Source organism: Primulina eburnea, chromosome 16 (genome assembly GCF_022965805.1).
Source record: "Primulina eburnea isolate SZY01 chromosome 16, ASM2296580v1, whole genome shotgun sequence".
Taxonomy (NCBI): Eukaryota; Viridiplantae; Streptophyta; class Magnoliopsida; order Lamiales; family Gesneriaceae; genus Primulina; species Primulina eburnea.
In genome coordinates, this window is record NC_133116.1 from 7,488,224 (window position 1) to 7,560,312 (window position 72,089).

General features: G+C 32.1%; 5 protein-coding genes, 1 long non-coding RNA gene and 2 pseudogenes across 11 annotated transcripts; 2 read left to right on the plus strand and 6 right to left on the minus strand.

Annotated features, from left to right (window-relative positions):
- The first annotated feature begins 5,758 nt into the window (after nt 1–5,758).
- Nucleotides 5,759–9,013, plus strand: LOC140815938 (phosphatidylinositol 4-kinase gamma 5-like). The gene is made up of 2 exons (XM_073174980.1): nt 5,759–5,996; nt 6,530–9,013. Exon 2 carries the CDS (start codon nt 6,793–6,795, stop codon nt 8,713–8,715), a length of 1,923 nt encoding a protein of 640 aa, XP_073031081.1. The 5' UTR covers nt 5,759–5,996; nt 6,530–6,792; the 3' UTR covers nt 8,716–9,013.
- A 7,036-nt stretch (nt 9,014–16,049) lies between these two features.
- LOC140815973 (uncharacterized) lies at nt 16,050–17,198 on the minus strand (annotated as a pseudogene).
- Nucleotides 17,199–17,737: 539 nt separating this feature from the next.
- LOC140816690 (UDP-glycosyltransferase 89A2-like) lies at nt 17,738–19,431 on the minus strand. Its single transcript, XM_073176091.1, has one exon. It carries the CDS (start codon nt 19,344–19,346, stop codon nt 17,922–17,924), a length of 1,425 nt encoding a protein of 474 aa, XP_073032192.1. The 5' UTR covers nt 19,347–19,431; the 3' UTR covers nt 17,738–17,921.
- A 6,642-nt stretch (nt 19,432–26,073) lies between these two features.
- LOC140817014 (flavonol 3-O-glucosyltransferase UGT89B1-like) lies at nt 26,074–27,845 on the minus strand. Its single transcript, XM_073176569.1, is given in 2 exon segments — nt 26,074–27,104; nt 27,107–27,845. Coding segments are annotated over 2 exon segments (1,422 nt in total). The 5' UTR covers nt 27,648–27,845; the 3' UTR covers nt 26,074–26,223.
- A 2,361-nt stretch (nt 27,846–30,206) lies between these two features.
- LOC140817535 (uncharacterized) lies at nt 30,207–32,891 on the minus strand. Its single transcript, XR_012114797.1, has 3 exons — nt 32,558–32,891; nt 32,405–32,457; nt 30,207–30,377 (listed from the first exon to the last, which is right to left on the minus strand). It is a non-coding gene; the product is annotated as an uncharacterized lncRNA (long non-coding RNA).
- A 3,236-nt stretch (nt 32,892–36,127) lies between these two features.
- Nucleotides 36,128–39,376, minus strand: LOC140817045 (amino acid transporter AVT6A-like). 2 transcript variants are annotated; one of them, XM_073176610.1, is made up of 6 exons: nt 39,221–39,376; nt 38,636–39,079; nt 38,339–38,491; nt 37,764–37,967; nt 36,780–37,245; nt 36,128–36,531 (listed from the first exon to the last, which is right to left on the minus strand). In XM_073176610.1, exons 2-6 carry the CDS (start codon nt 39,066–39,068, stop codon nt 36,393–36,395), a joined length of 1,395 nt encoding a protein of 464 aa, XP_073032711.1. In that variant the 5' UTR covers nt 39,069–39,079; nt 39,221–39,376; the 3' UTR covers nt 36,128–36,392. The 2 variants fall into 2 exon arrangements, with proteins under 2 accessions (XP_073032711.1, XP_073032712.1); XM_073176611.1 differs by having other exon boundaries at nt 39,206–39,376.
- A 4,398-nt stretch (nt 39,377–43,774) lies between these two features.
- LOC140816740 (putative U-box domain-containing protein 42) lies at nt 43,775–54,674 on the plus strand (annotated as a pseudogene).
- An 11,291-nt stretch (nt 54,675–65,965) lies between these two features.
- Nucleotides 65,966–69,800, minus strand: LOC140816640 (transcription factor bHLH49-like). 5 transcript variants are annotated; one of them, XM_073176028.1, is made up of 9 exons: nt 69,085–69,415; nt 68,064–68,939; nt 67,713–67,940; nt 67,527–67,592; nt 67,383–67,454; nt 67,120–67,191; nt 66,865–67,032; nt 66,688–66,775; nt 65,966–66,622 (listed from the first exon to the last, which is right to left on the minus strand). In XM_073176028.1, exons 2-9 carry the CDS (start codon nt 68,868–68,870, stop codon nt 66,576–66,578), a joined length of 1,548 nt encoding a protein of 515 aa, XP_073032129.1. In that variant the 5' UTR covers nt 68,871–68,939; nt 69,085–69,415; the 3' UTR covers nt 65,966–66,575. The 5 variants fall into 5 exon arrangements, with proteins under 5 accessions (XP_073032129.1, XP_073032128.1, XP_073032132.1 ...); XM_073176027.1 differs by lacking the exon at nt 69,085–69,415 and adding an exon at nt 69,448–69,800 and having other exon boundaries at nt 65,970–66,622; XM_073176031.1 differs by lacking the exon at nt 69,085–69,415 and adding an exon at nt 69,448–69,800 and having other exon boundaries at nt 65,972–66,613.
- Nucleotides 69,801–72,089: the final 2,289 nt, after the last annotated feature.

Below are 72,089 nucleotides of genomic sequence, written 5' to 3' on the forward strand. Positions count from 1 at the left end.
GGTTCTATAAAAACGTCGCCCACCATAGTTTAAAAATGCTAGCGTTAGAAAAAAGTTTTGAATCGAAATAGAAAGTGTGGGTTTCTCGTGAGACGGTCTCACGAATATTTATCTGTGAAACGGGTTAACCCTACCGATATTCATAATAAAATGTAATATTCTTAGCATAAAAAACAATACATTTTAATGGATGACCCAAATAAGAGATCCGTCTCACAAAATACGACCCGTGAGACCGTCTCACACAAATTTTTGTCAAATAGAAAAAGGTAAGTGGGAAGCTAAAAGGAAGATGTTTCAATTTAATTTTTATTATTTCACTTCTTTTTTATTAATCTATGAATTGTATTTGGGAATATTATAAAGGATTCACGAAAAAAACTATTTTCATGTGGAATATGTTTTATATACATGGTAGTAATAGAGGTTGCTTGAACTCAATTAAGGAAAACTTTCAAGAAAGCTGGCGCCTTTTATTTCGTTGTGTAGCTAAGATATATAAGAAAATCTGTACATGAAAAAATTAAAAATTATGTGGATGAATGTCAAATCGTAAGGAGGCATATAATTTTATTTCTTGTTTAAACGTAGTATTATTTGTTCTTATACGTTTTGGATTAGTTATTTTTGTTAAAATATTTCTTATATTAAGTTTTGGTGAATGACAACTATTTCAGGATCAACTCAAGATGTTCAGACAGAATATCAAGGTCCAAGTCGTAGAACATATGAACTCTAGCTGTAAGTGATCATCTGTCATAAGACTGGATCAAGTATTAAATGCAGTACACATATTTAAACCTATTAAATTTCAACCGCACTGCAACCGGTCAGATATGAGAAAAGATTGATGAAAGTCAAGTTGTTCAACAACTGTCAGATTTAAAATGATTACACAGTATCTTATAAACTCTCGAATAACATAAAGTTGTATATGGCTTATCAGTTTATTCAGAAGTTAGGACTTAAAGTTGCAAAAACACAATAAACATTAAATGCACGGTGACTTAAAGCGATATGTTCATTCTTCCAGGTAACAGTACATATGATCATTGAAGAGAAAATGTGAGCGTTAAAGGTTTTCAATTATACATATGTAGATATTAAAGTGAAGAACTAGTTCAGTTGTATCACGATTATAAGCTCACATTCATTCAAGAATTCCAAGCATACTTTAAAGATCATATTTTAAGTTGCTCAACTAGTACACTTGTGGGGCCCTTAACTCCTAATCGTTATTACAATGCAATCTGATTAGGGTTTAATTAATCACAGCGGAAAACGGGTTTAAAATTTCTTTACAATGAGCCCAAAATATCTCTTCTGATATTTAAATACTAAAAATAGTATCTAAATTCAAATCATAAACACGCCCACACGTAATCAATCACATACAAACATCTCATATCCTCGGGACATGCCCCGGTATATAGATACATATACATATATATACTGGGAACAAGACATAAACATAAACCTCAGCCCAAGCTGTGGCTCCCACCAGAAGTACCCTCTCTGGTCTCCTGATATCCTGGAGTACCTGCCATTGTCCACACACAAAGACAACAACAGCCCCCCTTGGGGGTGAGCAAAGCTCCGTATGGAACAACCAATCATATATACCACAGATATCTAAACAATGATATATGGTATGCAATGCATGTATGTCGTGGAGGTATAGGGTCAAATGCCCATCCACTGAGCACATGTCAGAATCAATCGAATCGCTATCAAATCAAATCAATGCTCGAGCTGGCACACCGGCCGATATGGGAATATACATATGACAACGTCGACGAAGCGTCGTCAATCCCACATCTCATATCCAATCATATGGGGCCACAATTGTCTATGCTTTACGGGTCATATAATACCGGCATAGCGATTGTGTTTATAAACCCCGGAATCCAATCAAATCATATCAGGGTATCCAAGGATCATAGCTCAACGTGTATGTCATGTATCGATGTATGCATAAAATGATGTGTGTTAACAAAACATTTATTTTATACATCGATACTCCAATCTCCATGTCATGTATGCCACATCAAATCATCAAATAGGCACATAGACACGTATTCCAATCCAATCCAATCACATCAATCCAATCATATATCATATAATACAGATACCTGTCGTATGTTACCCGGTCGCAACATACCTCAATTCTTCGTTCCAATTGATGTAGCTTGAAGATACACTTTATCTACATCAATTACATATTCATTTCAATCAATAACATACTCCAAAATCAATAATATGAGTTTCAAATATCATTTGAAACTTCAAAAATTCATATCAAATCATAATCATATCATAATTCAATTCCGACTTCGAATACTAGTTTCTTGTCGGTTATTCTACTACATATCAGAAATTCAACTTCAAATACATAATATTCCAGCACCTTGATATTTAAAGCTGATGGAACTGGAAGAAAATTACCTCAGTCAGAAGCCCTCGACGCGCAGATAACAAATATATAATTTGTTTCGCGTTTAGACGGCGTTTCGAAGTCGATTTGAAAGAAAGAAATCGAAATTCTCTCGCTCTTTCTCGAATTCTCTGAAATTAAATGACGGAGGAAAGAAGGAAAAGAACTTATCCTTGCTCCACCGCCTCTCGCGCTCGGGCGGTAGAATTCTCGCGCCCGAGCGCGAGACATTCTGTCCCCGAGTTTCGAATACACCGCGCTCGGGCGGTCAAACATTACCGCTCGGGCGCGGTATGTTCTGTCCGCGAACATTCACCTTTTCTTCCTTGGCGCTCGGGCGGTAATTTCCTACCGCTCGGGCGCCACATGTTCTGTACAAAATATTGGTTTTGTACTATTTTGGCGTCCGGCTTCTCAAATCAAATTCTTACAACGTCAATTCAAATTCATATCACATCAATTCATTTACAAAATTCATTTCTCAATACCATTGTCATAATATACATCAAATACATAATCATATGACAATTTCATAAATTATCGATAATCACGCAGGATTTACGATAATACGATACACGGTCCTTACAACACTCATATAAAAAAATATCAAATCTTCAAGGATCACCTTGTGTTATCCCAACCGACTCAGGTTGGCCTTTGAGTTATATTGTGTTTTCTAGTTAAACGAGGAATCTTAAATATCCAGAATTTGTTGAAGTGAATATTAAACTTATCAAATTAATAATAAGTCCTAGTTGAAGTGAGTTGTTACGAAAAGTTGTCTCAATCAAAGTTTTTTAATAAAATGATTTCTAAGTGAAAGAAGTAGTGACATAAGAGTATTTATCCCCGAACATCCACAAGATTCTATTTTTACATTACACATATTTACTATATGTTCATATGTAGTCATTTCTAGTTAACTACAATTTGCTTTATATATACTTTATCACTAGTCAAGTCGGACCATTTACTTATTCATTTTTTACTGGTTCAATTAAGCTAGTTGTTCAAAAATATATCTTAAAAACTTAAAAACTATTAAGGTCAATTCAAAGTTTTAAAAGAGTGTATTCACCTCCTTAAATTTTAATCTGATTCTAATAAGTTGTATTAGAGAATGTTTTTTTTTTTTTAAAATCTCTGATAACTATATTGTTAATGACATACTTTAACAATATTCCAGTATTTTCTAAATATGACTACGATGATTGAAAAATACGCATGCATGTACATTTAACAGTTCAAGATGATGACATGTGATATGTCATCTCTGGCGATCCAATGAAGATCATGAAAGCCAATACAGCCGTAACAATATCTAATTGTGCTTCATAGATGGCGGAAATCACCGGTTTGCATGGACAACCAAAGATAAAAAGAAGGTCAACCTCGAAAATGTGGCCACATACATCATATACAAAACTCTCGACAAGAATATGTTCAACAAGCCAACTATTGCAATCCAGAAATTCAATAATATCAAAATGAAATCCGACAAAACTCTCAATGAGTTTGATGATTTTTTTAGCAATATTGTTATTGAACTTCCATCACTTGATTAAAAAAAAATCTAACCTTGAAATTTGTTTGAAAGTTATGAGAGCACTGTTCAAATAATGAGATGTAAAAGAGTCCGAGGACATCATCAGTTTTGCTAATCTAAAAGCCTACGAATTTGATATGAGAATTTGAACCTAATAAAAACCATCCACTACATAATCCATCAAAGCTGTAGCCACCACAACTTCTATTCTGACTGTCAATGAAGAAGCTTCTAGTAGAAAACCTATTGATTAGATAAGCAATGAAGTAATGTTTTTATTTTTTAAAAAAAAGTTTGGAAAATTTATGAGAAAGAACCAACCCAAATATAGCTCTTATTATAAAAGATTAAGCTAATGACAATCAGACTTTTTTTAACTGTGGAAAGAAATATCTTTTATTGCAGATTGTAACAGACTGAAGAAAGATGATTAGAAGCTGTTTGATAAGAGAATGTCCAAATATGGCAAAAAATTTCTCAAGAAGAAAAAATATCAAAAAAATACTTGTTACGAAGGAAAACAAAATCAAACGGGCAGACTCAATTTCAGACCATTCTAGTTTAGAGAGCTCTACAAGTGAAAGCAATGATGAGAATGTCCATTGTCTCATGGCATATGTTGAGCCAAATACTTCAGAAATTGAGTTGAAAAATATTGATACATGATATTTAATTCAGAATCGGATGAATTCACACAAGAGGTCCTTGACACGACACTGCATGATATTGCAGACGAGTTAAAAGACTATCACAATCATTAGAGGAGGTTAAGACAGAGAACACGAATCTAACAGATAAATCAAGAGAGCAGCAAAAGAAACTTGATAGTCTTAAACTAAAAATCAATCTGCTAGAGGCTGAAAATAATAACATGCCAAAGAGTGTTTCAAGCAAATAGTGACTGAGGTTTAATATTCAACTCTCATTTAATTAATGATCTAAAAATAATCGATAAAAATAAAAAATTTAAAATAAAAATAAAAAAATGAAAAGAACTCATGAACAATTTATTTACAGTGGTCCTCTCTAAAATTAATTAAAAGCAAGAATTGAAGCTTTTGTCCTTTCTTGAAATCTAACAAATATACAATGCACTTTCTCTGAGCTGGTATTCTCAGCCATACCCAACGAACACCCGGGTTAATTATGTACGTATTATCTTAATAATTTTTATTTATTTATTTGTATATATGTAATGACAAAAACTTGTGTGAGACGGTCTCACGGATCGTATTTTGTGAGATAGATCTCTTATTTGGGTCATCCATTAAAAAATATTACTTTTTATGCTAAGAGTATTATTTTTTATTGTGAATATCGGTAGAGTTGACCCGTCTCACAGATAAAGATTCGTGAGAACGTCTCACAAGAGAACTATTCATATGTAATACATATATAGAAAATATCATGCACCAAATGGACATATATAAAAGAATTAGCGTGGATTTGCCCAAAGTCCAACATATATTTCTTTTTTAAATAATTAATTTTAGAAATAATGTAATTAAATATAATATAATACAATTTTATGCACATTTCAACGTAATAATTCACCATAAAGAATTCATGCAACACCCGATGCACGGGATCATTCCTCCTCAATTTGGTCCAATATACGGTCAGAAGAATCTGCCTGCCATGCACGTCATTAACCGAATCGATAATCTCCACGTCACCAAATATCCACCGGTTCAGATCATTCCATAGGTCTCAATCAACGGCTGAGATCCCATTCTCCAGAGCCTTCCACGAAACCTGACTTTATAGAGTTGTCGCGTTTTACTCGTAGCTTGGGACACCGCCGACGATAATATATTACACAAGCGAAAGCAGTCATTTCCCGAGCAGGGGATTTTGGTGTTCTTTGCGACTCAGTTCGTAGCTGTTGGATCTTCTGACCCTTCATCCTACCGGCGGTTTGGATTGTCTGGGGTTTCTCCGGTGGTGTTTGTTTGTATCCAGGGTGTTTTCCGGTGATCGGCGGAACCGGGAGAATTTTTCAGATCTGTTGTTGTGGTGAGTTGATTTTATCATTTTTAAGCTGTCTCGTATTTCAGTTTGTTATTTTAATCGTTTTTGCTATGAGGTGTTAGAGCCGATTTATTGGTACCGAAAGTTAGATGGGAAAGGATTTTAATTTTTGATTTAAATACATAGTGATCCGATGGATAGTGTGTGAGATTGATTAATTTACCGAACATGGATCTGTGGGTTGCGAGTAGATTCAGTGTACCATCTGATTTTCGTTTTTTTTACCACTTTTGTCTAAATTTATAAATAAATCATATCATATATTTAACAGTTGTCTTTGATTTTTCTTGAAAAGGTAATTACAGAAAATAAATATGTGTGAATGTTTAGATTTTCAGTTCTTGATATGGAGGATGGTGGGTTTTTTTTTTGCGAAAGTTACCTCCTTTTTTGGTACATCTGATGTTCTTTTGGCTATGAGAGATTTTGATTGTCCATTGCTGTGTTTTTTAGGAATATGTATCTCTTTGTTAATCTCTTTTATGGTTGATGATTTGATAGTTTATAATTTCTTACAGATTTTGATCTGCGGCTCCATTGGAATTGTACTGTGGTATTTTGTCTAGCTTCGCCTTTTGAGATAAAGGAGTTGCGGCTTAGTTCTTGGCCTCAGCATTATTATAGTTCGGAAAGTTCAGATTTTGTTGCAGCTGATTGATTATTGTTGTTCTATTTGGATACTTCTGTTTGATTGGCGACTTGTGTAGTCTCATTGGGAGTGCAACAGCCCTCTCTGTTCCAATCTTCAGGAAGAAGCATCACTGTATCCTCTCTTCCTTTTATGTCTCGTAACTTGGATAGCCCTGTCCAGATTCAGATGGCTGTGGCTATTTTCAAGAATCCGCTTGGAAGTGGGGACTATTATGGAACCAATAGGACAGGAGGGAAACCGACTGGAAGGAGACGCGTTTTTGTCCAGACTGAGACAGGTTGTGTGTTGGGTATGGAATTGGATCGGAGTGACAGCGCTCATACCCTAAAGAGGAGATTGCAAGTTGCCATAAATTTTCCTGTTGAGGATAGTTCTTTGACGTTCGGTGACATGGTTCTGAAGAACGATCTCAGTGCCATTAGGAATGATTCCCCTCTCCTTCTGACTAGGAATATGATCCATCGAAGCTCTTCAACTCCCTGTTTGTCACCCACGGGCAGCGGCATCCCAAACAGAGATCAGAGTGGACCAATAGAGGTGTTGGGGCACTCAACCCGTTTCGACCCAGCAAAACAACTTGTTAAGAAAATTGTCAAGGCAATTAAGAATGGGGTTGATCCAACTCCTGTTCATAATGGGCTTGGAGGAGCATATTACTTCAGAGATAGCAGAGGTGAAAGTGTTGCCATTGTGAAGCCCACAGATGAAGAACCATATGCACCCAACAATCCCAAGGGGTTTGTTGGAAAATCTCTGGGTCAACCAGGCTTAAAACGCTCTGTGAGGGTTGGGGAAACAGGGTTCAGAGAAGTGGCTGCTTATCTTCTCGACTCTGACAAATTTGCAAATGTCCCACCTACTGCACTGGTGAAGATCACTCACTCGATCTTCAATGTTAATGATGGTGTGAATGGAAACAAGTGCCGGAATAAGAACCTTGTCTCCAAGATTGCATCCCTCCAACAGTTCATTCCGCATGATTTTGATGCTAATGACATTGGAACATCAAATTTTCCTGTTTCTGCTGTGCATCGAATTGGAATTTTAGACATTCGGATTCTTAACACTGATAGGCATGCTGGTAATCTTTTAGTTAGAAAGCTTGATGGTGTTGGGAGATTTGGTCAAGTGGAACTGATCCCCATTGATCATGGCCTCTGCCTGCCTGAGACTTTGGAAGATCCCTATTTTGAGTGGATTCACTGGCCACAGTCTTCGATCCCATTTTCAGATGATGAACTTGAGTACATACAAAATCTTGACCCTGTTCGCGATTCAGAGATGCTTCAAAGTGAGCTCCCTATGATTCGAGAAGCTTGTTTGCGGGTCCTAGTCCTTTGTACTATTTTCCTCAAGGAAGCTGCTGCATATGGGTTGTGTCTCGCTGAGATTGGGGAGATGATGAGTAGGGAGTTTCGCAGTAGTGAGGAGGAACCGAGTGAACTTGAAGTCATATGCATTGAGGCAAGAAAGCTTACTACTGAAGAGATGTTATCTCCCAATGCTGATACAGATTCTGACGAATTTCAGTTTGACATAGATGGTGAAGCTGCTGGAAATAACTTCTCCCCGAAGTTTTCTTCAGAAATCTTCATGTCAGGAAAACCATTTGATTTCCGATTTGAAACTGTCAATGGGCGCATTCCGCTCTCTAAACTAGAAGAGAGTATAGAGGAGGGAGAAAATGAAGGAAAAGATGAGGAACTTGAGTTCATTAGTACTCCAATCCTAGCAAAGAATCCAAGTATTCCGAAGCTGTCAACTTCCCTGAAAAATATTAGCTTAGGCGAGAAGAATCACAAGTTCCCATTGTTTCCAGCACCAAAGCTCGATCATGGCTATCTTGGAAGTTCATCATCCAGCCACAGGAGCGTAAACGAGCAGGTCCCTGCAAGTGTTAGCTTCGTGAAGCTAGCAGATATAGACAACACTGAATGGGAGCTGTTTTTGGAGAAGTTTCAGGAGTTGCTCCATCCCGCGTTTGCCAAACGGAAGTCCATCACCCTTGGTCAGAAGCAGAGACAAAGGCTCGGAACTTCTTGCCAGTTTTGAGATCAAGATTCAACTTCTACATGAATGTGGATTTCATTTGAAGAAAATAGGCCCACAGGCTTATCGCATGAGAACCTAGGATAGATTTGGTTCACGCTTCCTCCCTTGAGCCAGTCTTAGGTAGGAGCAGCAGGTAGCAGTTGTGTAAATATTCTTTGAAGGTCAGCTAAGTGGCGGCGAGGCTGACTCAAATTTTTTTGTATTTCGTTTTTGTGATTATTCTTTTAGGTTCTAACTTTTCTTGCTCGACTCGTTGTTGTTGGATGAATAATTTGTTGAATGGAATCTTGCAAATGAAGTATGTCTGGTATTATAAAAATCGAACCCGTGTATAAACTTCTGTGTTTCTCTTAAATATGACCAGATTTGGTAATACATAAAACAAATATATATTATATAAATGGTAACTTAAATTTTTTTTTTTTGGTCATCGTAACTCAACGACGAAATCGATGCTGACAAAGTGAAGTGGTAAATATCATCATGTAAACAAAGTGAAGTGGTAAATATCATCATGTAATAAAGTTTTGTTCGAGTTTGGAGTAAACGAATCGAATAAAGTCGAATATTAGTAAAAAATTAAGTTTGAATTCGGCCAGACTTAAGTATATTTGAGTCGAGCTCGATTCGAAATTCAAAATTTTTTATTTTTTGACTTGTATTCGCCTCAAAAGAAAGTTCAAGTTCAAATTCAGTTCGAAATCTTCAATTAATTCGCAAAACGACGCCCTCTGGCCTCTCTATATATGAATAAAGCATGGAAATATATAAAATAAACAACTAAATAGTTTTATTTATTTGATACTTTCAAAATTTAGGTGTAAGTTCTGGGATGTAATAAGGTGCGAAGTTTAAACAAAAATACAATATTGCAAGAGGGGCTGATCCTTTTTAAAGTCATCTATGAGGGACTTCATACAAATGTAAGTTCGGGTTCGGATATTTTATGGAAATTGACTCACAGATAAAAAATTTTGGACAATGGATTTTAATTATAAAATTAATATACATGTAAGTTTGGTTTCTTGGTGAATAAAACGTTCGCATGTACTCGTCCATGTTCTCGGGCACATTCGTTACAAAATCTTGGAACTTAATTGAAAAATTGGCTATTTGGGTCATTTTTCATGGGTAATTTAATGCAACTTGTTTGATTACTTGAGGTTGGGTGTCCCCTTTCATGTGGGCATATTCTTGTGTGGTTGCCATTTAAGATACAAAGTGAAGAAATAGAACAAAAAGATGAAACACTTGTGGGCTTGGAGTTGGTTCACTTGTTGAAGAATAGAGAACGAAAATGTCTTTATCTACGTCAACACGTGTATCAATATCGTCACATAAAATTACAATATTAATAATATTTATATCAATATTGTACTGAACATTTCAGTATACTGGATCATATCGAAATGTTACGGTATATTGATATTAACTATACGGTTCAATATATACCGTTTTATAAGTATACCAAAATTTTCGGTATGTATAATTAGTATATCGATCATATCGAAATATTGCAGACTACCGATATTTACGATATGATATCGCTATATATTGTTTTCTATAGAAAAAATACCTTATATTTTTATTTAAAAAATTAACTTTATTATTTAAAAATATTATAATTTTTAATGTATATATATCATTTCGTTATTTTAGTTTATCCCGAAAATTTTAAATTTCACATTATTACCATAAAAAAAATTCTATATTGATATCATATCATACTGAAAATTTTGATAAATTTAATATAATAACCTCGATATATCGAAATTCAATATTTTTTTCACTCCTAACTTGTACTCATCGAAAGGAATATATGCGCAAACCCTATTTTTTGCAATCCTAACTTGTACTCATCAAAAGCAATATCTGCGCAAACCCCAATGAATTCTAGAAGGCTAGGGTATGGAAGCCATATTGATCGTTATATTTTAGGCTTTATTTTAAAAATAATGAATAGTAAATATAGACAATATATTGGATCAAGCCGAGCATCGATCTTTCACAGCGATTTTTCTATCACTCCAATTTCATCGCGATCAGAACAAGATACAACTTAATTTTATTTAATCTACATACAAAACAGCAATTCATTCTATGCAACACCGAAAGTGCTACTCCCGATGTATTTTATACAAGAAATTTGTGTAAATAATTGAATTCAAAACAAACAAATATAGTGTAACGTCCCAAAAATCTAAGGTGCACGTGAACCACATACGTGCAAGTTATCAAATTTTTTATATATTTTAATTGCATTAAATGCATGTTTAAGTCACGATTTCATGTTTAGTTGAATATACTACAAGAATGCATAAAACTGTTTTTAAAATTATTCGAAACGCTATCGAGGAACGGAGACAGGAGACCATAAAGAAAAAATATTATTATTGAATGATTATTTTTAATTATTTAATATATGATATATGTTATATGACATTTTCAAAAATGACAACTTTTGAAGTGTTTTTACGTGTCAAGTCGTATTTTAAACCGGTAATCGATTTTTGACGAAAATAAGGACTTTTTGGAAGCTCGGGTGATATTTTCGAAAAGAAGCCTAAAAAAAATATTTTAATTACTATCTAATGGGTCTAATGAGCTTATTATACCTAAATTGTTGGGCCTAAAACTTGTACCATGTATTTTATATCAAAATTAAAGCTCAAATCCTTAAACTATAGCACATCCCACGCCCCACTTCACCTAAGAGTCCTAGGGTTTTTCCATCAGCACACACACACACACCACGGTTTTGAAGGTAATTCACGTGAAGATAGAGGAAAAATTCAGCAAAGTTCTCTTCGCCGACGTTCTTCACATTGCAAATCATTTTTCGTGCGTAAATTACGCAAATGCATGCCTTAATCTTCCTTCACTCATCTTTCACACCACATTATATGTTTTGATACGTTATTACATGAAAAACATGATACACTTTGTATATTTTCGTTATTAAACTAGGTGATAGCTGCACGTTTTGGGGTTTGCGGGGAAACTAAGGTTCGGTTGGGTCTCCTTGGAGGGTGGGGCTGCTGGCTACTGTTAGGGGATGCCCAGAGGTCCTAACGGGGCTTATTTAGGGTTCTAGATAGGTCGAGAGAAGGCTGTTTCGAAGGCCAAAGGGCTGGGGCGTGAGGCTAGGCGTGCAAGACATGTAGCAATCAGGTTCGGGGGCTTTGGCTTCTAGGATTGTTAAGTTTATCCAGCAGCTTTTTATGGGTTCTTTTTAGGTCCTAGCATGGCTGGTTAGGGGCTGTCACGATGGTTATGGTCTAGGATCGAGTGGAACCATGGTCTATGGGACTAGGGTTTTTGAATTATGTGGAAAAAATTTAGTAGGTGTCCTAGGCTTGGTCAAAGGTCCTAGTTGGCCTGATTTGGGTTGTATATGGTATAGTTCGGTGTTAACAAGTTATTGTTCAAGTTTGGTTAAGTTCGAGTCGATTCGAATTAAAACCGAGACATATGATTAAGCTATTAAAACGAATTGGAAAATTATTCGGGGAACGAAAGTTTACATCTAAGAAATATTTATGGGCATATCTTAAGGTGTTATGTTAAGTTTGGATGAATTTGGGTCGTCCTATTAAGGTCTAAGGATAAATTGAGAAAGTTAGGGTTTGAGGGGTAAAACGATCATTTTACACCTGAAAAATGTTAGAGGCCCCGGTAGTGTCCTGATTGTTGTAATGAATGTTTAAATATTTATGGAATTTTATGATGAAATTTTAATGCTAAAAGACATGTTGCATGTTTGGTTTAAAAGAGAAAAAATATAGATATATGCATAAATTTTTATACGTAATAAAAATAATGAAGGGTTGAAGGAGGTGATTTGATTGTGACAAAAATTGATATGATTGGGGCTATCGTGGGGGAAAAGACCCTAGAGAGAATCAGTTTACGGGAGAAGGTCCTAGAGAGAGCCCGACAATCGTATGACCATTGAAAGGATATGATGATATGTAAGGCCAATGCTCAGTTGACGGGTAAGAGTATCGTTTATGTCCTCGTCGCTTGGTACCATGGTTTACATAGATGTATCCATTGTCCTACAGCTAAAACGAAGTCACAAGTAACGATCTGAATTCAATAAAAAAGAAAATATATTCTTTTATGATGAAAGGAAAAGGGATTTAAAGTTGTGCATATTAATGAAAAGCTATTTTTAGTAATGTTTGTGATAGTATATATACTACTTGCTATATATCATGATTAAGATTTGCTAAGTCATTGACTCACTAGGTGTAATCGATGCATGTGAGTATGATTTTGATGAAGGAATTGATGGTTGAACTATCTGGACTGATGGTGCACATAATCCGGGAACATTTGCTAGTTTTCCGCATTAGTTATGATTTAAGTTTACTTTAAAGATTGTATGATTCTTGATGCTTTTGAGAGATTTTTGAGAGATTAATATATTTATGTTTTATTTTGAAGAATGTTAAATTTAGGTGTGGTTGACGTTTACGATTTTATTTTTTGAATTGCATTCTTTTGGATTTTTCAATAATAGGTTGGTTGGTTTATTTTAAATGGTGCAAAAGTATTTTAAAATATATCTACATATATTTATTTTTGGCCGAAAGCTTAAGAAATAAAGAAAATAATAAAAAAATTTCTATTACATTTTAAAGAAAAACGAGTAGTGAACGTTTCAAATAGGATTCATCAGTACTTTTTGTTTTTCACAAACACTTTTGAGATAGTCTCGCGAGTCAATTTTGTGAGACATGCCTCTTATTTGCCCATTAAAAATATTATTTTTTATACCAAAAGTATTACTTATTATTGTAAATATGAGTAAGATTTATCAATCTCACAGATAAAGATTCGTGAGACTGTCTCACAAGAAACCTATTATTTGTTTTGAATTTAGATGTTTGCACAAATATTTTATATAATTACATCGCTACTCCCAATATAACATAGACCAAACTCAAAGCAACTCATGGCTGATACCTGAACTATTCATCCAGCTAAAGATTTAAAGAGCATAAAACTAATAAAAAATTTGTGTGCTTGTATAATCCTCGTTAGATATAACCGTTTTTTTTTTTTTTTTTAATTTTAGTGACAGTTTTTATTTCAAGTGTTTTCTTGGGGTATCTGATCATGTTCCAAATTATATTAAATCGTCCTCTTTATAGAAATGACAAATGCTTATTTAAATTTTTTCGAAAAAAATTGAATAAAGATCCATTTGATTTATCTTAATGCAAAAGATATTTTATTGAAAATCGTCTAATACAGGAGCTTTGGATTGCATAGCTCAAATGACAATTAGTCATTATAACTGAATTGATGAATTGAGCGAGTACAAATTTGGATCTTAAGTTCGCCTGGTTTAACAAGTGAATAAAGCATGTACCACTGTAAAAATAAATATTTGAAATTAAAAATATATAAAAAAAGAGAGACAAAAATCATATATCTCAAATATAATTATATTACAAAGACGCATGCATTTTAAATATTTTCCTTCATATCATACTTCATAAAACAAAATTGTTATTTTGTTTCTAATGATTTTACCTAAGTGCACAAAAACTGGATCTGGTCAGGATTCGAGCTGATAATTTATCGAGCTAAAACTGAAGTTATCGAGACGCAAACTAAAAGCGCCAATTAATCGCCTAAACTAAACCAGTTCAACTGATATATCAAAAACAAGTTCAACTGATTGTCCAGTTGATAGGTGATTCAACAGAAGACCTTTAGAAGTCCGACCACCTGATGAAGAGCTCATCTTACCAGTTCAACTGAAGCAATGAAATCAGTAAAAATTGACGAGCCAACTGATATCACCAAATCAGTTCAAAACCAATTCAATTGACCAGTTCAGAACATCAGTTAGGAATTAATCAGTTTGAAGAACCCGACAAGCTTATTCAATGGAATCCAGCTGTGCGCACTGAGGAAAAGTTTTTGTCCAGTCAAAGGGCAATAATAGACGTTGCAGCAGTGCTTAAAGCCAAAACGTTCTAAAATGGTTGTCGGAAAGTACATACGTATTTCGAGGAACAGATTCAAATTGCAATTAACATATTTGATGAGTCTTGGTGTACGGTCTCATTGCTTCTATAAATACCAGACTAAGATCATCAATATTCAAGTGTGGAAAAATATACAAGTATGTGAAATCAACAGAAAAAGGCACGTTCAACGTATATCAGCTTACAAGAAGAAATCGACCCAGATTTGAGAGAACATTTCAAAATGTTATCAGCTCAGTTTAGGAGCATTTTTCTCCCAGTGTGTGAGAACACGAAAAGTGTGCGAGAACACTTTCGTTTTGTATTCATAGATCAGTTCTCACACACACGCACACACAATCACTTACATACACAGAGAGTTGAGCTTATTAAATAGCTAAGTGAGTCTTGCACAAAGACAATAAACTTGTGTATGTAGTCTTTGACATATAGACGTTAAACAAGTGTTGCCTGGAAGGTGCTGCCTTCAGTCTAGGCTAGGAGTTCAGTTAGGTAGTGGTGTAAGTCCTAAGCTGAGTGGGTTTCTACAAGGTGTTGTATAAATCAAAGTCTTCTAGTGGAACCTACCCGAGGTGGTAGAAGGGATGACGTAGGAGCAGTTGAAGTATCCGAACATTTATAAACATATCTTGTGTACTTAACTGTTTAACAGTTGTTTTCAAACTTATTTGATCAGTTCGAGCTTTTATCAGTTCAGTTCTCACCATGAGTGAACTGATATATGCAAGAACTGATCCCCCTTATATCAGTTAATCAGTTTATACAAGTTAAAAGTTTTAAACTGATTAGATTTCTTAACAAAGGATTTTTCGAGTATTTTCCGCTCGGTTTATAATTAATCAAACTCGATCTAATTTATCGGCATTTACATTCTTAGAATACGAGCTATTGCAGCTCATTGAGAATATTGTGTTTGAAGCACCCTTGCAGGTGCCCCTTATAACCGAGCCATCACATCTTTCCAACTTTTCCATGAAAAATAACTTAAAAACTCTCATAAAACCATCTCACGAGTTAAATTTGTGAGATATGTCTCATCTCTGACCTAACAAAAAAAATATCATTTTTCATCCCAAAATATTATTTTTCAATCTATACATATGGATCGAGTTGATCCATTTCATGGATATAAATATATGAGATCATTTTACAATATACATACCCAATAAAAATAGAGACATCACACGTTAATACATAAAATATAAAAATTCTCCCCGATAATTACAATCCATTAAAAATTTATTTTGAAGACATCTTATCACAACTCTATCCAAAATAAGATACATTAATAAATGTTTATCAACAATTACATAAAAGTCATGTTGGTATAATTCATGTAAATTACTTAGACCTGGGACTGTACGTACCATGATCACAAAACATTGATGGTCAGTATTATATATAACCTAAGATCATCTGTTCGAGAACAAGATGTTGTATCATACATGTTTCCATGGTCTTTCGGCGACATCTACACATTCCTTGTGTCTAAAACAGTACACCAGATGATCGACGGTCATCCCCGCTGCTTGCATTAAAGAGTACACGATAACGAGACCAACCAACCGGAACCCATGCCTCATCAAATCCTTGCTCATAGTCTCTGCCTTCGGGCTCCTCAATGGCACATTTCTTGAATGTCTGAATTTGTTGATCATTGGTTTGTAGTTCATTTGATCCCACAAGTAGCTACTAAATGATCCATATTCCCTAACAATCTTCAAATAAAGAAAATTCAAGTGAATTGAGGGAATAAAATGTTTGAATATAATATCTCAATCTCACGTTGATTAGTGAACATTATCGTAATCGATCAATATAATATTATAATGAACTCCTATAAAAACTTGAGAGCCGATACACGTGACAAATTAAAAATGAAATTTCTTACCTTATTAATGCATCTTGCGTTTTCCACAATGCACCTCACCCTGCTTTCTTGTATAGTTATTCTTTGTTGGAATATGTGCCCATAATCTCATTTTCACCCATTTTGCTCACATTTTGTGCATCAAATCCTCGAAAAGCTTCCCTGATCATTAATATAATCAAATACCCATAAAAAAAATTAATCCTTAATTGTGAAATTAAGTCATAATTGGGAAAAAAAAGTTAATCCTCAAACCTGAGAATTATTCTCTTTTTCAAGATTTCAGTCCAATTAAAATCCATTAGCAGTCCATACATTGCCAGCAGCTCGAACAACTGACTGCTTATTACGTTTCAAATATTTTTTAAGCTTTATTAATCAGCATATTAATTTAAATTAATATTAATTAATTATTATTATTATTATTATTATTATTATTATTATTATTAATATTTATGCAAATGTTGTAAGGTATGGCTTACTTGTCATCATAGACTGAAACTCCCCAGAATTAATTATTATTATTATTTAAATATTTAATTTTTATCATGTGTGACAAGAGATATCACAATTATAGACATCAGAGCGGAATTACGATGACCATTCATATTCGATATTTTTTCCGACGACATCACCGACGGACTAATTTTCCAGACTTTAGTTGAAGTGTGTTGATCTCATTGAAGTTCAACTGGGTCCGAGTATTTAACTTAAGCCCCACACATTGGAAATTAACGAGGCACACACATTTTCTACAAAGATTAGGATATATCATCTGCCATTTAATTTTCTAAAATAATTAAAGCCGCTCACTTAAGTCTTTAATTTGTCAATAAATTTTAAAGATGGGAAAATTTGTGGTTGGAAATAATATTGCCAATTTATGGAATATAATCTTGTGATCATGCATTAAATTATAATGGAGGTGATTAAATATACCTGAAGAATACTGTGTGCAAGATGTACCAAAAGGTGGTCAATATCGTATTTAATTGATGCAATATTATAATTTAATGAGTTTGGGATGTTGTATTGCAGTATCGAGTACTTGTCATTTTATCAAAAACTATAACGGATGATAATGATGCTACAACTCAAATTATTTAAACCGCACAACAGTTCAAGCTCTACGGTTCGATAGTTCTCACGTATTATAAAACTTAGATACATAACATGACCAAAATAAATCATAAGAAGTTTGAAATTGTGTTTTAGACCTCGATCAAGCCATAATATTCATATTCGAACAATTATATAAAAAAAAAATAGCCACTTTTTGTAGAGGAATGACAAATTTATTGTCACATTATCAAACACACGTATGATTATGATCAGACATTATGCCCCTTGAGTTTGGCTAGTTCTTGGACAAGTAAATCAAGATCTTTGTTAGAACTCCCACCAACCTTGACGGCTTCCACAGCCTTGTCTCTCAATTCCTTTGCTTTAATCCTTTCAACCACGTCTCTACTCATCGACTCGGTGATCTTCCGAGCCAGCTCATCCGGGTCCGGTACCGTGTAATTACCCTTGCACACTGGAACCGCAGCTTTCTTATAATCTACCATCAACATATCATCCACATATTGATCTGCCTCCATGGGCCAGCACAATATCATCACACCTGATGCTACAGCCTCTATCGTCGAGTTCCACCCACAATGACTCAAGAATCCACCAACAGCTCGGTGACTTAGAATCGCCGTCTGTGGAGCCCAGCCGTTGATGACAAAACCTCGGCCTGCTAACCTTTCCTCGAACCCTTCGGGAACTGAACCAAACCCATCCGCAAGTTGTTGAGCCGTGACCTGTTTAACAGCCCAGACAAATTTTACTCCACTCCTCTCTAGCCCAGTAGCCAAAGCCTCCATCTGTGCCTTCTTAAAGAACTTCTGACTTCCAAAACACACGTACAAAACAGATCCATCCTCACACTCATCAAGCCATGACAAAACATCATCACCAGATATTGGGCCATCCCCTAATTTTTTGGGCGGACCCAATAAATGCAGAGGCCCAACACTATAAACCCTTGGATTGCCCATTTTCTCACTCAAGTAGTTCAAGAACTCGCCTTCCAAGGCCACGAAACTGTTGAAAACAACAGCCCAACTCAAAGTATTAGCCATAGTCGAATCCTTGAACACCTCGAAACTGGGATCCGGAACATCTTGTTCCTTGTAGAGTCGGACCAGTGAAGGAAGTTCCTCCCAACCCAAACATGGAGAGCCTGGTAAATCTTGAAGTTTCACGTCAAACCCAGGTTTCAGAGCTTCGAGATCTTCCCAAAGGTGATCAAGAATCACAGCTAAAATGGCCCCAGAAGTGTAAAAACCAACCCTTGCTATGTTAAGCTTGGAAGCCGTATTATGCGTCCATCCAAGAAAGAAATCAGATAGAATCGCCACTGGTGGATCACAGTGAGACTCAAACCACTGGATTATGGGTTCCTCAAGTTTCCTTAGAGCGCTGGCCATTGGTATATTCCCCCGGTCTCCAAGATCCTTGATATTTTCAACACCTGGAGGGATTAAGGGGCTGTTTGGGAAGGGGAGAATCAGTGTCTGGATCGAGGGATTGGCGGTGAGAAGTGGAGTCAGAATCGGAAGGTTTCCTGGGGTGATTAAAATGGTTATGCTTAGATTTCTTAGGGATAGTTGGTAAGTTAAATCAAGAAGAGGGAGCATGTGGCCTTGTGCTGGATAGGGAAAAACTAAAACATGAGCTCCATTTTTGCTGCATGTCGTCTTCTCCATGGTTCTATAGAATGAAACCAAGAAGCAACTGAGAGAGAAGGAAATTTAAGGTTGATGTAAGAAATTACTAGAATTTCTCCGGTGCGATTTACGGACATTTATTTTTCTAATTAATGATTAAAATTAGTAAGTATGATAATCTTTTTCACTTTCTACCTAAAATGACGGTTGAACAAACTGAAATATCTATTGTTTTCATATACATATAGATCTTAACAATAAAAAATAAATAAAAGAGACATTTTTGTATTTCGGCTGAAAAATAATATCACATTTGTGATTTGACTGTTGTGTGTGATGAAACGATTACATATGTATTTATAGATTAAAAAAACATCGATTGTAAATGAAACGATTTCAAACGGAGCAAAAATTTTGGGACATGTGTCAAAATTCAGAATTCAAATGTAAATTTAGATTTATATTTCGTTTTTAATTCCAACATGTATTAGGTTTATAATTCTCAGAAGGGAATTGAAATTTTGTATTGGAAAATTGAAATGTAATTTAATTTTGTTTGTTATTCCGAGAAGATATTCAATTTTCAAGGATTATACATACACATACATTAATATGTAGTTTTAATAATGAATTAAATAACTTTAGTCATTTATTATAATAACATGTTTCGATTATTTCCTTTTATAGAATGTTTATTTAGGCAGGAAATTACTAAAAAAAGCAGACAACTCTGCTTTTATAAATATATATAGATTTGTGTGCTCTCTTATTTGAATTTTTAAGAAGACAATTCAAGATATACTATATACATATGGTTTTGGAAGAAAACTACAACATATTAATTTTTTCAAATTAAGGTAATTTCGAAATAATATGTATTTGAGATAAAAAAAAAAATTATGATTATTAAATGGTAAATTAATGTTGGAAAACCTTGTTGTAGTGATAAATTTTAATACTCAACCAATTTTATTTTTAGAAAAATTAAATAAACTAATTAAATATTGTATTTCTTTTTTAGTAAGTAATTTGGGCAGAAATTACTTAAAATAGAAAAATTTATTTTTGAATGATTTACTTAATCAATGATACTGAACATTGCAATCATTTGTATTTTAAATTTATTTATACTGTTTTTAATTAAACTGATTGATATAATCAATACAAAATTTTAATATAATTTATGTTTTCAATAGAATTTAGTTTTAATTTGAGTAAAAAAAATTAAAAACATATAATATATAAATTAAATTTGAATTAATATAAAATTAATTAAATTCAAAATTGAATTAAATGAATTGATATCATCAATGCAAACAATAATTGAAGTGATCATTTATTGCAGTACACATATATCAATAATCATAATAAATCTTTCCTTTTTTAGAAATGACATATTGGCGAGAAATTACTATTTTTGGCAAAAACTCTGCTTTTATATATATATAGATATAGATACCGTTTCTGCTAAATTGTATTGCATAAAAAATGGGTTCTTGACAACTATAGTCACTTGTCGATAAAAACTTTTCTACGTTTGCTAAGAAATGATTGGTGTAGAAATACAACGGAGTAATAAAAAAATATCGATATATTTTCTTAGGTTAGATAAAATAAGATTTTTATGAACTTTGAATCTGATGTTCAAAAAAAAAAAAAAGAACGTCTTTGAATCTGATTATTCTTTATTTATTATATATAAAAATATAATAGAGTAATAAAAAAATTATATTTGATATGATCATTGTAGGTGAGTTAAATTAAGATTTTTAAGACCTTTGAACCAAATTAATCTTTATTTATTATAAAATTACATCGCTAGTCAGGTGAAAGAAAGTATATTTGGGTGCAATGGAAAATTAAAAAAATGATTAAAAAAAGATAAATAATAATATGTAAAAGAATATAGAGTGGGTATCATGTGAGATCGTCTCACGGGTCCTAATCTGTGAGACGGCTCAACACTATCGATATTCATGATAAAAAATAATATTCTTAGCATAAAAAGTAATATTTTTTCATGTATGACTCAAATAAGAGATCAATATCACAAAATACGACCCGTGAAACTGTCTCACACAAGTTTTTGCCAAAGATTATATTATTTTATTTGACTTAATAGAAGTTTATTAGTCGTACAATCAAATAAATTTATTTAAAAGCATAGTATTATAAATAATAATCCAATCTAATCTTATGTAACAAACAGACAATTGCGTGGAAAATGCTATCCGAAATGTAATTATTGGAACGGAATCTACTTTGAGCAATAGCGAAAATTCCCAAGAATTCTAGCCATTCAAGTCGCTATCATGTTAAGATAAAAATAGTATTATTTTATTTTTTCCTTGATAAAACAATTTTTTTGTATCTTTTTATTTTCATATATTTGTTTTTTTACGCATATTTGCGTGTCATCGATTTTTTCTTTTTGGCGAAAGTACGATTGCCTCGCATTTTTCAGGAGATGAGAGTTTTATTTTAATGACAACTTAAGATGAATTTAAGTTCCTTAATTTATAGTGTCAACATACAGCCAAGTTCTTACCTGAAGTGGTGCAATTATAAACAATTTGATAATGGTCAAAAAGTCATATATATATATATATATATATATATATATATATATATATATATATATATATATATATATATATATATTAGCTCTTAAAAAAATTGTTATACAAGGTGCGAATTCTAGTTTTTATAAACAATTTTATAATGGTCAAAAAGTCAAAGCTACTTTATGTCCAATCAATCACTCTGGAACGTCAATTATTAGGTTAAAGACGTAACGTAGGTTTTGACATACAAGAATTCACTCAACTTGCCCGATTGAGGGTTGTTTTATTCCTTTTTATATGCTTTGGACATTTGGAGAGACGTGTCATTCAAGACCGAATCATGACCTACCGATACTTAAGTTCCATGAAATTGTCTTTGAAGTAAAGAGCACCAACGTGAGTGTGTCGAGATTCTCTCCCATAAAATTTATCTGGTACACAAGTCGTAGTGTAAAGATATATGATTTAAAATTCAACGAAAAGATAAGGAGATTATTTATTTTGTTTACCAGCATCATAGAAGGATATCTTAGTTATAAGAATTGTGTCTAATGGGTCGACTTGTTGTTTAGACTTTAATGACGGTTAAATAAAAATAATCTTTATTTTCATAATATTTTACGATTTTATGCAATAATGATATGTATTTTATTTTTATAATCATATAAACTGTATAGACAAAGTTCTTGAATATACATAAGTGTCATGAGATCTCTCTCAACATAAGATAACGAAATTCATTAGGAAACGTACTGTATATTTTAAACCGATTTTTAGTCAATTCAGTCATGTTAAATAAAGATAGATGTCGTCCGAGCTTGATACTAGCATTTGTCATGTAAATGTCATGTTTTATTAGTAAGGATGTGGATATGGATATGTCCATTCACTTATCGAGTATAATAGTCTGCAGTTATCATTTTTCAAGCAGTTATCACTTATCGAGTATAATAATCCGTTATTGTTGTACACTATTAGTCATCTGACCCGAGACACCGTGGAGGCTTTATGTACTAACATGCACTTTGATCCCTTTATCTACGTGTGAAGATATATTATGTGATTTGATTAGTTAATAATGCAAGGAATTTCTATCTAGAGTAAGACGTTTGCATTTTGGAAAGACATTTCATCGGTTACACATAGCATATCACTATTATTACTCAAATATACATCACATCGTTATCGAATTTATTTAAAACTCTCGATTTACCAATGATTGCAGATTCGATCGGAATATGAGTTGAATGGACCATACTGTACACTAATCATGACTTAAGGTTTTTGCAGACACTATTAATGATACATATGAGATCATATGTTGATGCTACTAGAAGCTTTCAAATGATCTGATGGTGTGATTAGAAATGAGTTCTTACATTCTTTATCAATGTTTGATGAAAAGAATTAGGCTAATTAGGACAAGCTCGAATAAGAATAAATGTTAATTTGAATCACATGAAGTTGTGAACCAACAACTAGCTATATCCTTGAACTATTGAGGGTTACACAAGTATCAGATTATGTGTTTCAGTTGAGATAGTAAGTTCAATGAGTTGAATTTGACGAGGGTAGTTTGAATGCTTATAAATGAGTTTATGAGTTGATTTCATGTAATGAAAATTGTAGAATTTTTTTTAATTTTTAATTAAGTTAGGAGAGTGAATTTTCTGTTTTAGTGAATACGTTTATATAACTGGTAGCTGTCATAAATAGATCGGTGAAATATGTTTTTTATTATATGAAAAAGATTTGTATCCTTGATACATCGGTACTTTCTGATCGTCAATCAATGTTATAATGTGTTTATAATTATTTATTTAGTTAGTTTAAAATATACTAAATAAATAATAAATTAGTAGTGGTGACTACTATATACAAGATTCTTATGAAATATTTTAGAGGAGTCTGGAGTTGATTAATAGTTAATTAAGTAATTAAATAATGATTATTTAAATTTATATATGCCTATATATGCATTATCAAAAGTTTACTATACGTGACATTTTCAAGAAAAGAAAATATCACATGAGAATTTTAAAATTGAGAATCCTGATAGGTTAATATCTTATAATGACTAAGATATTGTATTTATAAATATGTTATCAAAGTTTGATAATATACACAAGACAAAATATATATGTTTTTGTATATATATTTAGAAGAAAAATTTTTGGCCACCATTCTTCCAGTGCGACGCTGCTAGCCATAGTCGACTCTTTCCAGAATTCCGGTGATCCAATCTCGACGTAAAATTCGTTTAGATCTTTAATGCGATCTATACGAGGAATCCAATTTTGAATTTCCGCTCCTCCTTGAGTGTGAGAAAAAATTACATCAACATATTCGTATGCGTTGGGATTTGAGAAGTCATTTGTACTAGGAATAAAATATTTAAGGGAGAAATGGTGATATCTCGAGAAGCGCTCAAGTTATCATGTCATCCTAGGAACTGGGGCTGCGGACGGATCGGAAAGATAAGAGAAATCAAGGTAAGGACTAGCCCGGGTGAAATGAGTGCTCTTTTATAGGTTATCCCTGGGTTTGCAACAACCAGGAAAACTGACCACAGACAAGCCCGAACCCTCAGCTTAGCCCGAGCATTATAAAAAGACTTAGTGAATCAGAGATCACTGCTCAAGCCCTTTGTAACATACGTCAATCATGGGCCCACATCTATGGAGGACCATACTCTGAAATCATTGATATGTCATTCAACACACGTAGAGATGATGTAACAAGACCAGAAACAATATGTGTTGTCAGTTGCAACAGTATCAGGAGGCATGGCATGAGCAGCCATCCTACCATGAGGAGTTGCCGAGCATTGAAAATAATATTATTACTGACTTCTCCCCTTTAAATACACATATTTACTTGATCATAAAACATGGAATCCACTTAACATTTTTTACGAGCACTTAACATATATTCTCTATTGCACTTCTTTTTTTTTGTAAAATTTGACTGATTTGAGCATCAGAGTGAGTGGTCATGCCAGAAAACCTTCCGGTGCGTCATTAACATTCTTTGCTCTTGAAGTATGCAGATACTTCAGCTCAGGTCTCATCTGTCTGGTCTGCAATGTGCCTAAAAAGAACCTACCCGACCAAATAAATCGCTTACCTAACTTATCGGATTTACCGGGCCTTCACATCATTCATGTTGTTATGAACACACGGATGACCCTATATCAATCAAAGAACGAATATGTTAGTTGAGTTTTCTTCCCGGACGGACCATAGTATTGGCCTAGCCTGGGCTCCGACTTTCTTATTGTGTTATATATTTAACAATTCTATATTATTTTTGTAGTTCAAACTTTCTGGATATTGATTACTTCCTTTTGTTATGTTATATTAGTATTAAATGTTTATCATGGTGCTTCCGTTGAATTCCCATCTTGTTGGTTCTCTTAAAGATTTTTTTTGAAGAAATTATATTTAATATATTTTCTCGAAATTTAAAAATAAGATAAAACTAGGAGAATCAATAAATATTTTAAAAATCCAAATATTATTACTGAGGTCCTTGTTTCAAATAAATCGTCGCGGAATGAATTGTTTCATTGCACACCATCATTCAAACTGAAGATCAAGTGAGTGATCTTTACCAGCACGAGGTGTGACATCACAAACGCGACCGCACAATGAACTTCTATAATAACTAGTTCGTATCCGTTTTCATTTTACAAAAATGGTTAATTCAAAATGCTATAAGAATCAATTATATCTTACTATACTCTCATTTTAATTATTTTTCGTGTGAGACAAGGTTATTACATTTGCAAACTCGTAGAGTCAAGAAGATAAGCAGGCCAATTCTGTGAACCCTGTTGCCCCAACCCCTCACTCAGCGTTTTAAACCTGGTTGACCCGGAGATTTTCCGACAAACCCCTTTCGATTAGGCTTCACAATGGCAACACTCTCCCCTCTGCTATTTCTGAAATGATATGCTCCTACAAGCCTCATTCATAATAATGAATTATGAGGGCAAGGTCTTCTAAAATATATTCGAGATTGTATTTTCTTATGTATGATGAAGGTGCAAAAGGGAAACAAGAATATCCGTGACGCATGGGAAAGCTGCTGTCATTTGATTATATGTTTTTTTTTTTTTTCATATTTCAAATATGTAAATTGTATATAAATTGTAAAATATATTTCATTAAACTTACAAATTAGAAATGATGAGACTGATCAAATAAGTTTGGGATTGACTTTGATCAAAACAAATTATCAATTTGAAGCTGTCCTTTGGCCTTGATAGAACCAATTAAAATCATTAATAATTACTAATGTAGATACTCATAATAAATTTAGATCTTTGTATAGTTACATTATATATATCATCAAGCATTCTGCCCCTTGAGTTTGGCTAGTTCTTGGACAAGTAAATCCAAATCTTTGTTAGAACTCCCACTAACCTTGACTGCTTCCACAGCCTTGTCTCTCAATTCCTTTGCTCTAATCCTTTCAACCACATCCCCACGCATCGACTTGGCGATTTTCCGAGCCAACTCATCCGGGTCAGGCACTGTGTTGCTACCCTTGCACACTCGGACAGCAGCTTTTTTATAATCCACCATCAATTTTTCGTCCAAATATTGATCTGCCTCCATGGGCCAGCACAATATCATCACACCAGATGCTATAGCCTCCAACACCGAGTTCCACCCACAATGACTCAAGAATCCGCCCACAGCTGGGTGACTCAGAATCGCAGACTGCGGAGCCCAACCCTTTATCACGAAACCTCGACCCGCTACCCGACCCTCGAACCCATCAGGAACGGACCCAAAACTATCCACCAATTGTTGGGTCGTGGCCTCTTTAACAGCCCAAACGAACTTGACACCACTCTTCTCCAACCCACTAGCCAGAGCCTCCATCTGTGCCTTCTTGAGCAACTTTTGACTTCCAAAACACACATACAAAACAGACCCATCCTCGCACTCATCAAGCCATGACAAAACACCATCGTTGGTTATTGGGCTACCGCCCAAGTTACTGTGCCTACCCAACAAATGCAGGGGACCTACAGTAAAAACCCGTGGATGTCCCATTTTCTCACTCAAGTAGTCCAAGAACTCGTCTTCCAAGGCTGCTATACTGTTGAACACAAGACCCCAACTCAAAGTATTAGCAATCATTGAATTTTTTACCAGCTCGAAATTGGTATCGGTAACTTGTAATTCCTTATAGCGGCGGAAGAGTGTAGGAAGTTCTTCCAAGTCAGGCATGGCGAGCCTGGTAACTCTTGAAATTTTACCTCATTCCCAAGTTTTACAGCTTCGGGATCTCCCCAAAGATGATCAGAAACCGCAGCAAAAATGGCCGCTGAACAGTAAAAGGTAATTCTTGGAATCTTAAGCTTGCGAGCCAGAGAGTAGGTCCATCCGAGAAAGAAATCAGATAGAATCGCCACTGGTGGATTACTGTGAGAGCCAAACCACTGAGTTATGGGTTCCTGAAGCTTGCTCAGAGCGTTGATCATTGGTATATTCCCCCCGTCTCCAAGATCCTTGATATTTTCAACACCTCGAGGGATTAAGGGGCTGTTTGGTAAGGGTAAAATCAGTGTCTGGATCGAGGGATTGGCCGAGAGAAGTGGAGTCAGGATCGGAAGATTTCCAGGGGTGATTAAAATGGTTATGCTCAAGTTTCTTTGGGATAGTTGGTGGGTTAGATCAAGAAGAGGGAGCATGTGGCCTTGTGCTGGATAGGGGAAAACTAAAACATGAGCTCCATTTTTGCTGCAGGCCTTCTTCTCCATGATTCTTTGGAACGATTCCAAGAAGTTTCTGAGAGAGAGAAGGAAATCAAAATTAAGGGAATTGCTAAACCAGTCCACATATATAAAGGTCTTGATAAATATTGTCGCACGTCAAAACTTTTGAGGAAATGGCGTGGCGAAATACTGATGAAGCAAAAACACCTTACAGGAAGCCTTTGGAGAACCAGAAACGGCCCACACATATAATTTTCTATTTATTAAAAATTTATATTTTTCATTTATGTACGCTGTTTCGGTCTTTTGGTATCGATCCTATCCTCAAAGAATCGGTGCTGTAGCTGTCTTTACGCCTGTTTGGAGTAACATGTGTGTATCTATATAATCCAGTATTCCAGCACCGATTTGCGCCTGTTTGGAGGTAATGTATGTGTCTATCGAATTTGGATGCTCTGTCGTGGCTGAAAACAATACACTTAATGCTGTACACTTTTAACATCATATGACCATGGACCTCACATAGTGACAGAAAAATTCGAAAAAATATCAAACGAAATGAGATGATCAGCAGATCATTTCGTGTAAAAGGTGCACAACACTATATACTGTATTTTTAGCCACAACAGATGATCCAAATCCGTATTTATCTATGTATAGCCTTTCAATTTTTTTCTTAAAAAAATATATATATATTTGATTTAATATTGAATTTTTGATTAAATTCAAATTTATTCAATAAAGTTATCAATTGTTTTTATATATAATATTGTAAGAACATTACATTATATTTTTTTATAGTTAAATTTCTATTTATGTTAATTATATTATTTGGGCATGTGCTTTTTAATATAAAATATAACAGTTGACATCAAAATTTTATATGATTTGTTTGATTGTGATATTTATTATTTGTTATCGTGTAACATTAATAATTTATTTTTCAATCTAAAGTATTAATATTATTTTTTTTAAAAAAAAAATTGACGGTGGCCAGGTTGGGTTGAGATTTAGGTGGCTCGATTGAAGGTGGACATAAATGAGGCAACGCAATAGGGCGGGGTGGGGAACCCGCCTTGACAGCTCTATCTATATACATGTATATCATGTTGTAATATAATTAATGCGTATGATTATTTAAAAATTTAAGAATAAATTTTTGTTTTAAAATATAAAAACAAAATTATGGTTGTGTGTCTGAGAATGTGAAAATATGGTCAAACGAAAATGTGAAAGAACTATAGAAACATAAAAAAACCGCGGAACACAAGGCAGAAAACTTTGTACCATATTGATTATCGTGTAGTGTAAAATGCATTCGCGATTTTTGATGCGGGCAATAGTAATTTTTTCAAATAATTTTTTTCCTTCAATATTAATTACTATATTTGAAAATAAAAACATATAACTTTCCTAAAAATAATAAAAATAAATAAATCTATATTCAAAAATAAGTTAAAGACGTGCGACTTTTTTGTCTTCAAAATGTCACATGATCGCTATGCTGATATTGTGAGAGCATGGAATTTAGTTTCGAAACTTTCTCGAAAAGCAATTTCATCTCACAAGGAAAACTTCCTGAATAAAGTAAAATTAAAGGCAAAAACTTATGTGAGACGGTCTCACGGGTCATATTTGTGAGACGGATCTCTTATTTGGGTCACCCATGAAAAAGTATTACTTTTTATGCTAAGAGTATTACTTTTTATTGTGAATATGGGTAGTGTTGACCCGTCTTACAGATTATGATCCGTGAGACGGTCTCACATGAGACACACTCAAAATTAAATAAGAGTAGGTATATTACCAAACCATGAATTTATTCGGTCTATATCTACATTGAAAATTAATATTTTGCATATAAAAAATAATATTTTTTATAATTCGTATAGGATCGGAGATTTATCTCACAAAATTGAACCGTGAGATGGTAACATATGAGTTTTTGTTATTAAGAGAATTATCATATGAGACGATCTCATGGGTCTAGACGGGCCAACCAGATTTAGATTTGATGTGAAAAGTGAATCACACATTTTCGAAAAATATTAAAATCATGTACATCTAAAATTTTGATGTTGATATTATTTGAACTTCCTTTTAAAAAAAAAAACATAAGGGATTAAGTTTTATTTATTTTTCACAAAAAAAAAGTAATTAGCTCTTTTGATATTTCACAAAAGATTGTATGCAATTGACCCCCTAATTTCATATAACTCCTTTCCAAAAAATTCTTATTAAATCCAAAATATTATTATAAATGTTCTATTGAAGTAAATGTTAAATAATTGACCTATTAAAAGTACTCAATTTTTATAGCAACTCCATATTTTATCTGACTAGAAATACATCTGCGTAAGTTATATGACCCAATTATGACAGAACGGATGAAATCTAGCAGTATAATGGATCGAGCTGAACAGAAATTTGGATTAACAACCCAAAAATACAATTTGCGAATTTCAATAAAATTGTTACACACCAAACACCAAATACTATGCATAAAACGTGTACAACTAGATTACTGTATACATTACACAAAATTTCTTTATAGAAATACATAGAGTTCTATTACTTAAACTACTCAGAGGAAATTATTAAAGAGTAGTCTCGTGCTAATCTCAGTTGTGCTTGGTGGGTGATGCTCGGGTCCTTTGTATCAGCAGTGTAAGCATCCAATCTATTTCGATAATTTTCTCTAGCCATGAGAATTCTTCCATGCTTCTCCACCTTCATACTCACAATTTGTGTTTCATGTTTCAAACCATGAAAAAACTATAAGATTTCAAAAGAATTATATAATCAATCCATCGAAAAATATCTTATTACCACATACAATTACATTTGTTTCAAATTTGAATAACTATGGATATTGTTAAAATATTTCAATACACTTAAGTTTTGTTGATTGAAAAATAACATCGAGCTTTTTCAGGCACAATCACATTTAAATGTATTTCAAGTTTCAGACTGTGGGACTAGATTAAGCTGTTCAAACAAGGCTTAAGAAGATCAAGCTGTTCGAATTAAAAAGTCAAAATGTGGAAGTATATGAACTTAAGTTGCAAAGCTATCATATGTCAATATTGACCAGCAAACCAAAGTATTCAACCATTGAAGATCAAGTTGCACTATCACCGGTAATAAAAAAGTTAAATCTAAAAAAGTACTAAAGTCAAGTCGTTCAATCAGTTGTCTCATTTGGAAAAATTACACAGTATCCTATTAACTTTTGAATGACAGAAAGCTACCTAACTAGTACATGGTATGTCAACTTTATGAAAAACAAAAGATTTGAAGTCGCAATAACAAAAGGACCATTAGTGAACGTTTAATGAATGAAAGTGACATATCCATGATGTCAAAAAAACAATATATATGATCATTGAAAAAAAATTCGACTGTTGAAGCTTTTCAACTATAAATATGCAGATTTCAAATATGAAGAACTATCGCGACCAACCACAACTATTTTTAAGTCTGCATATTTCAAAGATCTTGAGTATACCTAATCTTTCGATTTCTAGTTTGTTATTCAAGTAAACGCTTATCAGAATCATATTAGATCATCAAGGATAAATATGTAATACTTCCAACAACTCAAGCCATCAAGTCTGTACCGTTGGATTTTGTGTTTGCTTTCTGGTGAATCAAGAATTCCTAAATATCCAAAGTTGTAAATGATCAATAAAAGTTTTAGTTAGGCAATAATAAGTTCTAACTAAAAAGTATTGTTATAAGACGTTGTAAAACAAAATCTTTTAGTAAAAACCTTCTTAAGTGGAAGAAGAGATGACCTAATAGTTTTATCTTACACGTTTTACATTCATATAAAGTCCATTTCTAGTTTTTTATATCTAAACAATCAAGTATAATATATCACTAGTCAAACCGGACAGTTTCCGAACACTTTTTTGTGGTTTAGTAAGTCTAGCCATTCAAAAATACAATATGAAAACTGCTGAGAATAGTCCAAATTAAGAAAATATTAGAAGTTTTTATTCACCTTTTTTAAACATTTTTTCGATCCCAACATATATTTACCAAATTACTAAGAGAACAATAATAAAAAATATCAAGCTTAAAAATCAAACTAAACATAAAACCAAAAAAAAACATTAGAAATAGTTTTCTGATTATTATCATACAAAAATAGCAGTAACTTTATAATAACAATTCTCTTCGTTCCGTTCAATTATCATCATTCAACAAAAATATTTTATAATTAATCTTTCTGTAATATATATATAAATTATTATAATTTAATCAGATATTGGATATGAGTATGATGCAACCAGACCAGTCTCCATCATCGAACTCGAAAATCCTCATACATGATTATTTTATTGGGTCCAAAAAATGCTTCCTAACCTCATCTATTCAGATCGGATATCAGATCCTCCAACAAATTCGAAAGAAATTGATATCCCTGGCAAGAACCATCTAAAAAAAATCGTTTTTGGTCTTTTTCTATAATTTCTAAATATGTCATTTGAAAATAAATTTTAAAAAAGTTACTCTAGACTGAAATGGTTTTAGAATTTCCAGGGAACTACGGCAGTTCCACATTTCCATTTTTTTTAAAAAAATAAAATTAAATCACCATAGTGGGTTGAATAACTTACATTTGAATTTCGATAAAAAAATTTTAAACCACCCCTAAATAGAAGAATTTGGAAGAAGTCAGTCCCACAACAATCTCCCACGAAACATTTAACCAAGATTGGTATTATAATAAACCAATATCCTTTCTAAACAGTTTATCTACATTAATCCAACAAGAAAGATCACAAGGACTATACCTTTTTGCTTGAAACAACATCAACATCGCGTCGTCCACCTGAAACGGATTCGCCTACAAATATTAATTTCAGATACAATTCATCCAAAATATCGATTCATGCACTCCAAATATGGAGAACAAAAGAGAATTTGTATGTACATATAGATGATACCTTGAGCTAAAAATGCACCTGATAGCTGTCCACTAAGTAAAAACAGAATAAGTGAAATTCTTGTAATGAATGGCATGCTTGCCTCTTATCTTCTGATATTGCCTGTTTTGTGAAGCATCCAAAGAGAAATGTCACGTAGAATAAAATGTGGGATTTATAGAATGGGGTAAAATTTTGAGCACAAAAGTCAAAGTTGTGGTCCAAATATTTACAAGTTTCTACATTCCCAAGTCAAAATTGAAGTAGGGTTACCAATGCTGCTATTTATACACATGTCTTCCATTTCACGTTTCACTAAAATAAATGGGGTGAGGGGACCAAAATTCAACTCTTGATTGTGTAAATTTTTATGAACATTCGTGTCAATCCATGTGTTGGCCAGGTTAATTACTTTTTCTTTAAGATCTCAAGGTGCAAGATTTTAGGATTCAACAGAACACAAGCATGTAATGGCCAACTGAGACAAAATCAAGCTGGAATACGGTAGGGGCAGAGGGAATTCACGGTGGAGCTGTGGTGAAATGTTTAGTAGAGATCAGATAGAATACCAACAACGAAAGGACTCTGCTGAATTGACACTGAAAGACTAAAGCTAAGAGAACAATGAAAAACTGCAAAAATAGTGACAAAAGTTGGCAAAAAAAATAACACCTGACTATAAATCGATTTTGATAATAAACTGCACAAAATTGTAAAAATAATAAAAATATATATTTAACTTATTTGCTCCAAAAAGTGAAATCGCTCACCTTAGGCGCCCCTCATTCCCTGGTCATTGCTCCAAGATTCACTGCTGCTGACCAACTGAGCTAAGTCCATGCAGGCTATATATTTAACTTATATATAAATAAATTGTATGCATTAAAATTATAACCTAAATACAACAAATGTAGGAAAACCTTTGCTAGTCATCATTTATACCAACAAGAAACACATGATAACCAAATTTATTCAGTTTGGTAGCACATATTGCTGATTAGTATGACATTAATATATAGTGATACTCCTTATCCAATTTCGATACATACTTAAAAATTTCTGGTGTACCGAACATTAGGGTCCGATCACGATTGTAAAATCAAAAATTTTAGGTTTTAGAATCGATTGATTTGGTTTCTATACAAGATGGAGCATGGCATAGTACAGATTCATTATGGTTCTTTTCAACACGATTCCAATATTGGTTTCGAGTCTATATATAACTGATTTCAATATGGGTTGTCATTTGGAACCGAACCCCAGAAACGGTTCGGGTCCGGATTCAGGAATTGAAACATGAAGATGGTTTTTGAACAAGTTCCTAGCTAGTTGAACAGATTGTACGTGATTACTTGGGGATTGGAATGTGTATCTGAAAGCGTAAGATGTACAAGTGTGCTTCGTGCCTGTCTACCGCCATGCATTGTTCGAGGCCAAAAAGGTTAGGGTTAGCATCCCGAGCCGTAACTTCTCTGCTTGTACTTATTATATGCATGGATATATAATTAATTTCAAGATGGTGGAGTGGAACACATTTAACAATATAATAAAATTATTTAATGGAGTATATTTGTTTTTGAGTAGGTCTCTCGTGAGACGGTCTCACGAATTTTTATCTGTGAGACGGGTCAATCCTATCGCTATTCATTATAAAAACTAATAATTTGAGCATAAAAAGTAATACTTTTCATGGATGACCCAAATAAGATATATGTCTCACAAAATACGACCCGTAAGATCGTCTCACATAAATTTTTACCTTTTTTTTGGCTTTATGGGGACGACATAAAGTTGTCCTAAGCACATTACTATGGTCTCCAAAGGTAAGATTTGTAATTTTATTAATTTTTTTTACAAAAAATAAATATTTCCATCTTATACGATTTATTTCTTTTTTCTTTACTATCATTCGGGGTGATTTTGAATTGTAGCCCTTTTTCATTTTTTTAAAGAACGGTTTCTCTAGCGTAAATTTTACATTTAAAAATAAATTATTTTGACAACAAGTACAATTCAAATTGTCAGTCCACCTCAAGTTTTTTCTTGGCTTTCCCCCACCTCCTGGCTTCGTTGAGATAAGTGACGGAGTCAGAAATATTACTTTGCTCGGACTAGAATTTTTAACTCTATAATCTTTTAATATTTTAAATTCATCTACCCGGGCTAATATCATATTATTTCAAAATTATACAATATTTACATATAATTTTTTTTTAAAAAATTGAACCACCCGGGCTAAAGCATGGGTATGTAAATACATAGCTCCGCCCCTGGTTAAGATCATGTTGATGCGGCAGTGGTGCAGGGTTCTTCGGCCTCGGTGTCGTTGTTGTTAGGGATGAGCGAGGTAGAGTGATTCTGGCTCATGCTATGTTGTCAGCAAGTCGATCCTAGCAATATTTGAGTCCGAGTCTAATTTTAAAAAGAGACCTCCGAATCATAATGTGTGTTCATATTTTTTTTAGTTCCATAGCAATTTTTCAAATTAAATCAATACGTCAAAGACAATATAAAAAACTAAAGGAACAAAAATATCAAACATTTCCAAAATGATCACTAAAAAAAACCCATCTAACAGTTTTAGAGCTAAAAATACTAATCAAGTCTGTCTAATCAAGTTGTTCAGTAATTTTTTTCGCGATCGATAACATAGTCAATCCATTCAATCTTTCTCGTGACATGTTGATTCGAGAAAAGTTTTGATGAGCTTTATCTTTGAGAAACTTCGCTCTGCACTTGTTACTGTGACCGAGACATTCAACAAGATTTTACAAGCAATATGAGCATTTGAAAGCCGGATAAGCATTACATCCACCTAAATTTCTGTCAAAAAACGTAGATTATATATACCACATAAAGTTCCGAAGAAAGTAAAAAACTACAATAAAAAATTAGAAGCCCAAACAAAACAAATACAAGAAAATAGACGTACAGCTCCTCACAGGTCTTTCAATCAAACCTAGCGTGGGGAATAAATCGATAACAGGCTAAGCAAGTTCCATTTAATAAATACTTGGTTTTGAGCTATCTAATAACTAGTATTATATATAATAATTTTTTTTAAAATTTTTGGGCCCCAAAAATGATATGGGTCTGAGTCATTGGACTCATTTGCCTCTGTCAGGTGATGTTTTCTCAGTTCATGTTGCGGAACTTCTGGCTGCTAGGAAAAAGCTTGTTGTTATGTGGTTGGCTTCTGTACACCCTTGAAAACATGTTATTCTCAAGCCTAATGAGTCGCCTCAATTGGAGCTTTCAAGCTCGAAAGTTGTCCATGAACTGATGGACGGGCTCTCGAACTCGAAAAGATCAACATATTTTTTCATATTTAAATATTATAAAATAAAACTAATATTTTTATTATCATACATTATATAATAATATATATACTATATGCATAGCTCATGCATGAGCTCATACTCATGAACATGTGCAGGAACAAATTTTACTGATGAGCCTGCGATTCAACTCGGACGCTGGCTCCAACTCTAGCTAGATTTTGCGAAGTCGACTCGTTTAGAACCCTAACCTCAACTCCGCATATTAACTTGAACATAAAACGATTCATTATCAAAAAAAAATCAAGTAAGCGGAAATACACTTCATTTCATAAAAAATACAACTTCTCTTTTCAAAAAATTTCGGAGCTAATCACACTATTCGTCATTGTGATGACTCCAACATTCAATTGTATTATAGAGAGATCCATGAACATTGGGTGCCTATCCAATAATGTTTTTTGTACAGAGATTCATTCTAGAATTCTGAAAGAAAACGAAGCAGTATGTTAGATACATTGTTCTACTATACACCTTTTCTTTCTGGTTCCTTCAAGTGGCAAAAGCAAGCCGTGTGATCATTCGCGAGGAAATGTGTTTTTCGTGAAGATGGCGTAGGAATCACTGTAGATTGCAATCGTACATGAGAAGACAGCTAAACCGACCATGAAAACACCCAAGATTTTTTCTTTCTTTGAAGCAATGTTGTGAGAATCCCTGAAGCAAAAACAGCAAAAATAAGCTATCCACCATTTTACATCAGAACCAGATACTATTAGATATGTTAATCATTAGGGACATAAATGAGTCAAATTCACGAGCCAGCTCTCGAAATTTTGAATAAGTTTACATGCTGAAGCTGGAGCATAAGACAGCTAAAGCCTTAAATTCAACTCAAGCCATCTTGACTCACTTTACGCCTCCATGCTCGTATCCAGTTATTTGTTTGCAAGAAAATGGTGTACCTTAAAGTGATAATAGCTGGAAATATGAAACTGAGGCAAACTGCCGCAGTTGCTCCGGTAAATTGGAAGACATCCCAAATACTGGGAATGAAATTCGCACCTAAGAAAATAACAGAAATGAGCCCTGCTGTTACCAATCCAAACCGAACGTTATCTCTGGCCAAAGATGCAGAAGATGGAAAGAGTAGGCCATCCAAGTTCAAGCGAAGTGGATAGAATATAATCGGGAAAACGAGCATTAGGTGGAGTGTGTAGCTAACACGAACCACATCATTTAACTGAGCACTATAAGGGATACCAAGATCGATATCGAAATTTGACAGAACATCATCAAGAGTAGAATCACCAAACAGAAGGAAACCAAAGCAGCTTGTCATGATATAAATGACTGAGCATAGTGCTAATGAAGCTTGGACCACCAATTTCATCTTGGAAGGATTTTGAAGCTCGTTTTCGATGCTGTGTACTGCAAGAAAAAGCCATTTAGATTTATGTCCTGGTTTGAGTGAACAGGATTTGGGCTTAAACAGTATCTTATTGCAAATGCAATTGATATATCCCAGTTTAATATTGAATTGGCTAAAAAATTTCCTAAATGTTGAACCATAAATGAATTACAATCTCAAATTTAGAAACAACAACAAAAGAATTATAGATGATGCGAGATAGTCATAGAAACACAACATAGATGCTTTAACTTACATGACACAATGCATCGAATAATTTGGAACGACATTAGTACAAGATCCGGCGTGTGATTTACACCAAAAATAATAATTCATGATATCAGTGCTACTCAAATCATTAGATTATATAGAAGCTCTAATAATACACTCTGACCCATGACCATTGTAACAAAGCGACACCAACACATGAAAGAGGGGCAATTGTTGCCAAGAACAATTTTTCGGCCTAACCAGTAAAAAACAAGACATATGTCTTCTATTAAAAGTGTAAAATGATATTTTTTTTTTCAAAGATTACCGTTGAAATGGCAAACATAAGCTGTTACTAGGACAGGGACAACAGTGAACAGTCCCCAAACTGAATTAATATCAGTGACATCAGGGAGAAATCTCGGCATTGCAATGGAGCCCTGTGAAAATTTAATGGCAACAATGCCTATAGTAATAAGAAGAAACACAACCGCCAGCAGAACCGCAACTGCAGATGTGTGCCTTAAAGAATCTGCAGAAACAAATGGCCGATGTCAATGAAAAAGTCAGAAAATATGAAAATGAAAGAGTTAGAATTTTCTGTCAAGACACCAAAATTCCACAAATTGGAACAATCCTGCAGAATTTAACCCAATCTATCACTTATCAGAGTCTTTCTTTATGAACGAATACGAGACATAATCCATAAATCTAGCACATTCCACAATCGAATCAATTATGTGATAAAACTGAATATATTGATCCAAGGTTGGTTGCTATGCTACCAAGAAGCCCGAAAAGGCCTTGAAAAACTATATCAACCAGTTTCTTATGTCATGATTTCATTTGATATAAAGATCGCAATATTTCGAAATACTGATTTTTAATTAATTTAGAGTATACCGATGCGCTTGAAGCATGCCAGTGGAGTAAATACACCAAGAGTTATCACCAGAAGTACAAAAAAGCGCCTATTCCACCAGTGCTGTCCAAACCAGCCTTCTAAAACACCAGCGTGATGAACCCCACTTGAAGATGTTCCAGATAGCACATCACCTTCACAAAATTAATCAATAAATCAAGAAATAAATCATAAAAATTTAATTTCTTTTTTCATACAACCGTTTCCATATAAATCATACTGAATTTCCATAACAACAATAATGGGCTCTCGAATCCCAGATGTAACAATACGCATACCGATGATGATCATGTACACGATCAATATCCCAATATTGTTAATCACCACACAAAGCTGCAAAATTCTCCTGCCCCAAATCCCAAATGCATCCCCCATTACATTTCCGTAAGAATCCGCCCCACTAGCCTTACTAAAGCGCAACAACGTGCCCACAGAAAACTCTGTGAGGACTCCAACAAACACTATGATTACCACACCGAGACCTAAGCCCAGAACTTTCATCGCAGCAGGCAGCGCCATGATTCCGGCGCCTATTATAGTCGTCGACAAGTTAAAAACCGCGCCAGAGAATGAAGACCCATTAAATTCTTGATGATTCAAGTTACTGCTCTCACTTTTCTTGTACAAAAGAGGGATTCTTTCATCATCCATTGTGACTGAAACTGCGTCTTTCTCGAACTTTACACCCCCGTCCATCGCCTTGATCGTCATGGGCTCAGATTCTGAAACAAAAAAGGAAGCGAAACTCTTGGAAAGTGAATGTTTGTTGTACCGAAACTGGGAGAACTAGCATTTAAAGTGCTGCCATATATGGATACAACGGAGGTATAAATAGGCAAAAAGATCACGTTTTTGTGGCGTACGTCAGCGTTCTTATCAGCGGTTAAATGCGACCGAAAGCAAAAACAGAGGCTGTTGAAATTCAGAGTGGGCGGCCATGATTTTTGTCATTTTCCTGCTTTTCTCCAATGATCTTCGATCAAACTATTGTGCTGAGTAGCGTGTGGCGAATAGTATGCGTTTTCCTCCGTGTGAGCAGAAAAGATATTCCCAGACTTGTATAATATAAAATACAAAAAATTTGATGAATACTTCTCAATATCTTTCGTACGAACTTATAACATAATATTTGATCAATTTAGTCATCGTAATTTGCAAACTATGTTAATCAAAATTCACTTTGTGTTCAGTGAAAAAAACGTAGTAAGTTCTATTATTTAAAAAATATTAATCCAACCGTCAAAAAAAATATTAATCCATATATTGAAATATTTTATTTATTTTAATTTAATATAACTAAACAAAAAATATCGATTTATTTTTAAGTTGGAATTTGAGTGAGCTTAGGTTCAAAATTAGAGTTTACGACGAAACTGAAAATAAAAGATATATTGTGGTAGTAGATGATCCTTCATAAATATTTTTTAGATATTTATATAAATGAGTGGCAAAATATTAAGATGATTGAGCTACTAACATTATGCATTGTGAGGTATATATTTGTAATTAAAAAGATAAAACTATATCCCAAAATGATTTTTATAACTAATTTTATTTTCATGCAATATTGGAGGGGGGTTTTTAAAAATTAATTTAAAAATAAAAAAAAATCAAACTTCTTTTTCTTCAAAATTACTTCAATCCGCGCTTACAAGGCGCGGATGCTCCACGCTCCACGTCCATGTAATATTATATTATTATTATTATTATTATTTTTGCAAAATATTTTTTTATTTTTTAAAAAAACCCAATATTGGAGAGTTCCTCGTGTTTGGAAACGTGCTATATTAAAAACAATATTTTTTATGGGTCGCGTTGGGTTGGAGATTCGTCTAATAAAATTGACTGATGAGACGGTCTCGCAAAAGTTATTTTTTTTTTTTTGTATTTTTCAGTTATCGTTTTCCATAATATCGTTATTCCTTTAAGAGAACAAAATAAAAACCTAATATAAATTTAATGTGGAAAATTAATACATTTCACATCAAATTTGTTTTATAGATGAAATAAAATGCTGAAAAAAATCTAATTATTCACACATTTCGCGCGCCAAGTATCAATGTACCAAGTATTGCATAGCAATAATATTTACTAGTACAACGACGCACGCGTTGCGTGCTTGTACGATATGTTTTTATAATTTATTTGATTTATATTTAAATGAAGATCAAAATATATTTATAAGAAATAATGAGTGGCTACATTATAATTTTGATATATGAACTAAAAAATAAATTAAAAAAGAATAAAAAAGACCTAAACAAAAATTGAACCTACAACCTCATGATTAAAAAACATAAACTTTATCCACTAAACTAAATGTGACTTGCTTTTATTTTGTAACACTTTATTAATATATATAATTAGTAATGTAGAGAGTGGGGGTGAAGGATATTTTAGGTATTTTAAAAAACAGACCAAGGAAGTTACTCTAACCTACTCAGCCTTAATAAATAGTAAGAGATTATTAAAAACATCAATTCTATCCTCCAAGCTATCCGGACGTATGTCATGTCCTGTTTAAACTACCAATGCAGATTTGTGATGAAATTGAGAAAGTATGTGCGAACTTCTGCTAGGGAGTTGATAATGGAAAGCGAGAATTGCACTGCGCTCATGGGATTCCTTATGCCACCGAAAATTTAAAGGGGGTCTCAGATTCCAGAAAATGACGTAATTTAACCGTGCATTATCAGCCAAACAATTCTGGAGACTTGTCCACGATCCTGGTTCTCTAGTTTGTCGTGTCCTTAAAAGGACGGTATTTTAGACATGTTGATATCATGGATGCGGGTCTAGACACCAACCCTTCTTATATTTGGCGCTCGTTGCTTTGGAGCAAGGGTATTCTAATGGATGGATTATTGTGGAAGGTAGGTGATGAGTCACCTATCCAGATATTTGAGGACAAATAGGTTCCATCCTTGAAATCCACAATCGGAGCACCACTGACGTCTTGGACTTAGGGTCGGAGCGTGAGCTCCCTTATTCAGGGATCTTGGGATGTCGAGCTAATCTCTAATGACTTCAACTCGCATGCTGAAGGTGAAATCCTTAACATTCCCTTATCCTCATCTGCGAATAGGGATACTCGGTTTTGGCGTTATGATCTGAAAGGTATATATTCGGTACGAGATGGCTACAGACTCCAGAGAGAGTTGTTTGATCCGCCAATGCACCAATCGGACTTCCCATAAGAGAAGTGGTGGAATTTCCTTTGGGGACTTTTGATACCTCCCAGGACCCATATATTTTGGTGGCAAATGTCCCATGATTGCATCCCAACTAACACGAAATTATATAGACATCATGTCACAATTTTTGGCATGTGTTCCTTGTGTGCATCTCCTTTTGATACCACATGTCATTCCTAATTCTATTGTCCGACAATTTAACATCGGTGGAAGGCAACCAGATTTGCGCACCTAATAAAGCCTGCTACAGGCGAATACATAGTGGACCATATGGATGAAGGAGGTGCTAATGAATTACGAGTTTGAAGAGTTTGTTGTTCATACTTGGGCAGTTTGGAAGGCGAGGCAGACTTTCTTAATTGGGGTTAAGGGTCAAGCAATGGCGGCAAATTTTGCTTGGAGTTCGGTTCTACACTTCTACTTCAGGACTTCCATCACGAGAACACAACTACGCCTCTGCTAGCGGCGTTGGGAAGCGTAGGCGTATATGTTACTTTAGCTATCATAAAGCTACTCTATGAGAAGAACTTTCTTAATGTATTGAATGCAATCACAGCTACTCAGGAAGATTTTGGCTGCCTTGGCGTATATGTTAGTGAAGTTGGAAAGCATACAAGAAGACTAAAAATTTCAAATATTGCACATGTTACTAGATCGACTAATATGGTAGCCCATAAAATTGTTTGTTTTGTTACTTCCACTCATTCATCGTTTGTCTGGATGAATGGTGAATTCCCCTCCTGATTAGTTAAGATTGTAATGGATGATTATTCTTAATACAATTACAAGTTTATATATAGAAAAATATTATTATTAAAAACATAGAAAAAACACTAATTTTGAGTGAGTTTTTTTTTAATATGGTTTTTCTAATTATTTTTCTTAAGATCCTAAAATTGTATTCTTGGGTTTATATCTAATTTTGGGGCTTTTGTTAAGTTCATTATAATAATGTAAAAATATATAATAATAGCATATTAGATTTCGCACTTGTGATTGTATAATCATAAATATTATATCTAAATTGGAAAAGAAAGAGTCGAAGTTAAGATTTTTTATCAGTTAGTTACGTAGAAATTTTGAAATTTAACCTCCCTAAATTTGTTGTCCTTTTGTATTTTGTGCATGACCAAGCTTAAATTTTAAGCCTTGATGGTTGACTAAAACGCACCAATTGTAATATGAGTATCTTTTTGGTGAAACAATCCATATCCGTGAGATGAGTCAATCCGCTTCATATCAACAATAAAAAATAATATATTTCATAGGTTGAATCGGGTCGAGTCAGAGATTGTCTCACAATATTAACAGGTGAGATAGTCTCATAAAATATTTTTGTAATGTAATATTGGTCGATTCTTATATTAAATTAAAAAATTGAAGTATGTTACAACTAGTTGGACTTCTTTTGCCCACTCAAAAAAACAACAAGAACTCAACAATATTACTCTTTATCAAGTAAGAGTTGCTTGGAGTTATTTTTTGGTCTTTAAAGCATTCTTGCCTTTAAGTATTAATTGAATATAATATTCATCAAAAACGGGAATATGGCAATTTTTGATTATATATATCTGTTTTTTTACGATATTCTGTCTTCAAATTCTTTATGTTATCAAATTTCAGTTTTAGTAATATATTTTTTGATTTTTTACACTTTTAGTTTTTTTTAACAGTGTCATATCAGCACTGCATCAACGTCACATCAACGTCATATCAGAAAAAAAATAAAATTGCAAAATTAAATAAATAAAGATAACCAAGAATATGATTTTCGATACATTACACAAATGACCTATTAAATCTTATTTTATTGTATATAAGAAGAATCGAGAGTGCAAATCAATATTATAAAAATTTATTATAAGTTAATCATTTTATAATAATCTAGTTATTTCTATTTTCTAAAATAATGTATAATTTAAAACACAAAAAATTATTTAAATCAAATAATTTGTTGGATCAGAGTAAGATTTTCTTATTTCTCTGGCAAGGCACACACTCACTCACCTAGGGTTTATTTCACCCTATCTTGTGAGGCACTGCTCCCATGAGGTGATCAAAGGCCCAGATTTAAACACACATACACCCCATGAAATGATCAAAGGCCCAAATTTAATCACCATGTAAAATCAATGGCTTAGATCCTGTGAAGACACTGCCCCCACAGATAGCATCTACTCTACCCTCACCTAGAGCTGACAAAGTCCACGTCAACGAATCTCAAACATATCCCATAAAGAAAAGCTGCAATTTTTATGCCAAATTGCGATAAATTTTCTGCCGGAAAACGATGTGATACCGAAAGAATTTGAGAAGAGTAGTTCAAGGGTCAACCATTGAAACGTCCTCTTGAGCTGCAAATGACGAAGCAATATTATTGCACGATCTCTGAGTTGAGTTTCTGTCTACTGCTGGAATGAATATCTCAGACAACGGTACCAACTGGTCCAAGGTATGATAATGAACTAACTGTTGGTTCCGAGAAATTTTATCTCTAGATTTCTTTAGTTTTCATTTTCAAGTTTTTTATGCAAAATATATGGATAATGCTAAGTTTTTGTGATGATAATTATATTATCATGCTGCAATTGAAGAAAAATCTAAATGGGAATTGTGGGCTGTGTTTAAATTTAAACATCATGTAGATAAGTTTTCTTGGAAAGAAAATCTTTCAGAAGCTTAATTCAGTCAATGGGGAAATGGTGTTCTTGAGCTTTTAGCAACTTCGAGAGAACGGTGATTTTTTTTTTCCTCTTTCTAATTTTTTCTGATTTTTCATGTTTGTTTGGCACAAGAATTCTTACGAATCTCATGCGAGGGAAGATACAAACCCGAATGGTAGTATTGGTGGGACTTTATCAAGAGCTATTTCAGAGATTTTGCAGTCACTTTTATGCGTAGAGACAGAGAAGGAGATGTTTATCGAAATCGGTTGCTATTTTTACCGCGTATCTGTAGTGATAAAGGAGCTGCAGATAAACATGAATACACCAACAAATGCGATCGAAATCTTGCAATCATTATCAAGCAGAGTCGACTCGGCGAAAAGCTTCACAACACAAATAGAGAAGAATGCACAAAAAATGGTTGTTTCTAACGTTCAGAACGTTGTGCAGCAAATTGAAGGTGCTGTTAGGAATATAGGAGAAAATCTAAGTATCCTACCTTCATTAACATATGGGAAACAAGATTATGTCGAGAGGGCGACTAAGGCACTTTCGGAGGAGATGAAAGATGCATCATTTGTGGGTAGGTCGGGTCAAAACTCGGAGATGAAACAGAAACTTCATGTATTGAGCCCTGGGGATTTAAAGAGGGATGAGAGGAAACAGGTGGATGAGGACCTTTATTCCGTAGATGTCGAGGTTTCTGCTGCTGGTATTCAGTTTTCAGATACATCCCAGTCGTATGTGTCTGATACCCTGGAAAGCTATCCAATGGTAAACAGAAATGTCTCAAAAAGTTCGAGTGCTGGATCATCATTAATGGCCCTGCCACAGTTTGCTCACATGGAACCATTGTATGAGACGTTTTTCTGTCCTTTGTCGAAAAGGTCATGGAAGATCCTGTCACCTTAGATAGTGGGGTCACGTACGAGAGAAAAGAGATCACCGAGTGGCTTGACAAACAAGAAGACTCAGAGGAAATTTTCTGCCCAAAATCTGGTCAGAAGTTAAAGAACAAAAACTTGAATGCAAATGGAGCTCTAAAGGCAACTATTGATGAATGGAAGGAAAGAAATGAAGCGGCAAGAATCAAGGTGGCTCGAGCAGCCCTATCATTGGCCAGTTCAGACAACATGGTACTTGAAGCGGTTAATGATCTGCAAATTGTCTGCAAGACTAAGGCTTATAATAAGGCACAGGTTCGAAACATTGGAATGCTACCGTTACTTGGCAACTGTCTGCAGTACAGAAACAGAAGTGTAAGGTGTGCAACACTTGAACTGTTAAGACAATTGGCTGAGGATGATGAAGATGGAAAGGTGATTAAATATATTTATTTGTTTTTTTCTTGTTTCTAAAATTTGACACTGTACATTTATATAGTTGAATGTTAAATAACGCAGGAAGTTATAGCCAAGACAATTGATATTTCAACTATCATAAAGGTGATGTATAGCAGTCACAAGCCTATCAGGCACGCATCGCTGTTGGTCTTACTTGAGCTGTCGACATCTCAGTTTCTGTGCGGCAAGATCGGGACAGTTGCAGGAGGCATTCTCATGCTGATCACGGCAAAATATAGGCAGTCTTCGTATGCTTTCACTTCAGAAAAGGCTGATGAAATCTTGAAGAACTTGGAAACACTTTCGGATAACATCAAGCTCATGGCAGAAAACGGATACTGGGAACCCCTGCTAACTCATCTTGTCGAAGGTACAGTAAGAAATCCTCTGGTAGAATACTTTAGTTGTCACTTCCTGTAAGAAAATCACCAAACAGATCCAGTAAGTTTCGTGTGGAAAACTTTTCATTTTTTAGTTTCAAGTAAAATGGTTAGAATTGAACATTTACATTACTCGTGTTAACTGTGCAACTCATATTTTGAAATGAATTGAAGCCCAAATTTCATGTTTAATTGTTATGCTACGTGCTGTCACAAAAAACAGCTGGGGCAAATTTTTCTCCTAATGAGTTGTTTCTGCTCTAACACAACCTGGATACAGCAATAATAGTCAAAGTTGATGAACAGGTAGCGAACAGATGAGGATAGAGATGGCAACTTATCTTGGCGAAATCGTTCTTGGACCCGACAGCAAAAACTCTGTAGCAGAAAGGGCTTCACCAGCTCTAATTCAAATGGCACAAAATGGAAACTCTCTGAGCAGAAATGCATCATTCAAGGCCTTAAAACAGATATCATGTTACCATCCAAATGCAGCAATTCTTGTTGAAGTCGGAATAATGCAGATCATGGTTGATGAGATGTTCACCCGCAAAAGTCATAACGAACCGATGAATTCAAAAACAGAGGCCACTGCAATACTAGCTAAATATACTCGAATCAGGACTTGATGTTGAAAGTTTTCAGGTCAACACATGTGGCCACACGATGGCTTCAGACTACATTTTATACAACATCATTATCGGGATCAAGAACTCAACCCCAGATGAGTTGAATATAAACCTGATCCCTATTGTACTATGCTTGATCAAGTTCCCTTAAAGCATCAATTACTGTTGTCTCTGTGATCAAGGAATCTGAGGCTAATTACAATTTGATTGAACTTATAAATAACCGGAATGAGGAAATTGGGATTGCATCAATCAAACTGCTCGTCATTTTGTCAAGCTTCATGGGTCACACATTATTTGACCGACTCTGTAAAACACAAGGTCAGCCGCAGAGTCTAATCCCGAATCCTGATGAAATTACAAGAATCACAGAAAAGCATGCTGTATCAGCCAATTTCCTAGCAAAACTTCCACATCAAAATCTGACACTAAATCTAGCTTTAGTCAACAGTAGCATCATTCTAGTAATCATGAAAAGTATCAGTCAGATACAGATGGCTGGCGCAAGATCAAGCAGGCATGCCGGAACTTACTTTGAAGGACTTGCGGGCATTCTTGTCAGATTGACCACAACCTTAAACGATCATCAGATCTTGTTTACTGCAAGAAAATACAATTTTGCATCTGTTTTTACCGAACTATTAACAAGATCGTTCTCAGATGAGATTCAGAGGCAATCTGCAATTGGATTGGAGAATCTATCAATAAAATCAATCAGTCTGTCAAGGCCTCCCCAAAAGAAGACGACTAAGTTCTTCAAAATTGTTTTCTTGTGCAAATGCATATCAATCAAGCGGTCCAAAGGTGAAGAATTCTCATTGTGTCTTGTGTAAGAGTTTTTATTCTCAAAATCATGTTTTACGTGTATATAAACATGATAAAATATATGCGGAAGCTTAAATCGAGTATTACCTCCGGCCATTGAAAATTTTGATTTCTCTGTTTTTCTTCTCGGTTGAAGCCTTCTTAGCACTCCACCCTCTCAATAGATGGTGTATATTTCTTTATGAGGTGTGTGTGCTTAGGGACCTCAATCGCTCTATTTATAGGCGTTTTTTCATACCATCGATGAATGTATCGGGAGCCGAGATTCAGAAGGAGAAACGTGTACGCATCTCATTTTTCTAAAGTGAGCACGTTTGTCAAAATATGTAGGCTTCTTGGCCGTCGCCAACTCCTACACGGTACGTCTTCCTTTCTGATATGTGTCATATTTTTCTTACATTCTCCCACTTGACACATATATCTCATGTACCATAGGAGAAAACAAAATACATGAATCATGGCGATAGGTCATCTTAAAACGAATATTATCTTCCATGTATTACAATGCATTATGTTTCTCAAATCTGTATAACTTAATGAATAAACCCAATGTTTATTCGAGGTCCGACTTTATTGATATTTCTCGAATAACTGAATGTGTGCACAACATATATGAGAATATATCACATCATAGTTTCATTAATTTGTTCTTACAACAAATATTACATAAAGGAACCAAGTCCCATTTTTTCTGTATGATCCTTAAATTTTAATGGTGGCATGCCCTTAGTTAAAGGATCCGCAATCATCAATTCAGTACTAATGTGCTCGATAAGTAACTTCTTATCTTTAACACGTTCTCTTATGGCTAAATACTTAATGTCGATTTGTTTGCTTCGACTACCACTTTTGTTATTTTTAGCCATAAAAACAGCAGCTGAATTGTCACAATATATTATTAATGGCCTAGATATAGAATCCATAATTCTAAGCCCTGAAATGAAACTCTTCAACCATACACCATGTGAGGTTGCCTCAAAACAAGCTACGAACTCAGCTTCCATAGTGGAAGTAGCAGTCAATGTCTGCTTTGCACTTCTCCAAGATACAGCTCCACCAGCTAGCATGAAAATATATCCTGAAGTGGATTTTCTTGAATCAATGCAGCCAGCGTAGTCTGAATCAGAGTAGCCAATTACTTCCAAATTCTCAGTTCGTCTGAACATAAGCATATAATCTTTGGTCCCTTGAAGGTACCTCATTACTTTCTTTGCAGCTTTCCAATGTTCTAAACCTGGATTACTCTGATATCTTCCCAACATCCCAACAATAAATGCAATGTCAGGTCTAGTGCAAACCTGAGCATACATCAAGCTTCCGACAGCAGAAGCATAAGGAATGTTTTTCATTTGTTCCCGCTCTAGATCATTCTTTGGGCATTGGCTCAAATTGAATTTATCACCTTTCACAACGGGAGCTATACTTGGTGAACAATCTTTCATCCGATATCTCTCTAAAACTTTGTTTATATAGGTTTCTTGAGACAGACCTATAATCCCTCGAATTCTGTCTCTATGTATCTTAATGCCAATGACATAAGATGCATCACCCATATCCTTCATATCAAAGTTTTTAGAGAGGAATTGTTTCACCTCATATAACAAACCCTTATCATTGGTTGCAAGTAATATATCATCCACATATAGAATAAGGAAACAAATCTTGCTCCCACTGACCTTCTGGTATATACATTGATCCATGGGGTTCTCAACGAATCCGAATGAAGAGATAACATCATGAAATTTTAAATACCATTGGCGGGAGGCTTGTTTCAATCCATATATAGATTTCTTAAGCTTACAAACCAATTGCTCACCATTACTAGAGAAGAATCCTTCAGGTTGTTTCATATAAACCTCTTCCTCTAGTTCTCCATTGAGAAAAGCTGTTTTCACATCCATTTGTTGTAAATCTAAGTCAAAATGTGCAACTAATGCTAGAATGATACGAAGAGAATCTTTCTTAGTTACAAGAGAAAAAGTCTCCTTGTAGTCGATTCCTTCCTGCTGAGTGAATCCTTTAGCAACGAGTCTTGCTTTATACCTTTCAATGTTGCCTAATGAGTCTTTCTTTGTTTTGAAGACCCATTTACATCCAATGGCTCTTACACCATCAGGCAACTGAACAAGATCCAGACTCCATTAACTGCCATAGAATTCATCTCTTCTTTCATAGCATTAAACCATAGTTTTGACTCATTACAACTCATGGCTTGTGAAAACGTTTCAGGATCATTTTCGGCTCCGATGTTAAAGTCCGATTCTTGTAAATACACAACATAATCACTAGATATAGCTGATCTTCTTATTCTAGTAGATCTCCTTAGGTTGTTTGGTTGATCAACAATTTCTTGTTGTTCTTCATTAACAACTTGATCAACTGGATTTTCATCAGCAATTTGTGGAACTTCAGTAACTGGTTGTCTAACACCCATTTGGTCTTGAGGGGTGTGAATAACGACCAATCTGTCATTTGAATAAGAGGGTTGTGCATTAATGTGATCATTCTAAAAAATTATGTCATGATCACTCCCACTAATCAAATCATTCTCAAGAAATTTTACATTTCTTGATTCCACAATTCTAGTGTTGTGAGATGGACAATAGAATTTGCACCCTTTGGATTTTTCGGCATACCCAATGAAATATCCACTTATATTTATTGGGTCCAGTTTCTTTTCATGTGGGTTATAAACTCTTATTTCAGAAGGACAACCCCATACGCGTATATGTTGCAAACTCGGTTTCCAACCTTTAAATAACTCAAATGGCGTCTTTGGGACAGCCTTAGTTGGAACTCGGTTTAATATATACACAGCTGTCTTAAGAGCTTCAATCCACAAAGATTTAGGAAGTTTAGAGCTACTAAACATGCTCCTCACCATGTCCAATAATGTTCGGTTTCTCCTCTCAGCTACTCCATTTTGGTCCGGAGAACCAGGCATAGTATATTGGGCAATAATCCCATGTTCCTGGAGAAACTTTGCAAACGGACCAGGTGCTTGTCCATTCTCAGTGTATCTACCATAATATTCTCCACCTCTATCTGTTCTCACAATCTTAATATGTTTTCCACATTGCTTCTCCACTTCAGCCTTAAAAACCTTAAAGGCTTCTAGTGCTTCGTTTTTGTTATGAAGCATGTAGATATACATGTATCGTGAGTAATCATCAATGAAAGAAATGAATTATTTCGGACTTTGCATGTCCATATCTGGACAACATATATCTGAATGTATGATTTCTAATATTTCCGTACTCCTCTTGGCACCCTTTTTAGACTTATTGGTCTGCTTTCCCTTAATGCAGTCCACACAAATCTCAAAATCAGTAAAATCTAAAGTACTGAGTACTCCATCATTTACTAATCTTTTAATTCTCTCTATGGAGATGTGTCTCAATCTCCTGTGCCACAATATAGAGGAATCTTCATTTATAACACATCTTTTAATACCTCCCTGAACATGCATAGTGGTGTTATTATTTTGTAAAGAAATAGAGAAAAGACCATCAATCATTGTACCATTTCCAATAAGATTTGATTTATAAAACAAATTTATTGATTTATTCAAAAACTGAAATGAATAACCAAGAGGTACAAGTTTTGAAACTGAAATTAAATTCCTAGAAAAACTAGGAACATAAAATGTCTTTTCTAATTTTAAAATATAACCACTATTCAACACTAGGCAGCAAGTCCCAATATCCTCCACATGCGAAGACATCTTGTTTCCTGAATAGATGCTTCGCTCATTTTCTATTGACTTCCTTAGGTTTTGCATACCCTGCAAGGTATTTGTAACATGGATTGTAGAACCAGAATCAATCCACTATGTGTTATAAATCATATTAACCATATTAGATTCATAACAGACAAATGAAGTAGGAATACCTTTCTTTTCAAGCCAGTCCTTAAATTTATTGCAATCCTTCTTAATGTGTCCCGTCTTTTTACAGAAGAAACACTTGGATTCTTTCTTGATGTCAGGTTGGGGTGGAATTATTCCTTTCCCTTTTCCCTTGACTTTGGCTTGCTTTTTATACTTTCCTTGTGTGGTCATAAAAACATTATCACTCGTTTCCATCAACAGCCTTCCTTCCTCTTGAACACACATGGTCATTAATTCATTAATCGACCATTTATCCTTATGTGTGTTGTAGGAAATTTTGAAGGGTCCATATTGTTGTGGAAGAGTGCATAAAATGTAGTGCACAAGAAAAGTTTCAGACATTTCCACTTCAAGTGTCTTTAGCCGAGCCGCTATGTCCCGCATCTTCATGATGTGCTCTCGCACACCTCTCACACTGGTGAGCCTTAATGAAGAGAATTCCATAATTAGGGTGCTTGCAAGAGCCTTATCTGAAGACTCAAACTGTTCATCAATAGCCTTCAGTAATTCTTTGACATTATTATGCTGATCGACAGAACCACGCATACCAGCAGAGATTTTGGTCTTTATGAACATTACACAGAGTCGATTAGATCGCTCCCATTTTTCATAAAGATCAACATCATCCGGAATGCTGTTTTCAGTAATAGCAGATGGTTCGTCTTTCCGTATAGCATAATCAATATCCATCCACCCTAATTGAAGAGAATTCTTTCTTTCCAAATTTTATAATCATCGCCCTTTAGATCGGGAATGTCACATTTCATATCAGAAAAAGTCGCAGGTTGCATAACTGCACAAAATATCATATGCTTAAAATTTTGAGACAATATCATGTTTTACCAATGTAATTCACGTTTTAAAAATCTAGTGACATAAAATTTGCATGTGGGCTAAAATTTTAATTCAATAAGATTTTTCTATAACTTTATGATAAAACTATCAAAATGTATTTTCCTTAACTCCTGTGGGTAAATTAAGAAAAATATAATTTGATATTTTAACCTAATTAGTTATATAAATATAATAAAAATCCCTGTGGGGTAAATTTTATTATGTTTATATAATTAATTACAATTGATGTCCATTATGTGAACCAAATCCACTTAATGCATAATTTTTCATAAATAAGGATGTTGTGGCTATTCCTTAATTATTTAAAATTATACGGTTCACCGGACAAAATTTTGGTTTTTCTTAATGCTTTATATAATAATTATTTCGCAATCAACACTTTCCAAGAGTGCTCCCAGGAAAGATAGGTAGTGCTAAGGCCCTTTAAATACCCAACTCCTAGACAGAGCAACGTTCCTCAGGGAGACCAGCGGCTAGTCAAGGCAGTTTAAACCGATCTATGAAGAACTCCCTCGGATCATGTTTTTTTACGACACCTTATAATTATTATTCAACTTAATTATCCACATTTATGTGAATCTTTATAAGCCAAAATTTTTCATATTAGATAACTTTATATTCACAATTTTACTTAATATGAACAATTACATTCCTCATCAGTTTTTCTCTTCAATCAGAGTAGTGATAAAGTGAGGATCACATTTACATAAAATGTGGGCTCCTCATCAGTTTTTCTCTTTTATCAGAGTAATGATAAAGTGAGGATTATTTGTTCATTTGTGAATATCTGAAATATTTTATTATATTCACATCTTACTTGATATGTTCATTTCAAATTATAAAACTTAATATAATTTGATATGAACACAATGTGAATATTGTTTTACCAAAATATTTTTCAATACAATTTGCATTTTAAATTTCAAGAATAAATGCAAACATAATATTAAATTAGCATGAATACACATCAAACACTTATCCATAATATTTGACATTTTATATAACATGCAAAAATAATTTCTAAACTTGTATTGAACTTAAAATTATTTTAATGTGTACAAATTATTTAACCAAATGCTATATGTATACCGAATTATACATATAACTTAATAACACATTAATTTTTATTTAGTTTTATTATTATTATTATAAAAATTATAATAATAAAAACTAAATAATTAGCATGGGTCCCACATATTATTTAATTTTTTTTATATATATATAAAAAAAAAAATTCAATACATGCCATTCCATTTATTATCTGAATGCCCACATTGCTTCAATAATTGGCCGACACTCATCCATATATATTAATTATACTATCTATTATAATATATTATTATAATATAAAATTTGCATGCAATCAATTCATTCACGTGAATGGTTGATTCATATTAATGGTTTGAAATATGATAACAGCTCATTTGCATATTTCACCATCTTCAACCTCTCTTCTCTGAAAAAAACTAGTCACGACCTTCATAGTCTTATCCAGATTTTCAAAAAAAAAAAAAAAAAAAAAAAAAAAAAAAAAAAAAAAAATTTATCTCGTATCAAAATTGAGAATCAATTTTCTGAAGAGTTCATGAAGAACATTTATTTCAAGGCAGAGGCTTCAAGCTCTGATACCAAATGTAAGAGTTTTTATTCTCAAAATCATGTTTTACGTGTATATAAACATGATAAAATATATGCGGAAGCTTAAATCGAGTATTATCTCCGGCCATTGAAAATTTTGATTTCTCTGTTTTTCTTCTCGGTTGAAACCTTCTAAGCACTCCACCCTCTCAATAGATGATGTATATTTCTTTATGAGGTGTGTGTGCTTAGGGACCTCAATCGCTCTATTTATAGGCGTTTTTTCATACCATCGATGAATGTATCGGGAGCCGAGATTCAGAAGGAGAAACGTGTACGCATCTCATTTTTCTAAAGTGAGCACGTTTGTCAAAATATGTAGGCTTCTTGGCCGTCGCCAACTCCTACACGGTACGTCTTCGTTTCTGATATGTGTCATAGAGGGCTTTGTTCCTCACAAGAGACCTTCTGCTTGCTCGATGCAGAGGCTGTAGACCAGTTGATGTCCTGTTTGGACCATGAAAACGTAGAGGTAATTGAAGCGGCTTTATCGGCTTTATCTACACTGTTAGATGACAGGGTAAACGTGGAACAAAGTATAAGCTTCTTGTCCGAGAAACGAGCCATCCATCATGTGTTGAATGTGGTGAAGGATCACAAAGAAGAAGTTTTGTGGCAGAAGGCATTCTGGATGATTGAGAAATTCTTGATCCAAGGCGGGGAGGAGTCAGTTTCGAACATTTCACAGGACATGCTATTTCCTGCTACATTGGTTAGTGCATTCCACCACGGTGATGATCGCACAAGACAAATGGCTGAAAAGATTTTAAGGCACTTAAATAAGATTCCGAATTTAGCGCACACAGTGACCTTTACAACTCTTTAATATATTTTGATTTACAGTTTTTTTTAAAAAAAATTACTTTAAATCCTCACACTTAAATTTAAATTTATATCAAACATCTATCAAAAAAATTATGTGTTTATATTCTCTGATCCATAACAAAATTTGTTTGTATTCCTTGAGCTCATGCGCCTTTTCGCAAATGAAAACGAGTACAAAACATTAAATATACGGTACTAATATATGATATTTGAATACCGATTATTTTAGATATGATGAATTAATGAGATTAATACTGATGAATTTTCATGCTGACGTGACATCCAAGACATCCAAGATTAATAATCTATATATCCACATCGGTACATGATTATTAATTGATGTTAATAATTATCTATTAATGTACCAATGTGGATGCTCTTACAACATATCATATGGCTACATATGTATTTAATTGAATCATTTTACTACCATAACTTCCAAATTTTCGCTTTCCCACTACTATTAACTTTTATTTGATGGATTTATAATTATATTTAATAGTATTGTTGGCAATAACTCTGACTTCTGATTCAAAAAGAAGTCTAACAATACAATTAAAATATAAATTTAACCGTTTAGAACAAATAAAAATATCACTACACTTACAATATGAAATATTTATTACATTATAATTATAATACTTTAAAAATACTAATAAATTATCCCTATAATTTATATATATTATAGTAATTCATGTCACATATTGATTTTAAAAGTGAATAGTAAGTCTAATTGAAACATCGAAGTAAAACATATTAACAAATAAAGTAGATTTACTATCAATGAACAAAATAATATTACTGTTTTTTTTTACTCGATGGTCATCCAAATTAGTGAAATATATAAGTTTAGAGCCAAACAATCATGTACTTGTAGAATATGGTTTACTTGATGACGTAGTTTGTATGGTATTGTGTTAAAGCCAAGAGTTTACTCCATGCACAATGGAGGATAATGATTACACGTTCCTCCATCACAATCACAAAAAATAAACAAATAAATATTTTTTAAGCCAACAAAAGCTTGTCAATACTAGAATACACGATATGAAAAACGAACAACGACGACAACAATTTAAAATAGATCGAAACAAACTCCATCGCTACCGCACCTCCAGAAGAAACTATAAAATGCAACCTAAACAACCCCATCAGACAATCAACAATATAATATAAAAGTGAGTCTCGCGTGAGACCGTCTTACGGGTTATAATCCGTGAGACCGGTCAACCCTACCCATATTCACAATAAAAAGTAATACTCTCAGAATAAAAAGTAATACTTTTTCATGGGTGACCCAAATAAAATATCCGTCTCACAAGTACGACCCATGAGACCGTCTCACACAAGTTTTTGCCATAATATAATAATAAATTGGAAGACATTAATGAATACATTCACCATATAAATAAAAAAGCATGCACAACCCTTCGACTCTCGTCCATATGCGATTGATTAACGATATACTCAAATGTTTGTCATCTCTTTTAATGAATGAATGAATTTATAATAATAATAATAATAATAATAATAATTAATTAATTAATGAATCAAAGTTATCCGAAACACCAAAGAGTGGAATACCAATGATCAATAGACAATATCGGAATCAAAAAACGTCAAAGGACACAAATATAAAGATTTTATTCGTACTTTTATATAGACTAGCAAAAAAGCACGTGCATCCGCACGTGGACCCATATTCTAAATAACTAAAAAATAAATTAATAGTAAAAATAATTTTAATCTTTGCATAACGTGATCAAATACATCAAACAACATTTCGTTCGGAAAAAGATAGATAAAAACAAATTATAAGAATTTGGAATAATGATATATCAGATTGAGGACTAAATTGAACTAAAATAACAATACAAATACAATGGTTTGAATTGATTAAGCAATATAAGAATGTAAATAGAATTATATGAATATATTTTAATTAATTAAGCAATATAAGAATGAAAGAAAATATTTTAGTATATGATGTTGATATTTAACAACTCATGATTACATCAATTAATTAATAAATATGTTCATAAAATGTAAAAATTACATCTTGAAAATCTAAAATAATACTTACTTATAATTTGGAATAATTAAGAACACGTGACAACAATTTTTCATTTAAGTTTTATTCTATAAGTATTACTTTTTATTGTGAATATCAGTAAGATCGACTCGTCTCACATATAAAAATTTGTCAGACCTTCTCACAAGAGACTTACTCTACACCAACATAACTTCCAATTTAGTTATGTTAACATCATACTAATAATTATTTGTAGGAATATCTTGCTCTTACTTTTTTTGACTCATTTGTGTCCTTTTTTAAAACAATTTCATAATAATTTTATCTATGTACCATTTGACTTTATTTTTTTATACATATAATAGATGTCGTCAATGATTTTTTTTTTTTAGAAAAATAAGCTGAAAAAGTATCAATTGTGATAACATTTGTGAATAAGCTCAATTTTTATTTTTATTTTCAAATTAAGTGTTTATTAATTTTTTAATTCAATGTGTGCTTACCTTTTTGTCAATATAATTTTCATTATATACTTGTATGTAAATAACTCTACAAATACAAATAAAATGTCATGGCATTATTGTTATGATTGAGTATTATTTGATAATATATAAATATGAGGAGACTTAAATAAATAGAATCTATGAGAGTAATTAAGACAATTAATCATTCAATTAATTTTATTTATTATCAAAATTAGTGGGAAAAAACTAATGAAAAATTGATTGATTTTCTACATATTTCTTTCTCATTTTAGCAATTGTATAACAATATTTTTCTAGCATCATATCATCCAATGTATGTGGATGAACGATTCATTTGTCCACACATTTATATGTACTTCTTATTCAAATTTATTAATTTTTTATTACTATTATTCAAATTCACAATTAAATTTAGATTTACAATATATTATATTTGTTCATGCATTTAGAAATTAATAGTTTGACAAAATAAATTTAAAATTTTGATTAAATATAATTTTATTTTCAATTCAAATTGTTTTATTTAATTTAAAAGTAATAATGATAATTTTTATTTTTTAATTTTTCATTTGTCAATATTTAATTTAGAATTTATTTGAATGACTCTTCGTTCATAGCACTCACATACTTTATCATGAGTCCTTCATATATATAATTTTTTGAAGTTTTTTTTAAATCTAATTATATTAAAATTTATTTTTAATAATTCATTGAATGAATTCAAATGATAGTGAAATAGAACAATAACTAACATAATTAATTTAATTTAGAATTTAAATGAAAGTCCAAGAAAGTTATTAAAACGAAAAAAATAATTGATATTAATATTAAGTAAATTTAATAGTATTTTTTTAAAAAATAGTTCAAACATTTAAAAACGTGAAGATGACTTATTTGCTACATATAAATTAAAATATGAATATAATTAAAATGAAAAAAATAGTTGATATTAATATTAAGTAAATTTTTTAATAGTATGTTTATTTAAAATTAGCACAAACATTTAAGAACATGGAGAAGAAAGTCAAAAACACAAAATAATAACCATAAAATATGGTTAATTAGTATTAATTATTAATTAATGGACTAAATGTGAAATTACCACATATGTTACCTAATAATGAAAATAAATAAACATGTGAAGGGTAATAATGTCCGTTCACAATGAGAAAACTTTTCTACTATCCACACTTTTATAGGTACTAGCAAGAAGCACGTGCGATGCACGTAAATATTAAATATTTAATAAAAATTAAAATTTGATTTTTTTAAAAAATAATTTGATTCATTTTTTTATTTATATTGATTTAGTCTTTCGTCATATTAGACGAATAAATTAATTGAGAATTTATATACTTTACTTTCAAAATTGTTTCTCAAATTGAAATTCAAGTCGTTAATTTTATGTTATATAATAAATTATAATTAGCATAATATATAGAATGAATTGAACTGAAAGAAATTTTGAAAATATATATATCTAAGCACCACGTATAAGGTATAATAACCTAAAAATTAACCAGATTATGGATTTTATAAATGCATAAATCATAATTATATAAGTGAAGCACACTAAGGACAAATAATTATCAATTTAAAATATTTATGACTAACTTATCAAAATATTATCAAAACTAATGAAATAATAATAATTGATAATAAAATATAACTTATAATACTCCATTTAAATATTATTTAACCTCCTACATAACTTTTTACCTTTTGCTTTAGAATTATATATCATAGATAAATTAATTTTCATATAGATTAGTTAATGAAATTTTTTTTAAAAGTATATAATTTATATTTTTCATTAAGCCATCAATTACAAATTATATATATATATATATATATATATATATATACACACGTATGTATTTGTATGTGTTTAGTGATTGTATATATTTGGGATCAGGAAAGAATTCAGATGGGGTGAATAAACTCTTTAAAAATATTTGCTTTTAAAATTTTTTTTCAATCATTTTTACACGTTTGAAAGATTTTCTCAAACGGTTATAAATATTAACCACGTGAAAAGTGTGGAAGACGGTTCAATATTTCTAATGATATTTTCAACCAGTTGACAATCTAAACAACAAGATATAGTTTGAAATGTAAAAACTTGTGTTGAAAGATTTTCTCAAACGGTTATAAATATTAACCACGTGAAAAGTGTGCAAGACGGTTCAATATTTCTAATGATATTTTCAACCAGTTCACAATCTAAACAACAAGATATAGTTTGAAATGTAAAAAATTGTGAATAGTAAAGACACGGGAATTTTATGGATGTAAAACACTCATACGTCACTCCTTCTTCCTCTGTAAGAAGGATTCCACTAAAAGATTATGTCTTATATATATATAAATATATATATTTATAAGTGCGACTAAAATATTTAAACTTATTTTTATAGCTAACTATTTTAATTTTTCTATCAGATTCGTATTTTATGATATTATTAGTATATTAAAATTCATAATTATTGATATAAAATCTACTAAATAATTTATTAAATTCTTTACTTTCAATTCTTAGTTAAAAAATAATAAAATATATTAGTATTAAATTTCATATAATTATATTATTATATACTTATCATGTTATTGTACTATTGCATATATAATTATTTTTTTCTTATATCTTCATGTGATACTATAATTTATTACTTAATTAGAAACTACACTAAAATATAATTACAAATTTGCATTAAAATAATAAAATAACATGTAGAAAGAAAATTAAAAGGATAAAATATTTAAATTCAGTATAAAGATGGATTATTTGAGAAAATTAATTTAGGAATTATATTTTATTCTTGAATTGATATAAATTATTACAATCAATGTATATTGTAGTGATAATTCATTAGCAATTGTTAGACTATTAATTATATATGATGTGGAATAATTAGGCTACTAATTAATTATATATTAGGTGGAATAAATAAAAAAATTTGATATTTCCTTTTTACACTTACAACAATTAGAAATTTACAAATATATCTTTATTGAATTTTTAGATTTGTATTGATGAGGATGTCATTTTTATCTTTTGACAATTGAAAAAATTGTCAATTATCTACACTTACGTAGGTTTATAGATAAAAAAAAATATATTTTTATTATCAAACATATATTCATTTTTAATGCATAGATTCCTCATAAATTATGTAGAAAATTTCCATGCAATTAATCTAACAACACACAATTTAAGGGGATGGTAGAAAATTTACAATGAAAAACTTTGTTATTATTTTTACACTTTTATAAGTATAATAGTTAAATATATATTCTTTTAATATTTTTAATGTTTTTTTAAAATTAAAAAAATCTATTGTTTTAATATTTTTCTAAGAATTATGTATCAAGAAAATGTTATTTCTCTAACGTATTTTTATTATCAAATATTTATTCAATTTGTATCTAACATTATTTTAAAAGATTCTATGTTGCAATTTTTTATTAAAAAATAAAAACACTATTTTAATCCTTATGTATTTAATGATTGTGTAGAAAATTTTCATGCAATTAATCTAACAACACACAATTTATGAGAATAGTAGAAAATTTACAAGAAAAAATTTGTTATTTTTTTTATACTTTTATAAGTATAATAGTTAAATATATATTCTTTTTAATATTTTTTGTAAGAATCATGTATAAAGAAAATATTATTTTTCTAATATTTTTTTATTATCGAATATCGATTCAATTTTTTATGTAATATTATTTTCAAAATTTCTTATTTTACAATTTTCTATTAAAAAAAATAAAAACACTATGATCCTCATGTGTTTAATGAGTTCAAAAAAATAAATAGCTCAATTAAATACATAATCAATACATTACAAATCCATTATCTCAAATTTGTCCCTAAATTTTATATATTTTTTCCACCAATTCCCATGCAATTAATACAAACAATGCATAGTTTTTAGGCAATGTAGTAAAATCACAATAAAAAAACTTTGCCCATCATCCACACTTTTATAGGTACTAGCAAGAAGCACGTGCGATGCACGTGTATATTAATTATTTAATAAAAATTAAACTTTATTTTTTAAAAAAATAAATCGAATTTTTTTTTTAATTTATATTGTGTTGGTAGAATAAGATTCACAAAACACGCTTTTAGTAAACACATTTTTCCTATTTTTAGTTTAGTATAAATAGTTCCTTTTCTTACTTTGGATACAATTTTGGAAGCTCATTTCTCGTGTAAGCCGAACAATGAAACCTCTTCTTTCTGAGAAAAGTTCTTATGAGTCTAAACATATTGGTTTAGTCTTTTGTCATATTAGATAAATAAATTAATTAAGAACTTATATACTTTACTTTCAAAATTGTTTCTCAAATTAAAATTCAAGCAATTGATTTTATGTTATATAATAAATTATAATGACCATAATATTTAGAATGAATTGAACTGAAAAAAATTTGAAAATATATGTCTGAGCACCACGTATAAGTTATAATAACGTAAATATCAATCAAATTATGGATTTTACAAATACATAAATAATAATTTATATAAGTGAAGCACACTAAGGACAAATAATTATCAATTTAAAATATTTGTGGTTAAATCATCAAAATATTATCAATTATATTTATATTTTTCATTAAGCCATTAATTACAATTATATATATATATATATATATATATATATATATATATATATATATATATATATATATATATTATGTATTTGTATGTGTAGTGATTGTATATTGTTGGGATCAGGGAAAAATTAAATGGAGTGAATAAAATTTTTAAAAATATTTTCTTTTAAAATTTGTCTTCAATAGTTTTTAGGCAGTTGAAAGATTTTCTCAAATGGTTAGAATATGAACCACGTGAAAATTGTGGAAGACGAATATGTCATAAAATTGCATATATACTTATTTTTTTCTTATTTCTTCTTGTGATACTATGATTTATTATTCAATTAGAAACTACACTAAAATATAAATACAAAATTGCATTAAAATCATAAAATAACATGTAGAGAGAAAATTAAAAGGATAAAATGTTTAAAGTTAGTATAAAGTTGAAATATTTGAGAAAATTAATATAGGAGTTACATTTTATTCTTGAAGTGATGTAAATTATTACAATCAATGTATATTGTAGTGATAATTCATTAGCATTTTTTAGAATATTAATTATATATTATGTGAAATAATTAGGCTACTAATTAATTATATATTAGGTGGAATAAATAAAAAATTTTGATATTTCATTTTTACACTTACAACAATTAGAAATTTACAAATATATCTTCATTGAATCTAGGATTTGTATTGATGAGTAGGTCATTTTTATCTTTTGACAATTGGAAAAAATGGCCAATGATCTACACTTTTGTAGGTATATAGATAAAAAAATATTTTTATTATCAAACATATATTCATTTTTAATGCATAGATTTCCCATAAATTGTGTAGAAAATTTCCATGCAATTAATCTAACAACACACAATTTAAAGGGATAGTAGAAAATTTACAATGACAAACTTTGTTATCCTTATACACTTTTATAAGTATAATAGAAAATCTATTCTTTTAATCATTTAATGATTTTTTTAAATTAAAAAATCTATTCTTTTAATATTTTTTCTAAGAATTATGTATCAAGAAAATGTTATTTCTCTAATGTATTTTTATTATCAAATATCAATTCAATTTTTATGTAAGATTATTTTGAAAATTTCTTATGTTGCAATTTTTTATTAAAAAATAAAAACACTATTATGATCTTCATGTATTTAATGATTGTGTAGAAAATTTTTCATGCAATTAATCTAACAATACACAATTTATGGGAATAGTAAAAAATTTACAATGAAAAACTTTGTTATTTTTCTAATACTTTTATAAGTATAATAGTTAAATATATATTCTTTAATATTTTTAATGATTTTTTTAAATTAAAAAAATCTATTCTTTTAATATTTTTATAAGAATATGTATCAAGAAAATGTTATTTCTCTAATGTATTTTTATTATCAAGTATTAATTCAATTTTTATGTAACATTATTTTCAAAGTTTTTTATGTTGAAATTTTCTATTAAAAAAAAACACTATTATGATATTCATGTATTTAATGATTGTGTAGAAAATTTTTCATGCAATTAATCTAACAACACATAATTTATGGGAATAGTAGAAAATTTACAATAAAACTTTGTTATTCTTTTTACATGTTTATAAGTATAATAGTTAAATATTTATTCTTTTAATACTTTTAATTAAAAATATATATATATTTATTAAAAAAATATTCTTTTAATATATTTTGTAAGAATTATGTATGAAGAACATATTATTTCGCTAATGTATTTTTTATTATCGAATATCTATTCAATTTTTATGTAATATTATTTTCAAAATTTCTTATTTTACAATTTTCTATTAAAAAGATTTTAAATTACAAAATTATGATAATTGATTTTGAAATTCAAACAAAGAAAATATTTAGTCTGATTTTGGTTATATTGTTCTTGATAACCATAGTCAGGTTAATGTCTAAATCTTAATCAATTTTAGTGGATATTTAAAATACTGAATTTATAAATTTGTCGTATGTATAATCTTTTGCTACTAAAATCTTTACTTTTCTTACTATAGTCAAACTCTCCAAATTTTTCTAAGAACTTCATATTTTATGAGATCATTAACATATTCAAATTCATAATTACTCATATAAATTCTTCTGATAAAATTATTTGTTAAAAAACCCATAAAATATGTTAGTATTAAACTTCACGTCATCATATTATTTTATATTTATCATGTTATCCTACTATTGAACATATAGGTAAATTTTTTTATATATCTTCTTGTAATATTATAATATATTTATTACTCAATTAGAAATTGCACTAAAAATATAATTACAAAATTATAATAAAAGCATTAAAAAATGTAGAGAGAAAATTTAAAAATAAAACATTTAAATGTAGTATAAAGATCAATTATTTGATAAAATTAATATATATATATATATATATATATATATGATTAACATTTTATTATTGAAATGGTATAAATTACTACAATCAATGTATGTTGTAATGACTATTTATTAGCATTTGTTACAATTTTACATATATATCCTTATATGATTTTTTGATTTCATATTAGTAAAGAAAACATTTATGTCTTTTCACAATTGGAAAACAAATGGGTGATCCACACTTTTATAAGTGTGTGTGTATATATATATATATATATATATATATATATATACATATATAGATATGTATATATATATATATGTATATATATAGATATCTATAAATATAAATTAATATAAGAATAACATTTTATTATTGAAATGGTATAAATTACTACATTCAATGTATGTTTAATTCATATTAGTAAAGAAGACATTTGTGTCTTTTCACAATTGGAAAACAAATGGGTAATCCACACTATATATATATATATATATATATATATATATATATATATATATATATATATATATATATATATATATATATATAAATTAATATAAGAATAACATTTTATTATTGAAATGGTATAAATTACTACATTCAATGTATGTTTAATTCATATTAGTAAAGAAGACATTTGTGTCTTTTCACAATTGGAAAAAAATGGGTAATCCACACTTTTATAGGTATATAGATAGATATAGATATATAGATTGCACTAAAAATATAATTACAAAATTATAATAAAAGCATTAAAAAATGTAGAGAGAAAATTTAAAAATAAAACATTTAAATGTAGTATAAAGATCAATTATTTGATAAAATTCATATATATATGAATAACATTTTATTATTGAAATGGTGTAAATTACTACAATCAATGTATGTTGTAATGACTATTTATTAGCATTTGTTACAATTTTACATATATATCCTTATATGATTTTTTGATTTCATATTAGTAAAGAAAACATTTATATCTTTTCACAATTGGAAAACAAATGGGTGATCCACACTTTTATAGGTATATATATATATATATACACACACATATATATATATATAGATATAGATATCTATAAATATAAATTAATATAAGAATAACATTTTATTATTGAAATGGTATAAATTACTACATTCAATGTCTGTTGTAATGACAATTTATTAGCATTTGTTACAATTTTACATATATATCCTTATATGATTTTTTGACTTCATATTAGTAATATATATATAGATATAGATATCTATAAATATAAATTAATATAAGAATAACATTTTATTATTGAAATGATATAAATTACTACATTCAATGTCTGTTGTAATGATAATTTATTAGCATTTGTTACAATTTTACATATATATCCTTATATGATTTTTTTGAATTCATATTAGTAAAGAAGACATTTGTGTCTTTTCACAATTGGAAAACAAATGGGTGATCCACATTTTTATAGGTATATAATATAGATATAGATATATATATAGATAATATAATATAGATATATATCTTTAAGGAGGGCATTTGTGTCTTTTCACAATCGGAAAACACATCAATGATCCACACTTTTATAGGTATATATATATATATATATATATATATATATATATATATATATATATATATATATATATATATATATATATTAGATTTCATCTATCAATATTCCTGCCCTGTTATAATAATTAATTGATATATACTTATAATGACATGATAACTTCAACTTGGATAAACTTTTGAAGTGAATAATATGGAGATTTTGTTTTGCATTACAAAGCAGAAAGTACTACAAGAAAAAATATACATTACAAAGCATAACCATGCTCGAATTAAAAGACACTGAATTACTTATTCTCAAGGATTCACCTCGCGACAAAATTAAAAGTAAATAAAATTAACCATACAATTCACGTCTTTGTTTTAAGATTAATCGAGTAGATTATGCTTTCACATAAACATTCGAAAGCTCGTGAGTTAGCTCTTTGTTCTCCTTATATTGTTTTGTTTTGGTGTCCCTTCAAGTAAAATCACCAAGAATGATAACCATGCATAATCATCACACTTATGGAATAATAACAGATAAAATATTATTGCTACAAGAACCAGCAAAAGATCAGATTACTCAGTAGCAGTAGACAAGCTCATTGAAGAATGAACTTAAAAATGTGATCTCTTATGTAGATCAAGAAGATGTCAGACCACCAGAGATTGTTCCTCTCGTTTTCAGGTATAATTTACGTCAATCGCCGTTTCCTTCAAATAGGGAGCAACTCGTCTTAGAAATATGAAAAGTCAACTTCAACTTTCTTGAGCATTACAACTGATGAACTGCCAAGATAAGTGATCACATTTCGACAGCAAAAACCTTTCGATTCCTTGATTATATACTGTAGCCTTCCAGGGATAAGTTCTTGGAAATGAACAAAGCAAATCACAATCTTTGTTAGGCCCGACCCAGTAATTTCTATTATCCCCATTTGAGAGAGAACATCAAGGTTCGGTTTTCAGGTGTCCTGTTGGTAGAGAACCTGCAAAAGCTACTGGGGATCAGCTAAAGATCCTTGGCATGGAAATGATTTTGATTAAAGAATTTAAAAGATACCGCTGAAAACTTGGCTGTTTAGAGGACCACTCGTGTTAAAGCCCATATGAATGATATTGTGAAGTTCCCCATCCCACACACCGGGTACCTGCAGTAGATGATATAAGAAAATTTCCAGGAAAAATCAATTCTACATGTTGTTCAATACTCTTATTTCTAACAGAATGTCTGTACTACCTGAGTCAGTGTGACTGATTGTAAATTAATGGGTCTTCTAAGTGTTTCTGAACAAGGAAGACTTGCTTGGATTAGTCCAGGTTGCGGCGAATGCAGTTGAGGAAAAGGCATGGTCATATCAAGTGGAAGTGCCGGCGAAGATGGCATACCAGCTCTAGGTTGTAGGATCTGTTTCCATGTAATTACTTGAGTTAGATAAGCGTCTGAGTTTAGGTAAATAACGAAATGGGCTGGAACACTACAGCTACTTCTTACATTTTTAGCCAGAAGAGCTTCATTATTGAAGTCTGCCTGTGGATTTACTGTTGCCAGCTTCATTGACAGGAACTGGAACATTGTGGAAACAGAGTTTCATAAGTTAATGAACCACCATCGGGAGGATTTAATATCATTCTACATGAATGGAATTATTTTCTAGTTCTAAAACTCTCCTCTTTTAAAAACATCATCCACACAAAAAAGTGGAGGAGAATTGTAGTTAACTATTGGTTGAAAAAGCATGAGTACTTGCCACGAACCTCAACTTGTCGTTGAAGTGATTGCACATAGTTGATGATTTCATCGAGCATGACTGCTTTTCCAGTGACCTGCTAAGAAATAAGCAACAGATTTAGCACGTGAATATCCATGCACCAATTAGCCTTAACTAAACCAATTCTAACCTTGCTGCAACCAGGCACGAGATCCTGAAGGAATTTCATCCTTTCACTAATCTTCTCCCTCCTTACCTACAGTATAAACTATTCTAAATTCACCACCAAAGGAAATTTCTACTGAAGCTTGCCATGTACAAAAGATACAATGGTATTTGAAATGATGTTACAAATAGAAGACAGCAGATTTTTTACCCTTTCAGCAAGACTGTGGCTATTTGTTGCTTGTCCTCTTCGTGCTCTGACGTGTATGTATCCATCCTTGGGTAGATCCGATCCTTGGGAGCCCTGCTTGCAATGTTTGCCACCGGGCTTACTGGTGGAATCGTGGTTCTGATCACCTTTTAATTTGGTTTCAGCTTGGTCCTTTAACAGTTCGCTAGGTGGCAGTGGGTCTCCAACAATTTCATCAAGTTCGGTATCCTGATATTTCGAGACAATTGAAAATCAGTAGATGAAGTATTATGTATATAGTACCTTTGTAGTAATAAAGATAATTAAGAGCTACTGGTTCATCCATCAGCAGAAAAACACTCGATATTCAACCTGAGGAGTTCTTTTTCTCTTGTTCGATCCAAGCCCAGAACCACAGGAATCCTCATCTGCTTCAGCTAACTCCTCTTGTGCACCCCGGTCGCTGAATTCAGCCTCATCAGACTCGTTAGCGGACACATCAACTCCATGTTTTGCTTCATCGTAAGACAGACGAAAACTCTGGCTTTTTCTCTCATTCTTGAGAGAAGACCCTTCAACAGGACGCTCCCCAGGTACCAAAGCCTGTTCCAGAACTCCTGTCGTGTCCACTAAATCATTTGGCCTTTGAATTGATCCAAATCCACGAGAATACGGATTCGAATGGTCTGAAGTGCTAAAGGGGTTCATCATTTCGGTAAAGTTCCCTCCACTGAAGCATGAAAACCTCGCTGCTCGCTCAATAAAAGCCGGATCAGTCGGGAAATGAGGCAAGCTTGGAGGAACCATTCCAGAAACAGCTGGTAAAAAGATACTCCCTCTTAACATTCCATTCTGCGTCCAATTCATACCTGCTCGAACTGGACCAAGGCCGCTCGAACTGCTAGCCTGATTTTGGATACTCGTATCGCAATAGCCTAAACTCTGTCCATTGATAGGATGATCCCAAACCGGAGGGCAAAAAGAATTCGGCATAAAGGTGGTGGAACAAGCAGAAGACTCCACCATAGAATTTCCTAATCGAGTCATTCCTACAGATGCATTAGATAAATTGTTCTCATTTATTTGCCAATCTGAGAGTACATTTGGTGCATGATAGTTTACAGGATCCTCGACCATCTTCTCTTGCTCATGATTATTGTCCTTACAAGAAGTGTTCATCTCTCCTTTATCAGATACAAGATAATAACCGCAGTTCTTCACAGTTTCGGCTATGGATCAAGAAACAACCTGGAAAAATGTAGAATTAGATACAAACCACCCTAAGAAAAGCCCTAAAAATCCTATCAAATTCCATAATTGAGCAAAAGAAAGAAAGTAGCAGTGTCAAAGTATCCTACCAGGTAAAGCTGAAAAGGGAGAATAAATAAATTACTTCAACCAATTTATGACTCGTGAATCCAAGAAAACACCATAGGACGCCAAACAAATGCATCGATTCCAGGAAAACATTAACTACTACAACTATTTCCCAAGCTTTTTCACTGAAATTAAGCAGTCCTTCAAAAAACAAAGCAGGAAAGTCCATTAATGCCGAGAAGAAACACACAGGCAGTTCAATGAAGAGAAGCCAGCCAGTCAACTCAAACAGAGGTATTAATTGCAGTACAATAAATACAACTACAAAAACATTCATTAAGTCATTAGAAAAATCCAACGGTCGGAGAAAAAGCAACCCATTGAGTAAACAATCCGGAATACAGAATCCAAAGTGGGAAAAGAACAAGAACAAAGATACCATTTTCAGATTGTGTGTTGCCTTTAAGGAACTCTACACTGTTTTAAGCTGCCCTTTTCTCTACTTTAACGAAAATCTCAAGTCTTTGCACAAGAATATTTAAACTCCAGACAAATTTGTAAAACAAATCCTGAAACTGGGCATTCAAGAAAACTAATCCGAAGAGATGATCAGGAAGCAGATACTAAACCAGCTGGACGAAATGAAAAGGAAAAGATGAGAGAAAACTTGTAGATTCTTTGGAGGAAATGGAGAGGAATGTTAAGTTAAGAAGACGCTTGATTTATGCCCACGCCTTGCATAAAAAAAGAGCGGTGTTCATGATTAACAAAGGACGTAGAGTAGTTACTTAGTTGAATGCACTTCTTTATTACGGTCAAATAAGTTTTTTGTTCTGTAAAGCTGTATCTCTTACTTCCCATCCTATTTAATTAACTAATACAACCTTATTGTTTGATTTCGATTCCTCACCTAATATTTTTCCGACAAACTTATTGTATATTGTTTATTAATTTATTTGACTAACGTAATTTAATTTATCACATTCATTTCAAAAAATAGTGATGGTGAATTTTATCGACATACAAAAAATATGATTTTGTGCCGAATTTCATATATTTATTTGGTAGCTATTAAGATTGATTGAGCTAGCTCTTGAAGTTGAGTTAGGTCCAAATTCTAATCTTAACGTGGTATCAGAGCTCGAGTTTCACCGTTATGTGTTGGAGTGCCTATAATTAGGTCACACGTTCTATCCATAATTGGGTCATTTGTAAGCTCCACGTTCTAGATGCTCATTTCTGGGCGTGAGAGGGGTGTGTTAATTGTCCCGCATCGGTTGAATAAATAACTTGGGAGTTGCATATATTGGCTTGGACAATCCTTTCCTCTTGAGCTAGCTTTTGAGGTTGAGTTAGATCCATGAGTGCAAGAGAGTGTATCTAACAAATATAGAAGCTTAGTGAATGTTAATTTTACAGCATAAATTGTTTAAAAAATTAATTAAATATAATATATATATATATATATATATATATATATATATATATATATTAACTGGATTTTAACATATTTTGAACCCAGAATTTGCGATGTCCCGAAAATAAAAGTATATATAAAAAGTTTACATAAAATTGCAAATGGTATAATTTGCATACTAGTTATAGTTTATTATCACAACATGCTACTCAAATATGGAAATCATGTAACGTTTCAAAAATTGCTTTTCAATCACTTTAATAATTCGTTATCGCATAAATCAGTCACACGATATCAATATCCGTAACAAATTGAAATATCAATCACTTTAATAAAAATAAATAATGTATATGATGACATAACCCAAATCTTTCCTAACACAAAGACATCCAAACATGTGAATCTAGAACAAAAGATTATATGTGTAAAAATTTTAATAAATATTATCCTAACTTTAAGTGAAAGGTTCATGATGTGTACCTAATGTGTTTTATATGCAATAAACTTTATTTCGAGTTGTCCACTTTCTCCGCGTGTATTTTAGTAAATATAAAGAAAATCATGCCTTGAGTTACCAACTGACCACAAGCCAACTGTATTTCGTTTTATAATATTTAGTATATTATTTAATTCATTCCATCAGTAATATTAATCATTGTCTTTTTTACCCTTGGAATAAGACCTCGTGTAATCCTTTATTTTAAAGACTTTGTTTGGTCAAGACTCAAGTAGACCCCTATGTCTTTAAACAATTTATGGCCATTTTCAAATGTAATTTTTTTTTATGACCATGAAAATCGCAAAGTAAACTCATGATCATGCTAGGTTAAGTAAATTATATTGAACAAATTCTGTATGTCAAGCTCGTCTGATAAAATATTGGTAAAAAAATCGAACTCTTAGTCATTAAATCATATTTTGAAAATGAGTAGGAGTAATTTATTTTAATTATTGTGTTCAAATGGATTTCTATTTATGTTTAGGCTGAACAAAATGAGAAAATTAATCAGTAGAATAAAATGTTTTTTTAAAATAATTATTATAACATAAAAATATATTAAATCTCAGATGGGGCCTATCAAGTGATTGCGAGGCGCAGTCAACATTAAGAAAAAAAATAGTTTTGTAAGTTAATTAATTTATTCTTAAATTAATTAGTTAATTTTATTAGGGATTTGTTTTAGTATTAGTTTGCCTGGGGACTCGCATTATCAAGGACCCGAGTCACAGAAAACAGAATCATGGAATCTCCTCCTGCTTTAGCTTTACAAGTTTCGAATTTTATAAACTGTTTGCCCTTATTATTATTCAATGTTAATGAAATAGGAATTCTAAGGATTTGATCCATATAGTAACCATTCGTCGGGGATTTATTTTTATTTCTTTCACCGTATCGAAAATTATGACGTTAAAAATATTTATACCGATATCGTACTGAAAATTTAAGTATACCAAAACTCGGTATATCAAAATTTACAACATGTATAATTAGCATGCCTATTATATTGAAATTTCGTGGTATACTGATATTTTGGTACGATATTAATATATATCGTTTGATATCGAAAAATACATTATATTTTTTCAAAATTAACTTTATTATTTAAAAATATTATATATAATTTCGGTATATTCGATATTCGGTATATACCGAAAATTTCAAA

Bases quoted from the DNA above. Each gene is read 5' to 3' on its own strand.
- LOC140816690 (XM_073176091.1), bottom strand. From the start codon at position 19,346: ATGGAGAAGACGACATGCAGCAAAAATGGAGCTCATGTTTTAGTTTTT.
- LOC140817045 (XM_073176610.1), bottom strand. From the start codon at position 39,068: ATGACGATCAAGGCGATGGACGGGGGTGTAAAGTTCGAGAAAGACGCA. The intron at 38,492-38,635 runs GTATGCGTATTG...AATTTTGTGAAG, and splicing joins CGTGTACATGATCATCATCG to GTGATGTGCTATCTGGAACA. The intron at 36,532-36,779 runs GTACACCATTTT...TTTTTGCTTCAG, and splicing joins CCAGCTATTATCACTTTAAG to GGATTCTCACAACATTGCTT.
- LOC140816640 (XM_073176028.1), bottom strand. From the start codon at position 68,870: ATGAACACTTCTTGTAAGGACAATAATCATGAGCAAGAGAAGATGGTC. The intron at 66,776-66,864 runs GTAGTACAGACA...CATCTACTGCAG, and splicing joins AATCAGTCACACTGACTCAG to GTACCCGGTGTGTGGGATGG. The intron at 66,623-66,687 runs GTATCTTTTAAA...GATCCCCAGTAG, and splicing joins AAACAGCCAAGTTTTCAGCG to CTTTTGCAGGTTCTCTACCA.
- LOC140815938 (XM_073174980.1), top strand. From the start codon at position 6,793: ATGTCTCGTAACTTGGATAGCCCTGTCCAGATTCAGATGGCTGTGGCT.